The sequence below is a fragment of the Bos javanicus genome, chromosome 29 (genome assembly GCF_032452875.1).
Source record: "Bos javanicus breed banteng chromosome 29, ARS-OSU_banteng_1.0, whole genome shotgun sequence".
Taxonomy (NCBI): domain Eukaryota; kingdom Metazoa; phylum Chordata; class Mammalia; order Artiodactyla; family Bovidae; genus Bos; species Bos javanicus.
The window spans coordinates 38,403,210-38,471,467 of NC_083896.1; the positions used below are offsets into that span (position 1 = coordinate 38,403,210).

Consider the following 68,258-nt stretch of genomic DNA (forward strand, 5'->3'; position numbering starts at 1 on the left):
GAGTTTCAGCTTCAACATCAGTCCTTCCAATGAACACTCAGGACTGATCTCCTTTAGGATGGACTGGTTGGATCTCCTTGCAGTCCAAGGGACTCTCAAGAGTCTTCTCCAACACCACAGTTCAAAAGCGTCAACTCTTTGGCTCTCAACTTTCTTCACAGTCCAATTCTCACATCCATACATGACCACTGGAAAAACCATAACCTTGACTCGACGGCTTTGTTGCCTACTTTGTTGGCAAAGTAATATAATATCTCTGCTTTTCAATATGCTATCTAGGTTGGTCATAACTTTCCCTCCAAGGAGTAAGCGTCTTTTAATTTAATGGCTGCAATCACCATCAGCAGTGATTTTGAGCCCCCCAAAAATAAAGTCTGACACTGTTTCCACTGTTTCCCAATCTATTTCTCATGAAGTGATGGTACAAGATGCCATGATATTAGTTTTCTGAATGTTGATCTTGAAGCCAACTTTTTCACTCTTCTCTTTCACTTTCATCAAGAGGCTTTTTAGTTCCTCTTCACTTTCTGCCATAAGGTTGGTGTCATCTGCATATCTGAGGTTATTGATATTTCTCCCGAAAAACTTGATTCCAGCTTCTGCTTCTTCCAGCCCAGCGTTTCTCATGATGTACTCTGCATATAAGATAAATAAGCAGGGTGACAATATACAGCCTTGACGTACTCCTTTTCCTATTTGGAACCAGTTGTTATTTTTTGTCCAGTTCTAACTGTTGCTTCCTGACCTGCATACAGGTTTCTCAGGAGACAGGTCAGGTGGTCTGGTATTCCCATCTGTTTCAGAATTTTCCACAGTTTATTGTGATCCATGCAGTCAAAGGCTTTGGCATAGTCAGTAAAGAAGAAATAGATGTTTTTCTGGAACTCTCTTGCTTTTTTGATGACACAGCGGATGTTGGCAATTTGATCTCTGGTTCCTCTGCCTTTTCTAAAACCAGCTTGAACATCTGGAAGTTCATGGTTCACGTACTGCTGAAGCCTGGCTTGGGAAATTTTGAGCATTATTTCACTAGGGTGTGAGATGAGTGCAATTGTGCCAAAATTTGAACATTCTTTGGCATTACCTTCCTTTGGGATTGGAATGAAAACTGACCTTTTCCAGCCCTGTGGCCACTGATGAGCTTTCCAAATTTGCTTGCATATTGAGTGCAGCACTTTCAAAGCATCATCTTTCAGGATTTGAAATAGCTCAACTGGAATTCCATCACCTCCATTAGCTTTGTTCATAGTGATACTTTCTAAGGCACACTTGACTTCACATTCCAGGATGTCTGGCTCTAGGTGAGGGACCCCACCATCCTTTTTATCTAGGTCATGAAGCTCTTTCTGTACAGTTTTCTGTGTATTCTTGCCACCTCTCCTTAATCTTCTGCTTCTGTTAGGTACATACCATTTCTGTCCTTTATCGAGCTCATCTTTGCATGAAATGTTCCCTTGGTATCTCTAATTTTCTTGATGTGATCTCTAGTCTTTCCCATTCTGTTGTTTTCCTCTATTATTTGCATTGATTGCTGAGGAAGGCTTTCTTATCTCTCCTTGCTGTTCTTTGGAACTCTGCATTCAGATGCTTATATCTTTCCTTTTCTCCTTTGCTTTTAGCTTCTCTTCTTTTCACAGGTATTTGTAAGGTCTCCTCAGACAGCCATTTTGCTTATTTGCATTTCTTTTTCATGGGGATGGTCTTGATCCCTGTCTTCTGTACAATGTCATGAACCTACGTCCATAGTTCATCAGGCACTCTGTCTATCATATCTAGTCCTTTAAATCTATTTCTCACTTCCACTGTATAGTTCTCAAATTGTGTTTTTTGCTCCATACCCACTGGGAGTGGTGGGTGGTAATCTGATACTATTGCTTAGGCAGAAGTAGGCAATATTCAGGCTTCAATTGAAGAAAGTAAGGAAAATCAGTAGACCATTAAGCTATGACCTAAGTCAAATCCCTTATGATTATACAGTGGAGATGAAAAATAGATTCAAGGGATTAGGTCTGGTAGCCTGAAAAACTATGGATGGAGTTTTGTGACATTGTATGGTAAGTAGTGACCAAAACCATCCCCAAGAAAAAGATATGTGAGAAGTCAAAGTGGTTGTCTGAGGAGGCCTTCAAAACAGCTTAGAAAATCAGAGAAGTGAACAGCAAACAAGAAAGGGAAAGATGTATCCAATGATATTCAGACTTCCAGAGAACAGCAAGGAGAGATAAGAAAGTCTTTGTAAGTGAAAAGTAGAAGAATTAGAGGAAAATAATAAATTGTAAAGAGTATGGATCTCTTCAGGAAAATTGGAGATACCATAGGAATACTTTATGCAAAGATGGCACAATAAAGGACAGGAAAGTCAAAGGCTTAACAGAAGCAGATGAGATTAAGAAGAGGTAGCAAGAATGCACAGAAGAACTATACAAAAATGGTCATAACGACCCAGATAGAGATGATATTGGGGTCACTTATGTAAAGCCAGATATACTAGAGCATGAAGTCAAATGGGCCTTAGGAAGCACCACTACAAGCAAAGCTAGTTGAGGTGATGGAATTCCAGCTGAACTGTTTAGAACATCCTAAACAATGAGGATGTAAAAGTGCTGCATTCAATATGTCAGCAAATTTGGAAAACTCTGCAGTGGCCACAGTGCTGGAAAAGGTCAGTTTTTATTCCAATGCAAAAGAAAGGCAATTTGAAAGAATGATCAACCTATCATGCAATTGTGCTCTTCTCACTTGCTAGCAACGTAATGCTCAAAATCCTTCAAGCTAAGCTTCATAGTACATGAACTGAGAATTTCCAGATGTACAAACTTGTTTGAGAAACCAGAGATCAAATTGCCAACATCCATTGCACCATACAGAAAGCATGGGAATTCCAGAAAAACATCTACATCTGCTTCACTGACTATGCTAAAGCCTTTCACTGTGTGGAACACAACATACTGTGGACAATTATTATGGAAATGGGAGTCCCAGATCACCTTACCTGTCTCCTGAAAGTCTGTATGTAGGTCAAAAGGTTAGAATCAGACACGGAACAACTAAAATATTTAAAATTGGGAAAGCAGCATGACAAGGTATACATTGTTACTCTGGTTATTGAACTTGTATGTAGGAAAGATAATTCGATATGCTGGACTGCATAAATCCCAAGATGGAATCAAGATTGGTGGGAGAAATATCAACATCCACAGATTTGAAGTTGACACCACCCTAATAGCAGAAAGCAAAGAACTAAAGACCAATTGATAAGGAGAGGAGATGAAAAAAGCTGGCTTAAAACTCACCATTCAAAAAAAAAATATTCACACACAAAAAAATACTCAATATTCATGGCATTCAGTCCCACCACTTCATGGCATATAGATGAGGGAGAAGTGGAAACAGTGGCATATTTTGTTTTCTTGGGTTCCAAAATCACTATGGACCTTGACTGCAGCCACAAAATTAAAAGACGCTTGCTCCTTGGAAGGAAGAAAGGCTATGAAAAACCTGGACATTGTATTAAAAACCAGAGACTCACTTTGCTGCAGAGGTCTGTAGTGTCAAAGCTATGATTTTTCCAGTAATCATGTACAGATATGAGATCTGAACCATATGAAAGGGTAAATGCCAAAGAATTGAGCTTTTAAACTGTGGTGCTCGAGAAGATTCTTGACAGCCCTTTATACAACACGGAGATCAAACTAGTCAATCTGAAAGGAAATAAACCTCTGACCCCTGCTCTCTTAGCTGAGGCATCTACTGAGGGACTCCAGGTGGAAAGAATGGATGCTTCCACTGCAGAAGTGCCTAACCATGGCAGCTCCAAGCAAAGTTTGTCGCTCCACCCCTGGAGGAAACTCAGAAAAGCCGAAGGCTCTGCATACCCTGGGTACCCTGATACATGCGTTGCATTCTCCCCAGCAGCATTGGAGGCCAAGGAAGGGGCATTCTGGGCCCTGGAGGAGGGAGGTGGCTCAGGGATCCACTGGGGCCATCAAGTAAGTCCACAAGTAAGACTGAAAAGGACAGAGCAGGCATATGTGGCAGAGAGCTGGTGACTGGGGTGTGGGAACAAAAGGGAATCATTTCTGCATATAGTACCTCACCCAAAATCCCCTGGAAGAGAAGCCCAGAGATAGGATCATCTGAGATGGGATGAAGAGAGTCTATATCATTATCCCTTATAATTCCTCTCAATGAGGAGGTGGTGGAGTTGTTGGGTCATCACAGAGTCTTCCATGGTGTAGACGATCCCCCAGTCGCTATCCTTGGGGCTGCCTCTCCCCAGCTTCACTCATGCAATTCTGGAGGAAATTGACAATCATGTGTGCTGCTGGGTCAGGGCCAATGACCATGTAAAGCCAATTATAGGACCCATGGCCCTGCCAGGATGGCTGATCTATGGCTGTACATCTGAACTGCGGTGCGTAATTCAGAGAACACTCTTGAACTCTAATGCCTCCAAACTTCTTTCCTTACTAGGAGATGCCTTCAGGATATAAAACCCTAGGGCAGGTAGCTTGGACTCCCTCACTAGGTATAGAAGCCTTAAGGAAGAAAGTTGTCAAGCTAAGACCATCAAAGAAGAGGAAAGGGAAAGAGCGAGGGTGAGAAATAGAGAACTGATAACTTCTGATTTCTTGGGTCCAGTCACTGAGATCTTTGTATTTGCTCTAATTCTTGTGTCCTGGATTCCCAGAATCATTTCAATGAGTCTCCCCTTTCCTTGAAGCCAGTTGGAGTTGGGCTCCTCTCAACTGTGATTCAGACTTTGCTCTAGATCCTTCCCAATCATTGTACAACTCCCAGACTCAAACAGAGACACCCATTTGTTTCAGCACCATTACGAGTGAAACCCTTTATTCTTTCATGAGAATAGGGTTTGCAGCCCACCAAACACAGTTCACCAGCATCCTGGGCAAGACTGCCTTAAGTGTGAGTGAGTGTTTGCTTGGAGCGGCCTTACTGATTCTTGAGCCACACCAAGCATTTACACTGCTTGTGCCAGGCCAATCCTGTCATTTCCTTGATCATAAACTGAGAAGTACTGCCTCAGGAAGACGTCACCCAGCATCCAGGTCTCTCTAGATGTCCTCACTGTGTTCTCTTTAAAGGTGGTATAGCAGTGGCCTCTAGAATCCTGGGGGAGTCAGAGACACACACCAGTCAGCATGAGCTCTTACTTGCAATTCCTGCCAATATTCAGACTCAGTACAATTCTTGGTTTTATTTTCCTCTTTTGGTAAGTATCAAGGGGTTTTATGAGCAGCAGGGGATGTGAGAGTTCATCCAAAACCAAAACGTGACAAGACATGTGGTTGCCATGAGGAACGGTGTTGGGTAGGGGAAGACTGGAAGTTGGGGATATGGCAAAATGATTAAAAAAAAAAAAGTCCTACTGTAGGGTGTAAGGAACTATATTCAATATTTAGTGATAAACCACATGAAAAAGAATATACTTTCTTAAATGAATGTATATTTTTTATGTGTGTAACTGAGCCACATTGCTGTGCAGAAGAACTTAAAGCAACACTGAAGATTAGCAATACTTCAATAAAATTTTTAGAATAGAACAAGACTATCCATAGTACTCCTCACTCCCTGTTTCTTTGCTTCTGACTCCTGCTCCTTGTTTTCTCTGCAGAGAATGCCGGTTCTCCTCCTGCGTTCCCACAATCTGTACTTTATTAAAAAAAACTTTATTTTGTATTGGAGTATAGCTGATCAAAAATATTCTGAGTTTCAGGTGGACAGTAAAGGGACTTAACCGTATGTATCCGTGTATCCTGGTCCCAAAGATTCCCCTCCCATCCAGGCTGTCATATAACTGAGTGGAGTTCCCTGGGCTACACAGCAACTCGTTGTTGGTTATCCATCTTAAATAGAGCAGTGCCCACAGCACGTTCTTGAAGAGTGAATGTTCAGGAACTCTGGGAAACTTCCTTCGGCCTGCACTCACCCTCTTTGGCCACTCCAGGCTTGGTTGGGTAACGTACTCTGGTTCCCCATCCCCACTGGTCAGTCTGCAGCCCTCATCACCCCGAGTAAGTCCCCAGTGCCCCAGTGCAGAGCACCTTGGGATTCCATTTGCATGGAATCCAGTGCAGTTTTGCCTAGAACCAAGCAACCCTCCACGTGGCTCCATGAGTTTACAGTTTTAGAATTCCTGATATTCCCTCCCTTTCTCAAAGCCTTCTTTGAGCCCATCAGCCAGCTCTGAACTCCCCTAGGGAGCTGATGTGAAGCCTCCACCCTGTGCCAGGGCTGAGCAGTCACTGTGCACTCTTTATTCACATTAGCATCCAGCCTCTCAACAGAGGGGTCGGGTAGCCTGACTCACAAACGGGGCACCCGGCCAGAGCAAGGGGAAGATGCATCTGAGAACTAGGCTGACCATGTAATTTATCATCCAATCCATAAAAACTGTGAGAAGGGAAGGGAGACTGTTAATCTCTATGGTGGGAGAGCACACTGGAATGTCCCCAGTCATCCTCCTGAGAAGGTAACAGGCAGGAAGGCCAGGGGTCTCCAAAAGGAGGAAATAGCCTGCAAGTGTCAGACATTTTTATCTCTCTTAAGCGGCATGAGGAAACAAACTAGGGATATTTTTTCGTTCTCTATACAAATTTAAAAGGAGGTTTCTCTTCAAATACTGTGTTGCCATAACGACGCATGGTTTCACCTGAAGTTAAATATTCTCAAACCTAGAGATAACAAATGCATTTCTCTTATGGAAATGTTTATCTTAATCTATGCTAATGTACTATGCATTTACCCCAAACTCTATCTTCAAGTCGGTTCTGCCTCTTGGCTCAGAACCTACTTGACAAACCAGTATGGTATATTCAGATATTGTTCCCTTAATCTATGTAAACAAAACTATTTGTATGATGATCTGCCCTTCTTCAAGATTCAAGTTAACCATTTTATGGCCCAGGATGAACCATTTGGTGCCAAGATTATCCCAAAATGCATCTTATGGGTGAGGGGCCTGGTGCCATTCTGAGTTTTAAGACATTCCTTTCTTTCATTAACAGACTGCTAGTGACTATATAATATCCAGCTGAAGACTAGCATGGGGGTACTCTTTCTCCCCCCTTCTGATACCTATGTCAGAAGCTTTCTCTATCTCCTTTATACTATAATAAAACTTTATTACACAAAAGCTCTGAGCAATCAAGCCTCGTCTCTGGCCCCGGATTGAATTCTTCTCCTCCGGGGGCCAAGAATCCCAGTGTCTTTGCGTGATTCAACAACAACCTTTCACTCGTTTTCACATGGCCTATTTCAGCGACCGCTAAAACTGACTTTTGTGTTCATGCATCTGAGGTTTCAGATTGAACTGAAGCTCTTTGAGGACTGAGGACCATAGTGTTCCTCTCTCCTTGTGAGTCCCACCATGCCAGCATGGTGTGGCGTCTCCACATTTATTTCAGGATGATCACTGTCCAAGACGGTACTTTACTCTCAAGAGGTTGGTTTTGTGGCAGGCTCTGGCCCAGCAACAGGGCTCAGCAGCATCTGCAATAGTGCGAGATGGCCTACAGAGGGTGCCCTTCTCCCAGCAGCAGCCCAAGGGTTCCTGAAAGTTCCTATTTGAGAACCACCCCTCAGGGTTCTCCCCTCACCTTGAGGATGTAGGCTCGAGCTAGCACTGGGTATTTGATGCCGTTGATAGTGAAGATAGTAGAGGGCAGGGTATTGACCGCAAAACATGAAATGTAGTGCTACTAGAGAGAGGGAGAGAGGTTGGCCCTGGAGATCCTTCTTGTGTGTGGAGACTGGAAGTGACCCTGGGGCATAACCCTTCACCTCGGAACCCCGTGGTGTGGCGCTGATGAGCTTCTGGATGTTATTGACCAGTCTTCTTGGGCCAAGGATCAGTGATGTCCTAGTGTCTACAAGAGGCTTGCAGCCACCAGAACAAGCAATAACCTTTCTTTTCATGGAGATGCTGAGAGAAGTGTGACAAAGCGGGCATCAAGGCCACTCTGAGTCTCCCCAGAGCTGCCCCCTTCTCGACTGTCTCCTAAACAGCCCTCCATCTTTTGCGCTGACTCTTTTCCTTTGCTCTTGACATGGCACCTTCCTTGACGTACTTGAATACAGTACTTGAATACACCAGGATCTTTTATATCTTGAGACAAGCTGGTCTTCCTTCCTAGAAGAGTCCCCTCCCCTTTGACTAGCAAATTTCTTCTCATCTTCCAGATTCCAGCTTAATTGTCATTGATTCAGGGAGTCTTTCCCTTGGTGTTTATCCGTCTCTTGTCTTGGTCACTTTCTGTAGACCCTTTCTCTTGTCTGCTGCTGCTGCAGCTTCTAAGTCGCTTCAGTCATGTCTGACTCTGTGTAACCCCATAGGCGGCAGCACACCAGGCTCCCCGTCCCTGGGATTCTCCAGGCAAGAACACTGGAGTGGGTTGCCATTTCCTTCTCCAGTGCATGAAAATAAAAAGCGAAACTGAAGTCGTTCAGTTGTGTCCAACTCTTCATAACCCCATGGACTGCAGCCTACCAGGCTCCTCCATCCATGGGATTTTTCCAAGCAAGAGTACTGGAGTGGAGTGCTATTGCTTTCTCCATTTCTCATGTTTAGCATGTACCAAAGTCACAATTTACTATGTCGCCCTCACATCTAAGAAGGCAGATGCACAAGAAATGACACGCACACATAGTGAATTGTGGCACAATGGGCGTGTCATTTCTTGTGCATCTGCCTTCTTAGATGTGAGGGCGAGTTTTATCCTCATTACCTCGCTAAAGTACCTGGCACACAGTGGATGCCCAATGCTTGTCTGTTTAGTGAGTGAATGAAGACTGTGAAAATAATGAATGAGAAACATTCACAGAGCTGTATCTGGTTGGGAACAAATAATTGGTCAGCCACAGAGTGAAGATGGAGATTCTCAGGGGCAGCAGATTCTCAAAATGGTGGGAGAGAGGGGCTCCTCTGGGAGAGGGTGTCTCCCAGCACTGCTCCTACAACCAGCTCAGACCCTGAGACCCTGGCCAGGAAATACGTGAGTAGCCCACAGAAACTCCAAAGGACAGATCAGCTTTTGTCTGAGGGTATCACACAGAATCCTATCAATTACACCTCTTGTCCTCAGGTCACTCCTGGTTTCCACCTTCCTGATTCTCTGTTATAGGCCCCTGCCCCACTGTGTGCCCAGGTACATGGGGTGTCTTTTTTATTGGTTGCTTTCAAGTCTTAAGACTGCAGCCAACCTCTCTCCACTGCTGGGTAGCTGCTCCCTAAGGAGACCAGTTTTCCCCATTTGCTCAGGACTTTCCCTGTTTTTAAACTGACATTTATCTTTACTGAGAACTTCCTTGGTCTCAGGTAGCCCTGGACAGTTGGTCATCTTATAACTCTGTTCAGGCTGGTGTAATTCTCCCTGATCCTCTGTTCACCACAATGTAGAGTCCTCTAACCATGCTCCACGCCTCACAGGGCAGTGGGTGCAGCCCTCTCTCAGCTGCAGAGTCCTCTCTGGACCCTTTTAGGAACCTGGTCAGAGCCCTGGTCAGAAGGCCTGGGGATTATGAACCCATGGGTTGTTTGCGTATCTATGGGTTATGCGTTTGTTTGTATATATGTTTGTATGTGTCTCTAATTGTGCTTTTGTGTCTCTGACTAGCTATGCATGTTTATATGTGTCTCTGTTAATATGTGTCTGATTGTGTGTTTCCATGTGTCTGTGTGTCTGTATGTGTCGTTGTGGGTGGTGTATACGTCTATGTCACTATGTGTCTGAGAATGTATTTGTGTGTGTCTTCCTGTGTCTGTTTTCAGATATGGAGCATCACTTGGGCTGACCTTCAGAGGGAGAGGCTTACTGGTCCATGTGTGCACGCCAGTCTCCCTCTTGGATCAATGGTATCCAGTTGAGCATTTCCTGGTAGTAGGCTTTGTCCACCCTACCAAACATCACCACACTGCCCTCCCCCTGCATCTGTAGAGAGAAAAGAGGGGGAGATCTTTGGAGGACAGTAACAACAACACTGTTTGAGAGCTTCTGTCTGTGCTTGTCTACCCATCAAGGCCGTAATAAGGTCTCCATTTACAGATGCAGAAATCGAGGCTAGGAGCGATTGAGAACCAAACTGAGGTCAGTTACTGGCTAATGAGTGGCACAGAGGAGGTTAGAAGCTGAGTCACATGGCTGGGCTCCACCTACTATGTCTTCTGAAGAGGCCCAGGACCTCCTGCTACCTATGTGCTCAGAAACCCTCAGATGACAGAGGGCCAAAGACTTTTTGCTTTCCCCTTGTCCAGCTTGTCATTTTTCAGGAAAATAAAAGCCTGGGAGTGCTAAGGATGTGGGTTCAGGTCACCCAGAGTTGGCTCCGCTGGCCTGTGACCTCTACTGTCCAAAGGGCCCCACATTCAGAAGGGACCCCACCTCTTCTCTCCCTGTCTTAAAATAACTAATATTTCTTGAACAAGTGGTCCCACATGTTTGTTCTGTGTCCCACACTTTCATTTTTCACTGGCTCCTGCAAATTGGGTAGCTGGTCCTGAGCTCCCAGTGGAATGCTAATGAGGAAGGAAAGACATCCACCATCCTTCTCCTTCCTTCCTTATCAAATTCATAAGCAAATTGTATTGCTTTTTCCACCAACTCTGTTCCTGTTGCCTTCCATTATTCTTCCTCCTAACTCACCCCCCTAGAACAAGTTACTGGTCTTGAGCCCAGGAGCAGGAATGTGTTCCAATAAAACATTATTTATAAAAACCAGCGGTGATGACAGGTAGGGCCCTGGGGCCATAGTAATCCTGGATTAGATTGTCTCTTAGAATACTTCTTTATCAAGTGTTCTATAATTTTCATGCAACTAGAAGCATCTTACAGCTAATTTGGAGAAGGGGATTGTCCATCTCAGACTTACTTGCTCAAGTAGAAGGCAAAAACAGGTTCAGAAATGGCACCTTGATTCTTCAGTTTGTCAAATATGGGGATGGCTCCAATGAAGGATATGTTGGGGTAGTTCAAGCCCAAGACACCTGCAAAAGGTATACCCTGAAAGCCATTTTCCACCATGCTTAGACGGAACGGCTGTTCAGTACTTACAAGGTCCCCAATCTGTGGAAGAGAAGAGTGTTCCCACTTACAGATACGTGAAGTAGGGCTAAGACTGGGCTGGGGTGCATTGCCGTTAGATCCTCAAAGAAGAATTGAGGCTGGGCTCTGTCTTTGGTGGGCCTCAGACGGTTAGACCAAGCTGGGAGGGGAATTTGGATTCCATTTGTGAGAGGCTGTGAATTTTAAAACATCTGCCTTTCTGAAAAACACCACCCGAGTGAGTCAAATTGGCCTTGTGGCTTCTGTCCAGGTGGGGCAACCAAGAGTCAGGCCAGGACCCATTGGTGCCACCTTGTGGACAAAATGATTGAGAGCAATATAGCCTTCTCTTTGGCATGACCCAATGACAGGAATGGACTGCATTCTCTGTAAGGTACTGTGCATACTGCACCTGTCCAGGAAGACAGAAGCTGAAAACACAATCTTGCTTGCAAGGTTCTATGAAATTACTTCCTGGGAAATCACTTTTGGGCATATGTGTGTATTTCTGTGAGTGTGTATGAAAGAGAAAGAGAGGGGAACTACTCAAGTACTTTGGGGAGGCAGGCCATAGGTTTTATTAGACTCTCAAAGGTCCCCTAGAGTGAGAACTCATTTATCAGGCCCCCTGACATCTCTGGCTTCCAGTTTCCCACTCTGAATACTTGAAGCCCTTGACTGCCCCCAGGGTCCCCAGAACAGTTTTATCCTGTCCCAAACACCCCACAGCAACTGCAGTTCTGAAAAGTCAGCCCAGCTACACCACTTACCACATGTGTGACTTCAGCAAGGGCCTTTTTGTCTGTACCTCAGTTTCTTCATAAGTCTCCTGAGCTAATCAGACCACCTGCTTGTGGGGTTGTTGCAGGATTAAACCAATTATTACCTGAAAGTGCCTGGAACAGTCTGTAAATATATGTGGGTTCTTTTATCCCCTCTTCTCCCTACCAGTAAAGTGAACCTTGAACTGTTCATGGGCAGAGGAGCTGCAAGTCCATACCTCAAGTCACTCTCTGGGTTAGCTAATCTGTTTGCTCATGTGTCACCACGGGCACTGCCTCCCCAGAGACATGATCCTGTGGGTAAGATGGCCAATGTCTATGGGATGTAGGGTAGGAAGGGTCCTGCCAGATGGTCCTGAATCTGTTTTGCAAGCAGTGGTCACTACATAGCCAGTCCTGACTCAGCTTCTGTTTACACGTTACCCGAACAGTGTCCTAAGAAAGAAATCCCTTCATGTTCCCAGATCCATAGGCGATGCTGAAGGTCTTTTGGGTAGGCCAGAAGGTGGAAGACTTGTAATGTCTAAACCTAACTTGTGTAGCTGCAGACACAAGAGATGAGTGTCATCAGGTGCCAAGGTTTGAAGCAGGGCAGCAGCCAAGTGAATGATGGTCCGGGTAGGGGGTGTCTGTACTCACAACTGGCTGGACTGGGGCAAAAGTGGGAGGGCACCCACAAATCAGATGAGCCTGTGTCAAAGATAACCTGGAATTCCTGAGGGGGTGTTCCAATGGTGATGTTATCCATGTAGAGCATCTAATGGGAGAAGAAGGGAGTGGGTTAGTGCAGAACTGGCTACCCTCTATTCCCACACTGCTGCCTCCCATTGGGTGTCACATATCTCTTGAGATCAATTTCTAACCACTGTGCAGCTCACAGACTTTGGTCACAGAGGTGTCTGCATTTGATATATTTTTCCTGTGCTACATTGTATGCAGAATATTGATTCTAAGACCAGCCGTTGAAGTGGTACCTCCTGCATGGCAAGCCCAGAGGCATAATCACTGGGCCTCGAGGACCACTGGACACCCACGGAAGTCCTGGTGCCTTCATTTGAGAAGCTCTGTAGTCTCTTCAAATCCAGCCTTAGCACCCCCTTCTGTAGGAGGTCCTTCTTGATCAACCCCAGCCACTCCCTCTATACTCAGAGCACATCCAATCAACACCACACAGGTGACTTTCATTTGACATGTTTTTATTCTTTGCCTATCTCTCAGGCTGGCATGGGCATTCTTGAAGACAAAATAAGCCCTTTTCTAATCTAATAACAGTAAGCACTGTGTTAGATTCTTATGGCCTTATACGGAATACAGGTTCAGTAACTTTACTGCTGTGGTTCTTGCATCTGTGGAAACTGAATTCTTCTTCCTGGGGATTCACAATTGCTTTGCAGTTGGTTCTACCTTTTAATCAGTGATGGTTCACTCTTCATCTGTAACTGAGTGACTCCCTTAGTTCAGAAAGATCTGCTGCTTCTGCTGCTAAGTCTCTTCAGTCATGTCCGATTCTGTGCAACCCCATAACAGGAGCCCACCAGGCTCCTGAGTCCCTGGGATTCTCCAGGCAAGAACACTGGAGTGGCTTGCCATTTCCTTCTCCAATTCAGGAAAGTGAAAGGTGAAAGTGAAGTCGCTCAGTTGTGTCCGACTCTTAGTGACCCCATGGACTGCAGCCTACCAGGCCTCCCTGTTCTTGGGTTTTTCCAGGCAAGAGGACTGAAGTGGGTCCCCATTGCCTTCTCCTCAGAAGGAACAATCTCCATCAAACTAATGATGCTTCTATGGCACAGAAATGGATGTTTACCTGCCACCTGGTAATTTCTGGGCCCAGTCAGCAAGACAAAGACTTGAGGATGATAGTGCCTTCTCCTGGGTGGGGCCTCTGTTGCCCAGGGATTCTGCCTCCTGCAGGAGCCCCAGCCCCAGCATCCCACCAGGCATCTCCAGATGAGCCCCAGTGCTAAGCTAGAGCACCAGGAGGCGCTGTGGTGCAGCATCCCCTCAAAACACTCACATCCATGATGTTCCTCAGGGGATGAATAGTTATATTTAAGCCACGAGAACAAATCTGAGACAGTCTGTAAGCATGTTCCTTCAATAAATTGTTCAGCATGTTTTTTTCACTGAGGGTTTTTCTCATGGTCTTCACTTTTGTTAGAGGTATTCTTTCATCAAGGATTTGACAAAGAAGAGGCTACAATTAGCTGTCAGTGTTAAGGTATAACTGTCATTGCAATGGCACTGTGTATTTTCTCATCATTTTTATGAGTCACCTTATTATATGAATTTTATGCATATGCCATGGTAAAGACATAGGTTTGAATAAAGATTCTGTTTTGTAATGTTAGGTAAGCCATATGACCATGTGGGGTTCCAGTCTCCCCTTCGGTAAAATGGTGGAATGTAATGATTCAAACCCTCCAAATAGAATATCTTGGGGATAAGTGAAGTGATAGATATAAGGTGCTTGATAAATATGAAGTCTCAACAATGACAGCCATTAGCACTGCTGTTGCCATCCCACTGTATCCTTCTCATAGAAGCTCAGGGAAAGAGGTAGAAGGGGGATTCCTATCCTCTTTTACAAGGGAGGAATTTGAAATGCAAGAGGTTTGTGAATTGGCTGTGGTCACACTGCTTGTCAGATATAAAACAGTGTATAAGTAGCTCTCCAAATCTTTTTCTAAGTTGAAAGAGAAGAGATAGTTGAAAAAAGAATCCAGGAGATAGGGAACAAGTTAAGGAAATGTAGAGGCCCAAGAAGGAAGGATGAGTCAAATGTAAAATTAAAAGAAAGGAACACAGAGAGAAATACACTCAGAGCCTTCCAAAAAGATGGAGAGATAGATGATAGTGATACAGAGATGCAGACATAGACATATACACACTGAAGTAGAGAGGAAACAAAGAGGGCATGCTAAATAACATGTAGAAGAGTGCTATTCCACAGGACCACACCTACATCTGCATTGACTGTGCACTGAACAATTGCAAGGAGTTCTAATTTCAATAGGTCATGACATGACTGGACCCCAAGAGTTGTGCAGCTATGCAAATCTACACCAAGACCCTTGGGACCCACAGTTCCTATAGTAATGTACTTATCAATAAATAAGGGTTGAACTTTAAGATTGTCAGGGAAATATTTCATTCCCTTCTAAACCTGATGAATAGAATAATCAGATGTAAAGAAAAATCACAGAAATGAATATGATGTGGCTTACAGTCTCCATACTTACATGACTCTGTAATCAGAGAAGGCCACCAGCTCGAGGAGCACAAGCCACTTCATGCTCTTTCCTGGCTCCAAGTACTCAGGGAAGTTCAGGTTCTTAGCATGTAGTGGTGACCGGGAGCCCCTAATTATATATGCTCTGACATGCCCTAGTTTAGCCCTTTAGGTCACTAATAGGTCTGAAAAAAACACAAAGGTCTTAATAAAATCTTAACCTTCATCAGTGTCCTTGGCGAGTGGACTTTGAAGCTTCTCAGAATACAGAGAATTGAACTGTAATCTCTTCTTTGAAGCTTGATTGGAAAATCAAACTGATCTGCATGGATATCTAAGAAGATGGAGAACCTTGCATACTTCTAGAAAAAACTGCTAAGAACATCATGAAAATGGATACTAAGAGCCATGCTCGACATTCTTGGTTTCATGTCATCTTCCTAGCTACTTCATGAGATATGCATTGCTGTCTTCATTGGAAAGGAGTTTGCTAGGACGATAAGTTGTCAAATGGCAAAGTGAAGACTTCAGGGACAGCCCAGGGACATACAACTGGCTTTAGGTAGTGGGTCTAATGGCAGACATCAGAGGCACCTATGATGCCAGTCTGCATCAAAGATTTAGGGCAGAGTAGTACTTTAATTGCATGGTTTCAGTATTGGAAGAAATGTCATATGCATCCACAAGATATTTTATATCATCCAACAACTATACAAGGAAGAAGTGTGTTCTAGGTTCTGGGTTAAAGGCTTCAAAGTCAAAGTTGATCAAGGCAAAAGTAGTCTTTTCTTAAGAGAGCTTGCAGCCTTGTTCTCACAAACTCATGGCCCCAGGAGGCAAGAGAAATGATATTAGGACTAGGTTGCTATGTTGGACACTGGGCAGCCCAGGCCTTACCACTGGGAGAAGCCTTTCCTACACTTCAACCATTCTGGAAAGCAGGCCAATTGGACATGTTTTCAAGAGAAATCATTGCTGGAGTCCAGCTCCATCAGCCAGGGATTCAACCTGAAGAGATGAACGGTGTCGGCGAGTAATGAGACAGCATCTCAGTTTTCTTGGGCTGCCTATTTATTTCAAGTGTAAGATTTTCGTTTATACTTTTACAAAAGCATTAGGTCAGAGGTTTGACATTTTAAGTTCCCCCTCACCCAGATTTATTATGTCCATAAATCATTGTTGCTCTTCAGAGTTCCTGCTTCAGTGATTCTCTCAGAATCAGCCTTACCCTCTATTATCTACTTACTTTAATGTGTCCTATAGTTAACTTGTGATTACATTGTAACTCATGCTACATTCCTCAGTTTACTACTTATCTTCCTAAATTCTGTTTGCCTCTAACATCCTGAGCTTACTGTCTCTTAAAAAGGCTTCTAGCTATAGTGTCTCTAAAAATTCCTAACTTCTATAAGCTATAGTAAAATATGCTGACTTTACAACATTCCTTAAATCTTTAACTTCTAACTATTTTAATTATTTCTAAGCCCTAAATTCAGTAAACTCCTTTGCCATAAACATTTTCCTCACAAATAGGCTTCAGATAGGAAGCCCTCGCATGGCCTCAAGCTACAGCCTATGTGCTCATCCTCGAACACTCTTTTGTAAAAGTCCTTGAACAAATGTCAGTGATTAACTTTATGAATTATTCTTTGAGCATAGCTGCATAAGGCTTTATGCCTTCTCATGCTCCTCTCAAGAACAATAAGCACCTTAATATTCCTTTTCAGTCAACTCAGCCGAGGAGAGGAAAAAACAAGTCAGAATTACAAGGCCTAACTCCTTCATCCTGGGTCCGTCCCTGTGGAATGAGGGGAGGGGGCTGGGGCCATGCCTCCATTTTGTCAGTAATGCCTAACGTGGCTTCTGACAAATTAGAAGTTTGGATATTTATGTACAATCTACTGATTTTAATGTTAGAAACTAATTTTTTTTCCCCAAAAAAGCAGTGGGAATGAAATCTCCACAGTGATGTGCTGGAATCAGCCTTTGGTCTCTGCAGGTTTTCATTTCTCTCCTAGAGTTGAGAGTGCAGTGGGGACAGAGAGGAATTTAATTCATGTTGGTTGATTTACAAAGAGACTGAATGCATACTGAACATGTTAGTTTCCTTTCTATTTATAAAGAAATATCACCGGGGACATACAAACCAACAAATTTAACTGCTAAAGATAAATGGATATATTTCTGATATAATTGCCTCCTAGGGTCTATGCTGTGAAAAATTTTGTCTGCCAAACCAAACATACAAAAAAAAAAAAAAAAAGAAAAGAAAAGAAATAATAATTGTGAAATGTCTTCCCAATCAAAGAAGACAAAACAACTGTGGCAGCCAAGTAAAGACAATTGGGTTTAATGACTCATCCAGGACTCCCAGGGCCTATTCCTTCCTGAGATCTATCAATGACTGTCCCTTGAATACAACAGGAGCCTCTCCTAGTCACCAGATGTGTGTAGATGGGACACTGTGTCTTAACACTCATTTTTGCGCATTGTTTACATTCATTTCTGGTGGTTAAATCCCAACAGGGGGAATATGACGTCACTGACAAATGAAACACATATATGCCCTTTGAACTATGGTGTTGGAGAAGACTCTTGAGGAGTCCCTTGGACTGCAAGGAGATCAAACCAATCCATCCTAAAAAAAAAAAAAAAAAAATCAGTCCTGAATATTCACTGGAAAACCTGATGCTGAAGTTGAAGCTCCAATTATTTGCCCACCTGATGGGAAGAACTGACTCATTGGAAAAGACCCTGATATTAGGAAAGATTGAAGGGAGGAAGAGAAGGGGAAGACAGGATGAGATGTTTAGATGGCATCATCAAGTCGATGGACATGAGCTTGAGTAAGCTCAAGGAGTTGGTGATGGATAGGGAAGCCTGGCATGCTGCAGTCCATGGCATTGCAAAAAGACTGACACAACTAAAGGACTGAATTGAACTGAACAAATTGAGAACAAAGGCTGATAAATCTAATTGCATCAAGTTGGTGACTAGCTGCCCATAACAACATATTACATAAGTGGCTTTAAAATTCAGAATTATGACTACGTTCAGAGTGGAATATCTTCTAAGGAAAAATAAAAATACTGCCCATCCAAAACAAAACCAAAGAAAATCAAAAGAAAAACAGAAAAGAAATCTGAAACTATATTCAACAACTTATTGTTCCTCATACTGCTTCTGATATTGTGACAGAATCATACATACATTAACAGGTAAAAGCAAGACAATAATTAAAACTAATGTTCTGAAGTAAGCCTTTCAGTGGATAGAAAAAAAAGTTCACTCATAACATAAAGAACTTTAATTAAAACCCTGCTGTCTTAAATCTTGAACTGAAATCATAGGTTTGTACCAACTAATTATATTCCTTTTTATTTTATCTTTTTAAGGAAAATGTGTACTTTCTACTCTGACCAATGTAAAGCCTACAAGCATTGACAACTTGATAACAGTGACTATTCTGAGGTCTACCATGTAGCTTCTAAATACATTTCCCATCAGACGATGCATGGATTCTTAAAGAGATGATGGTTGATTTCAGGACTGGGTAAAGAAATGCACAAAATAATCTTGGGAATCATGAAGGACCAGAAAGCTAAGGCACTTTGAAGCCCAATGGGGACTGGACAGAAAGTTTAAGAATCCAAATGAAAATGCCAAACATCTACCAGTTTGTTGGGCAGAATGATGTTTCTGCTTCTCAACACACTGTTTGTGTTTCTCATAGCTTTCCTGCCAAGAAACAAATGTGTTCTGATTTCATGCTGCAGTCACCATCCACAGTGGTTTTGGAGGCTAAGATGAAGAAATCTGTCACTGCTTCCATCTTTTCTCCTTCTATTTGCCATGAAGGATGGGGCTGGATCCCATGATCTTAGTTTTTTAATATTTAAATTTAAGCTGGCTGAATGTGTCCAAATGTTAAGAGGCAACATCTTATTTGTCACTGTGATAGATTACTAGGGCACCAACTCACAATTCTGAGCACTGAGAAAGGAAAATAATCATCAATATTTAAGCTATTTTTGTTTCTACTAACCATATGTTATGTAACTACAAACAGTTCCAGGAAAACAAGGTAGACTGTCTCTTCTGGGGGTGATGAGAGAGTGTAGGGGAGCAGGTATAATACAGATGAAGCCTCAGTCACTGGCCTGCAGCTCAGCTACTGCTGTGGAGGTCTGGTTCTAATAGACGAAGGACTGGTACTGGTCCTGACCCACTGTGCTGGTATTGTGGACTCCTGCTCTAAACCCAATGGTGGGACATTCTCTAAGACAAACCACCCTGCTTCCTCCCAGTTTTTGAACAAATGAATGGCATTAAAATTGTTAGAGTAACAGATATTTCATCTTAAAGGAGAACAACCAAGTGCAACATATGACTACATTCTTTCAATAAACTGTGAAAATACATATGCTTTTTGAGAATCAGGGAAATTTGCACATGGACTGGATATTAAATGTTAATTTTACTGGGAACAAAGAGCATTTTTTTTTTAACATCCCATTATTTTACCCCAAATACTCATTATGTACATTTTGTGAATTATTAATCTTGTCCCTAAAATACTTCAGGAAAAGTGAATAAGAAGTAAAAGAGAGAATGAAATGAGTGTCTCTCTTTATTTAAAAACAGATCTGCATAGCTGCTATGGATTGAATTGTGTCCATCCTTGACTCCCAGTGTGATGGTATTAGGAAGTAGGGCCTTTGGGAGGTACCCAGGTTGAGGGGTTTTGATGGTTGTCCCTCATGATGGGATTAGCCTCTCCCTATTTTTCTCTTATTCTCCCTCTTCCTCCTTCCCTTCAGCCACCACATATGAGAAGATAGCAAGAAGAGGAAGATGGATGCAAGTCAAGAATGTCTTCACTCGTAACTCACCTGGCCACAACCTTGATGTTGCATAGTCTCCAGTCTATGACAACCTGTGGGACTAAGAGGTTAGTTTTGTAGTTATTGATGTCAAATGATATAACATAGGATTTATGAGACTCTTTTTATTATATTTGTTATGTTTGAAATCGTTTTGTACTAAGAAGTTTATAGAAAGTCCATTTTGGAGTTTCTGTCTTAGAGATACACTAGGGGCCCAAGATAGCAGATTCAGGCAGGTCCCCACTGAATGAGTGGTTGGAGGACCACATGCTCCTTACTCCAACTCATCTCTTGTCATCTGAAAACCATCTCCCACACGTGACAACCTTAATGCTCCCCCACCCCGTCACCACACCATCTGCATCTCCATTATCCTACTAAGCTGAGTCATCTAGCTGGAGATGTTAGTGATTCAGGACAGGGTCTGGAAGCAGAAGGAATGTGGACATTTTTAGAAAGAATGAACTGGGCAGACTCGTTCTTGGTTTTCCCTTCTTTAGTGCCATCTGCATGTGAGGGATTGGGCCTGGGCAGAGAGGAAGCCACAAGTAGGACTGCATGGATATTTTCAAGAGAAGGGACGAGGAATTCAGAACCCAGGAACCAGGAGGTGGTCAGCTTGCACAGGACCCAGGAGAGAAGGAAGAAGCACTGGGAAATGAATAGTGCCTGCCTGAGTCTTCCACTTAAACTTGGAGGTCACATCCATCCTGCTGGAATTCCTGCACCAGATGTGGAGGGGAGAGAGCTGTACTCACTCCTACTGAGTCATAGGGAGAGGGACAGCCTCCCCCAGAGTCCTTTGATTCCACTCTAACGGTATCATCCCAAGCCATAGAGCAAATGGCAGGTGATCCAAAAGATGACCTACTTTAAATAGTATTTAAAATACTACAAAATTTGTCTAAGAGTCCTGGCATATCAAGTTTCCTGAGTTTTTTTTTTTTTTTTTTTTTTAGCAGAGATGATTCATCAGCCTAATTTGGGTTTCTGCTGAGGAATCTATAAACGTCCCATGGGTAAATTCTGACTTTTAAGTACCTGGTCTCATCCCACAGAAACCAAATGATGGTAGGCTCCAGTGGGCAAGGCCTCTAAGGTCCTCGGTGTTATAGCAGCTGTGTGCCAAGTGGTCTACCACTCCCAGTTCTGATTCCAGGACCCATGAACATCACCAGACAGTCACAGCCCCCTGCCCACCAGAGGCGGCCTCAGCATCCTCAGCAACACCCACCTCTGAGCCTCTTGTCCACTGACTGGCACTGAGCTTCAGTCTGGAACAAGTGTTCCGGAGTAAGTCCAGTCTCCATCATCCAAGAGGTGGGAAACTGAACCCTGGGTTGTATGACTCACTCTAAAGCTGCAGGTAAGTTAGTGAAGACTTGGGACCCAGGAACTCTGGTTCTCAGACCAGGAGACTTCCAGGAAGGGAAAGATGAGAGAAAACTCCATTGCATCCACTGCTGGGCAGCTCTCAGATATCTGCAGGCACCAGAGTGGAAATTCCTTTCCCGTTGCCCCTCAAGTCTGATTCTGATTTTATCAGCAGACCTGCCTTCTTGTAGCAGCAGGAAAGCCATACTGCAGGCTGTTTCTTCTGAGTTCCAGGAACAGTGGGGGAGCCCCAGCTGGAGTGACCCCAGGAGGCAGTCGTGCAGGTGTTGACTGACTCACTCCCAACTCAGAATCCCCAGAGCTCCCACTCCTCATTCAGACAACACAGACCTTTGGGTGACTGGATAACATGAAACTGCATTCACAGTGAGAAGTATTCTCTTCTCAGCCTTCTGGCAACTTAGATAAGGGTCTTGTTTCCTCATGGAACCCCTGGCTGAGGGAGGCTGAGGTCTGAGACTATCCTGGATGCAGGGGAATGTGTTCCCTCTTTGATGCTCCAAATAGTCCTCGGAGATTCAAAGGCCTTTAGAGAATTACAATCACCTATTTTTTTTTTTTAAGGGACTTTGTTTTATGAATCTGGTTGGAGAAAAAGGACAGAAACTCAGGACAAGGCTGAACATCTCTGGGTCCCAGCTGATTGTGAGTTGAGTTCCAGCCACCAGGCTTCAGAGTTAGGTGCTGATGTTATTTACAAGCCACTTTTGAGGAAGCAAAAGAGGAAAGAGTTTTCAGGCAAAGAGTAATGTGGTAGAGGCCGTGGGAATCACACAGGGGAAGATGAAACAGGAGTCGTTACTTGTTTCTTTGCTCTATCAGTTCCTTGGTGTTTCTACTCCTCAGAACAAGTACATAGAGATAGTCAGAGGCATTGGTGGTGCCCCTGGCACATGATGCTCCTGGTGATAACCAGTTTATGGGCACGTCCCTAAGTCCAGAGCATATTCAGCCTCATGATAGACCCAGGTTCTCCCTTCTTGGGAAGGCTGACATGCCTCATTGCTGCTAACTCACAGCTGAAGCATGGGATGAGGTCATGGTGGTTGACCTATAGGCTAAGTTCCAAGCATGGAATTAAGATTGGCAGTGGAAGAATAGCTATTCATTAAACTTAGTTACCTCGGTCCTTAGCAGGGGCTACTTCCCACATCTAGAGTCCCTTGGACTGCAAGGAGATCCAACCAGCCCATTCTGAAGGAGATCAGCCCTGGCTGTTCTTTGGAAGAATGATGCCAAAGCTGAAATTCCATTTCTTTGGCCACCTCATATGAAAAGTTGACTCATTGGAAAACATTCTGATGCTGGGAGGGATTTGGGTCAGGAGGAGAAGGGGACGACAGAGGATGAGATGGCTGGATGGCATCCCTGACTCGATGGACGTGGCTTGAGTCAACTCCGGGAGATGGTGATGGACAGGGAGGCCTGGCGTGCTGCGATTCATGGGGTCGCAGAGTCGGACACGACTGAGCGACTGATCTGAGCTGAACAACTAATATTAATATTAATACAATGCTATAAATCAACTATGCTTCTATATAAATTAAAAGCTGAATTTTTTTTTTTTAATGCTTACATGTAGAGACCCATGAAGTTCTTTCAACTTGCAGGATTTCAGATATGATGCTGGATATGGCAGAACAGGTGCAGAAATCTAGACATTTTCTGAGGTTATATTTTCCTGAGCTTTGGTGTCTTTTGCTTCTAGTGGCACCTTTGTTTTGTCTTTGGAGGATCTAATACAAGGGCTTGTAGACACCAGCTTGGTGTTAGCTGAAGGATGAGAGGGAGGCACTAGTGGGAGAGTGAAATCACAGCTCCCTAGCCTTGGGTTGGGACACGGTTGAGGAACAACCTACATCCCAAGTTCTCTGTGAAAACAGGCTGTAGCTTCCCTCTCCATGACTTGCATGAAATCAGACCCAGACTGGTTTCATCCTTTTTCATGTCCTGCTTCCTCTGAGACCTCACTGCTTTCTCTGGGAGAACTTTAAAAAAAAAAAAAAATTTGGCTGCACTAGGTCTTCATTGCTGCTCAGGACTTCTCTATTTGCAGCGAGCAGGGGCTACTCTGTAATTGCAGTGCACTGGCTTTTCAATCCCGTGCTTCTATTGATGTAGATCACAGGCTCTAGGGCACTCAGGCTCAGTTGTTGTGGCCCACCAGCTTAGTTGCCCTGGGGCATTTGCAATCTTACCAAACCAGGACTCAAACGCATATCTTAAGCCCTGCATCAAAAGGGACAACACTCTGGAAGGAATTTGAAATAAATCACTCTTATATGAAATTTGGCACCATGGCCTATTTATCAGGAGACTGATAGAGGATCATCCCTGCTTCAAGCAACCTCCTGAGATCAGGACTGATTGAGGTTCCCCTCCCAAGGGTTCCTGCAAGATCTTGAAGCTGTCCTGCCATGTGGCTTTGTTCTTGCTTCAGTTTCTGAATCCCACACTAGAGCACAGCTTCCAGAGGGCAGGGCTGTCACCTGACTCACTTGTAAGTATACATCAGTAGATATTGTCTCATTCAGACCCTAATGTCAAGACAAGGCTAACACAAAGATCAGTTATTCTATTATGAGTGTTAGGTTACAGGTTCAATGACTGTAATCAAACCCTAAATAACATTGTTTTAAATACAACACAATCTCAATTCTCTGTCATATAGTGCAGATCTCTCCACAGAGATGAGGGCCCACTTCTTTCTTGTTACATCTTCCATCTATGCTACTTACCTCTGGTCTAACATGGCTGCTCCAGCTCCTGTCATTATATCTGCATTCCAGCTAGTGGGACAGAAAATAATACTTCCATTTGGAAGTGACATATTACATCTACTCAAATTCTACTGGCCGAAGTATCTTCCATGGTCATGGCAAACCTGGGGGTGGTGGGCACACAGAAGGGCAGGGGAATGTGATCCTACTGAAGACCATTCATGATGAGTAATAAAGGCCACCACCCTTCATTCATGTCTCTGTAATTCATTCTTCTTTGGTTCTCCCCACACAGCTCTCAGTCTTATCACATCCTAGTAATAAGATCATCTGAGATGGGATGAAGAGAGTCTATTTCATTACCCCTTATAATTCCTGAATGAGGAGGTGGTGGAGTTGGTGGGTCCCCACAAACTCTTCCATGGCCTAGACCATCTCCCAGTCACTTTCCTTGGGGCAGCCTCTCCCCAGCTTCAGTCATGTAGTTCTGGAGGAAATTGATAATTATGTGTGCTGTTGGATCAGGGCCAAAGACCATGTAAAGCCAGTCATAAGACCCCATGTCCCTGCCAGGATGGCTGATCTAGGACTGTACATGTGATCTGAGAGGGGTCATTCAGAGAACACCCTTGAACTCTGATATCTGTAATCTTTCTTTACTAGCTGATGCCTTCAGTATTTAAAACCCTAGGGCAGGTAGCCTGGACTCCCTCACTAGGTGTAGAAGCCTTAAGGAAGAAAGTTGCCAGGCTAAGACCATCAAAGAAGAGCAAAGAGAAAGATTGAGGGTGATAGAGAATTGATGACTTCTGATTTCTTGGGTCCAGTCACTGAGATCTTTGTATTTCTCTGATTCTTGTGTCCTGGCTTCCCAGAATCATTTCAATGAGTCTCCCTTTTTCTTGAAGCCAGTTGGAGTAGGCCTCCTCTCAATTTTGATTCAGACTTGGTTCTAGATCCTTCACACCCAGACACAAACAGAGGTAACCATTTGTTTCAGCACTATTAAGAGTGAAATCCTTTATTCTTTACTGAGAATAGGGTGTGCAGACCACCAAATACAGTTCACCAGTATCCTGGGCAGCAGTGCCCAAAGTGTGAGTGAGTGTATGTTAGGAGTGTCCTTACTGATTCCTGAACCACTCCAAGCATTTACACTGCCTGTGCCAGGCCAATCCTGTCATTTCCTCAATCAAAGACTGAGAAATACAGCCTCAGGAAGATGTCACCCAGCATCCAGGTCTCTCTAGATGTCCTCACTGTGTTCTCTTCTAAGGTGGTATAGCAGTGGCCTGTAGAATCCTGGGGGAGTCAGAGACACACACCAGTCAGCATGAACCCTTACCAGTGACTCCCCCAATATCCAGACCCATCACAATTCCTTGTTTTATTTCCCTCTTTTGGTAAGTATCAGGGATTTTCTCATTAGCAGGGGATATGAGAGTTCATCCACAACCAAAAAGGGCCAAGAGATGAGGTTTCCATGAGGAAGGGTGTGGGCGAGGGGAGGACTGGGATTTGGAGAAACAGAGGAATGAAAAACAACAAAGTCCATATGTAGAGCATAAGGAAGTATATTAACTGTCCAGTCATAAACCACATGAAAAAGAATAAGAAAAAAAATATTTTTTTAATGTGTATAACTGAGTCACATTGTTGTGTGGCAGAACTGAACGCACCACTAAAGATTAGCCACAGTTCAATATAATTTTTTAGAAAAGAACAAGTTGTCCATAGTTCTCCTCTCTCCCTGTTTCTTTCCTTCTGGCTCCTGCTCCTTGTTTTCTCTGCAGAGAATGCTGGTTCTCGTCATGCATCTCCACAATCTGTACTTTATTAAAAAACTTTATTTTGTATTGGAGTATAGCTGATTAACAATATTCTGAGTTTCAGTTGGACAGTAAATGGACTTAACCGTATGTATCCGTGTACCCTGGATGTCCCGTGACATCCAAGCTGTTGTATAACTGAGTGGATTTCCCCGGGCTACACAGCAACTCATTGTTGGTTATCCATCTTAAGTAGAGCAGTGCCCACAACACGTCCCTGAAGACTTAACTCAGGAACTCTGAGAACCCTCCTTCAGCCCGCACTCACCCTCTTTGGCCACTCCAGGCTTGGTTGGGTAGTGTACTCTGGTTCGCCATTCCCACCGGTGAGTCCGTAGCCCTCATCACCCCGAGTAAGTCCCCAGTGCCCCAATGCAGAGCACCTTGGGATGTCATTTGCATGGAATCCAGTGCAGTTTTGCCTGGGATCAAGCAACCTTCCATATGGCTCAATGAGTTTCTGGTTTTAGAATTCCTGAAATTCTCTCTCTTCCTCAAAGCCTTCTTTGAGCCCATCAGCCTGCTCTGAACTCCCACAGGGAGCTGACATGAAGCCTCCACCCTGTGCTGGGGCTGAGCAGTCACTGTGCACCCTTTATTCACATTAGCATTCAACCTCCCCACAGAGGGATTGGGTACCCCAACTCACAAAGGAGGCACCTGGCCAGAGCAAGGGGAAGGTGCAGCCAAGACCTAGGCTAACCATGTAATTTATTATCCAAACCAGGAAAACTTTGAGAAGGGAAGGGAGACTGTTAACTTATGCTAGGATATCACACTGGGACTGTCCCCAGCCATTCTCATTGTAACATGGGCTGTTTCAGGGACTGCCATAGCTGAATTTCATGTTCATGCAACTAAGGGTTTGGATTGAATTGAAGCACTTTGAGACTGAGGATCTTAGTGTTCCCCTCTCCCTGACTCCCACCATGCCATATGGTGTGGCCTGTCCACATATTTCAGGAAGATCAGTGTTCCACACGGCCCTTTACTCTCAAGTAATTGGTTTTGTGGGAGGTACTGGCAAAGCTACAGGGCTCAGCAGCATCTGCAATTGTGTGACATGGCCTGCAGAGGGCGCCCTCCTCCCAGCAGCAGCCCAAGTGTTCCTGCAAGCTCCAGTTTGAGAACCAACCCTCAGTATTGTCCCCTCACCTTGAGAATGTAGGCTCGAGCTGGCACTCGGTAGTTGATACACAACGGTAGTTGATACCGTTGATGGTGAAGGTAATAGAGGGCAGGGTATTAACCACAGAACATGAAACGTAGTGCTGTTAGAGAGAGAGGGTGAGAGGTTGGCCCTGGTGATCTTTGTTGTGTGTAGAGACTGGGATTGACCCTGGGGCATGACCCTTCACCTTGAAACCCCGTGGCATGGCGTCAATGAGCTTCTGGATGTTATCAACCAGTGTTCTTGGGCCTTTGATCAGTGATACCCGGATGTCAACAACAGCCTCGCAGCCACCAGAACAAGCAATAACCTTTCTTTTCATGAAGATGCTGAGACAAAGGAAGAAAGCGGGCATCAAGGTCACTCTGAGTCTCCCCAGAGTTGTCCCCTTCCTGATTGTCTCCTAAACAGCCCTTCATCTCTCACCCTCTTTTCCTTTGCTCTAGACACAGCACATTTCTTGACATCCTCGAATGCACTACTTGAATAGACCAGGATCTTTTGTACCATGACACAAGCTGGTCTTCCTTCCTAGAAGACTCCACTCCTCTTTGACTAGCAAATTGCTTCTCATCTTCCAGATTCCTGCTTTATTGTATTGTTTTTGGGAAGTCTTTCCCTTGGTGGTTATCAGTTTCCTGTCTTAGTCACTCTCTGTAGACCCTTCCTCATGTCTGCTGCTGCTGCTAACTAACTTCATTTGTGTCCGACTCTGTGCGACCTCAGAGGGCAGCCCACCAGGCTCCACCGTCCCTGGGATTTTCCAGGCAAGAGTAGTGGGTTGCCATTGCCCTCTCCTCCTCATGTCTAGCATGTACAAAAGTCACAATTCACTATGTGGGCGAGTCACTTCATGTATATATGCCTTCTTAGATGTGAGGACGAGTTTTATTCTCCTTGCCTCCCTAAAGTGCCTGGAACACAGTGGATACCCAATGCTTGTCTGTTCAATGAGTGAATGAAAACTGAGAAACAATAAGAAACCTCCAGAGAGCTGTATCTGGTGGGGAACACATATTGGGTCGCACACAGAGTGAAGATGGATATTTGCAGGGGCAGCAGATTCTCATAGTAGGGGAAAGAGGGGTTCCTATGGGAGAGGGTGTCTGCCAGCACTGCTCCTACAACCAGCTCAGATCCTGAGGCCCTGGCCAGGAAATACATGACTAGCCCACAGAAACTCCAAAGGACAGGTCACCTTTTGTCTGAGGGTATCACACAGAATCCTATCAATTGTGCCTCTTTTCCTCAGGTCGGTCCTGGATCCCACCTTCCTGATTCTCTGTTATAGCCCTGGTCCCACTCTATGATCAAGAACGTGGGGTGTCTTTTTTATTATTTGCTTTCACGTCTTAAGACTGCAGCTAACCTCTCTCCACTGCTCAGTAGCTGCTCCCTAAGAAGACCAGTTTTCCCCATTTTCTCAGGACTGTCCCTGTTTTTAAAATGACATTTATCTGTACTGAGAACTTCCTATGTCCTAGGTAGCCCTGGACAGTTGGTCATCTTATTATAGCTCTTTTCAGGCTGGTGAAATTATCCCTGATCCTCTGTTCACCACACTGTAGAGTCCTATAACCATGCTCCCCACCTCAAAGGGCAGTTGGTGCAGCCCTCTCCTAGCTGCACAGACCTCTTTGGTGCCTTTTAGGACCCTGGTCAGAGCCTTTCTCAGAAGGCCTGGGGATTATCAACCCATGGGTTGTTTTTGTATCTATGTGCTTGTGTGTTTGTTTATATGTGTGTTTCTATGTGTCTCTGTGTGTGCTTGTGTGTCTCTGACTAGCTATGCATTTTTTTATGTGTCTCTGTGCACGTTTATAAGTGTCTGCTTGTGTGTTTCCATGTGTCTGTGTGTCTGTCTGTGACGTTGCAGGTGGTGTGCATGTCTGTGTGAGTGTGTGTCTGAGAATGAATTTGTGTGTGTCTGCCTGTGTCCACGTATAGTAGTGGGAGCATCACTTGGGCTGACCCTCAGAGGGAGAGGCTTACTGGTCCATGTGTACAATCCAGTCACCTGCTTGGATCAATGGTACCCAGTTGAGCTTTCCCTTCTAGTAGCAATTGTCCACCCCACCAAACATCACCCACTGCCCTCCCGCTTGTCTCTGTAGAGAGAAGTGATGGGGGGATCCTTGGAGGACAGTAACAACAGCACTGTCTGAGAGCTGTGCTTGTCCACCCATCAAGGCCTTAATAATGTCCCCATGTACAGGTGCAGAAATTGAGTCTAGGAGAGATTGAGATCCAGACTGAGCCCTGTTACAGGCTAATGAGTGGCACAAAGGCGGTTAGAAGCTGAGTCACCTGGCTGGGCTCCACCCACTATGTCTTCTGAAGATGCCCTGGACCACCTGTGACCTGAGTGCTCAGACAATCTCAGAGGAAAGGGTGCTGAAGCGTTTTGCTTTCCCCTTGACCATCTTGTCATTTTTCAGGAAAATCAAGGCCTGGGAGTCTAAGGGTGTGGGTTCAGGTCACCCAGAGTTGGCTTCACTGGCCTAAGACCTCTACTATCCAAAGGGCCCCACACTCAGAAGGGACCCCACTGTGCTCTCCCTGTCTTGAAATGCCTAATATTTCTTGAACAAGGGGTCCCACACTGTTGTGTCCCACACTTTTGTGTCCCACACTTTCATTTCTCACTGGCTCCTACAAATTGGGTTGGGTCGCTGGAAATGGGCTCCCAGTGATATGCTAATTAGGAAGGGAAGATATCTACCATCCTTCTCCTTCCTTCCTTATCAAATTTATAAGCAAATCGTAATGCCTTTGACTTCAACTTGTTTCCTGTTGCCTTCCATTAGCCTTCCTCCTCACTCAGCTCCCTAGACCAAGTTAGTGGTCTTAAGCCCAAGAGTTGGGTTGTGTTCCAATAAACTTTTATTTATAAAATCCAGCAGTGAAGCCAGGTAGTCTCTGGGTCCAAAATTATCCTTGGTTAGATTATATCTCAGGATACTTCTTTATCAAGTGTTCTATAATTTTCCTGCAACTGAAAGCATCTTATAGCTAATGTGGAGATAGGGAGTGTCCATCTCAGACTTACTTGCTCAAATAGCAGGCAAAAACCGGCTCAGAAATGGCACCTTGATTCTTCAGCTTGTCAAAGATGGGGATGGATCCAGTGAAGGATATGTTGGGGTAGTTCAAGCCCAAGATGCCATCAAAAGGTATACCCTCAAACCCATATTCCTCCATGCTTAGACCAAACAGCTGGTCAGTACTTACAAGGTCCCCAATCTGTGGGAGAGAAGAGTGTTCCCACTTACAGATACGTGAAGTGGGGCTAGGACTGGGCTGGGGTTCTGCTGCTAGATCCTCAAAGAAGAATTGAGGCTGGGCTGTGTCTTTGGTGGACCTCAGAAGGTTAGACCAAGCTGGGAGGGGAATTTGGGTTCCATTTGAGAGAGGCTGTGAATTTTAAAACATCTGCCCTTGTGAAAAACACCACCCGAGTGAGTCAAATTGGCCTTGTGGCTTCTGTCCAGGTCGGGCAACCAAGAGTCAGGCCAGGACCCATTGGTGCCACCTTGTGGATAAAACTATCGAGAGCAAGAGAGCCTTCTCTATGGCATGACCTAATGACAGGAATCGACTGCATTCTCTGTAAGGTACTGTGGATTCTGCATCTGTCCAGGAAGACAGAAGCCAAAAACACAATCTTGCTTGCAGGATTCTATGAAATTACTGCCTGGGAAATTCACTTTTGGGGATATGTGTATATTTATGTAAGTGTGTATGAGAGAGAGAGAGAGAGGGGAACTACTCAAGTATAAGGGGGGGAGGGAGGCCATAGGTTTATTAGACTCTCAAGGGTCCTCTAGGGTGAGAACTCATTTATCAGGCCCCTTGACTTCTTAGGTCCCCAGTTTTCCACTCTGGATACCTGAAGCACTTGACTGCCTCCAGGGTCCCCAGATCAGTTTTATCCTGTCCCCAAACACCCCACAGCAACTTCAGTCCTGAAAAGCCAGCCTAACTCCAACTTTTACCATATGTGTGCCCTCAGCAAGGCCCTTGCTGTCTGCACCTCAGTTTCCTCATATGTCTCATAAGCTAACCAGAGTAACTGTGGTGTGGGGTTGTTGCAGGATTAAAACAGTTATCAACTGAAAGTTCCTGGAATAGTCCATGAATATAAAAGTGGGTGCTTTTATCCTTTCTTCTTGTTCCCAGAAAAATGAACCTTGAACTTCTCATAGGCAGAGGAGCTGCAAGTCCACACCTCAAGCCACTGTCTGGGTTAGCTAATTTGTTTGCTCATGTGCCACCATGGCCATTGCCTCCCCAGAGACATGACCCTGTGGATAAGATGGCCAATATCTATGGGAGTTAGGCTAGGAAGGGTCCTGCCAGATGGTCCTGCATCTGTTTTGCAACCACTGGTCATGCCATAGCCAGTCCTGCCTCAGCATTTTTTACAGTGTTACCCGAACTGTGTCATGAACAACAACTCCTTTCATTCTCCCAGATCCATAGGCTATGCTGAAGGTCTTATTGGTAGATCAGAAGGTGGAAGACTGAAGATGTCTGAACCTAATGTGTGTAGCTGCAGACACAAGAGATGAGTGTCATCAGGTGCCAAGTGTGGAAACAGGGTGGCAGGGCAAGTGAAGGATGGTCCGTGTACGGGGTGTCAGTACTCACAACAGGCTGGACTGGTGCAAAAGATGGAGGGCACCCACAAGTCAGATGAACCTGTGTCAAAGATAACCTGGAATTGTTGAGGGGGTGTTCCAATGGTGATGTTACCCACGTAGAGCATCTACAGGGAAAAAGAGGGAGTGGGTTAGTGCAGAACTGGCTACCCTCTATTTCCACACAGATGCCTCCCTCTGGGTGTCACGTATCTCTTGAGATCACTTTCTAACCACCGTGAAGCTCACAGACTTTGGTCACAGAGGTATCTGCATTTGATATATTTTTCCTGTGCTACATTGTATGCAAGATACTGACTCTATAACAAGGCATTGAAGTGGTACCTCTGCATGGGAAGCCCAGAGGCAAAACCACTGGGCCTCCAGGACTACTGGACACCCAGGGAAATCCTGGTGCCTTCATTTGAGAAACTCTGTAGTCTCTTCAAACCCAGCCTAAGCACCCGCTTCTCCAGGAGGTCCTTTTGTTCAACCCCAGGCACTCCCTCTAAACTCAGGCCACATTTAATCAACACCACACAGGTGACCCTTTCATTTGACACGTATTTACTCTTTGCCTATCTCTCAGGCTGGCATGGGCATTCTTGAAGACATCTTGAAGACAAAATAAGCCCTTTTTCTAATCTTAAAACAGAAACCACAGTGATTCGTATGACCATACACGGAATACAGGTTCAGTAACTTTTTACTGCTGTGGTTCTTGCATCTGTGGAAACTGAATTCCTCTGCCTGGGGATTCACAATTGCTTTGCAGTTGGCTCTACCTTTTGATCAGTGATGGTTCACTCTTCATCTGTAACTGAGTGGCTCACTTTGTTCAGAAGGAACAATCACCCTCAAACTAATGACACATCTTTGACACAGAAATGGATATTTACCTGCCACCTGGTAATTGCCAGGCCCAGTCACAAAGACCAACAGTTAAGGATGAGAGTGACTTCTCCTCTGGTGGGGTCCCTGTTTTCCAATGTCTCTGCCTCCTGCAGGAACCCCAACCTCAACATCCCACCTGGCACCTCTAGATGAGCCCCAGTGCTAGGCTAGAGCACCAGGGGGCGCTGTGGAGCACCATCCTCCCAAAATACTCACATCCCTGATGTTTCTCAGCAGGTGAATAGTTAGATTTGAGCCATGAAAAGAAATCTGGGACAGTCTGTAAATATGCTCCTTCAGGAAGTTGTCCAGCATGTTTTTTCCACTGAGGTTTTTCTCATGGTCTTCACTCTCCTTAGAGGTATTCTTTCACCAAGCTTTTGACAAAGAAAACAAAGAAGATGCTACAACAAACTGTCAGTGTTAAGGTATAACTGTCATTGTAATGGCCCTGTGTATTTTCTAATCATTTTTATGAGGCAAATTATCATCAAAATTTTATGCATATACCATAGCAAAGGCATAGATTTGAATACAGGTTCTGTTCTGCAATCTTGGGTAAGCCATATGATCATGTGGTGTCTCAGTCTCCCCTTCGGTGAAATGGTGGAATGTAACAATAAAAACCCTCCAAATGAAATATCTTGGGGATAAGTTAAGTGATGGTTATAAGATACCTGATAAATAGGAAGTCTCAACAATGACAGCCATTAGCATTGCTGTTGCCATCCCACTCATTCCTTCTCATAGAATGTCAAGGAAGGAGGTGGAAGGGGGACTCTTATCCTCTTTTACAAGGGAGCAATTTGAAATGCAAGAGGTTTCTGAGTTGGCTGTGGTCACACTGCTTGTCAGATATAAAACAATGTATACAAAACAGTGTATTTTTGTCCAAGTTGAAAGAGAAGAGAGAGTTAAAGGAAGAATCCAAGATATAGGCAACAAATTAGGGAAATTTAGAAGCTTGAGAAGGAAGGAAGAGTCAAGTGAAAAATTAAAAGCAAACAACACAAAGAAAAATACACTCCCAGTGACTTCCAAAGAGATGGAGAGATAAATGACAGTGATACCGAGATGCAGACATAGGCATATACACACTGAAGTAGACAGGGGAAAAAGAGGATGTGTTGAATAAAATGTAGAAAGTGCTATTCCACAGGACCACATCAACATCTGCATAGACTGTGCATTGAACAGTTGCAAGGAGTTGCATTTTCAACAGGTCATGACATGACTGGACCCCAAGAGCTGTGCAATCCAAATTTACACCAAGACCTTGGGATCCACAGTTCCTCTAGCAAGTTACTTATCAATAAGAAACAGTTGAACTTTAAGACTCTTAGGGAAATATTCCATTCCCTTCTAAACCTGATGGCTGGAAGAATAATCAGATGAAAAGAAAAATCCGAGAAAGGAATATGATGAGACTTATAGTCCCCATACTTACTTGACTATGCACTCTGAGAAGGCCACCAGCCCAAGGACCAAAAGCCACTTCATGCTTCTTTCCTACATCCAAGTACTCAGGGAAGTTTGGGTTCTTAGCATGTAGTGGTGACCAGGAGCCCCTAGTTATATATGCTCTGACCTACCCGAGTTTTTGCCTTTAGGCCACTAAAAGATCTGAAAAAAACATAAAGATCTTGGTAAAATCTTTACCTTCATCAGTGTCCTTGGTGAGTGGCCTTTGAAGCTTCTCAGAATACAGAGAATTGAACTGTAATCTCTTCCTTGAGTTTTGGCTGGAAAATCAAACTGATCTGCATGGACATCTAAGAAGACAGAGAACCTTGCCTACTTGGAGAAAAAAAACTGCTAAGAACATTATGAAAATGGATACTAGGGGCCATGCTCGACACGTGTGGTTTCATGTCATCTTCCTAGCCACTTGATGAGATAGGCATTGCTGTCTTCGTGGAAGAGGAGATTGCTAGGAGGATAAATTGTCAAATGGCAAAGTGAAGACTTCAGGGACAGCCCAGGGGAATACAACTGGCTTTAGGTAGTGGGTCTAATGGCAGACATCAGGGCACCTGTGATGCCAGGCTGCATCAAAGATTTAGGGTAGACCAGTATTTCCATTACATGGTTTCAGTATTGGAAAAAATTTCATACCCATCCACAAGATATTTTATATCATCCAACAACTGTACAAGGAAGAACTGTGCTAGGTTCTGGGTTAAAGGCTTCAAAGTCAAAGTTGATCAAGACAAAAGTAGTCTATCTTAAGAGAGCTAGAAGTCTAGTTCTCTCTAACTCGTGGCCTCAGGATGCAGGAGATATGATACTAGGACTAGGTGGTCTTGTTGGAATCTGGGAAGCACAGGCCTTATCACTGGAAGCAGCCTTTCCTCTACTTCACCCATACTGTAAAGTACTCCAGTTGGCCATGTTTTTAAGAGAATCAGAAGTTTGGATATTTATGTACAATCTACTGATTTTAATGTTAGAAACTTTTTTTTTTCCAGTAAAAAAGAGGGAACGAAATCTCCACAGTGACGTGCTGGAATCAACCTTCAGTCTCTGCAGTTTTTTTGTTTCTGGCATAGAGTTGGGAGTGCAGTAGGGACAGAGAGGAATTTAATTCATGTTGGCTGATTTAAAAAGAATCTGACTGCATACTAAACATGCTGACTCATTGGAAAAGACCCTGATATTAGGAAAGATTGAATGCAAGAGGAGAAGCGGAAGACAGAGGATGAGATGGTTGGATAGCATTACCAAGTCGATGGACATGAGCTTGAGAAAGCTCTGGGAGTTGATAATGGATAGGGAAGCCTGGCATACTGCAGTCTATGGCGTTGCAAAGAGACAGACACAACTGAAGGACTGAAATGAACTGAACAAATTGAGAACAAAGACTAAGAAATCTAATTGCATCAAGTTGTTGACTAGCTACCTATAACAACACATTACTTAAGTGGCTTTAAAATTCAGACTTATGACTCTACATTCAGAGTGGAATAACTTCTAAAGGAAAAACAAAAATCTTGCCCATCAAAAAACAAAACCAAAAAAACCAAAAGAAAAAAGGAACGAAATCTGACACTGTATTCAACAACTTCAGTTCAGTTGCTCAGTCATGTTCAACTCTTTGTGAGCCCATGAACGGCAGCACGCAAAGCCTCCTTGTCAATCACCAACTCCTAGAGCCCACACATACTCATGTCCATTGAGTTGGTGATGCCATCCAACCATCTCATCCTTTGTCATTCCCTTCTCCTCCTGCCCTCAATCTTTCCCAACATCAGGGTCTTTTCAAATGAGTCAGCTCTTTGCATCAGGTGACCAAAGTATTAGAGTTTCAGCTTCAACATCAGTCCTTCCAGTGAACATTCAGGACTGATTTCCTTTAGAATGGATGGCTGGATCTCCTTGCAGTTCAGAAGATGCTCAAGACTCTTTTCCAACACCACAGTTCAAAGGCATCGATTTTTCAGGGCTCAGCTTTCTTTATAGTCCAACTCTCACATCTATACATGACCACTGGAAAAACCATAGCCTTGACTACATGGACTTTTGTTGACATAGTAATTTCTCTGCTTTTCAATATGCTGTCTACATTGGTCTCAACTTTCCTTCCAAGCTGTAAGCGTCTCTTATTTTCATGGCTGCAATCAACATCTGAAGTGATTTTGGAGCCCAGAAAAATGAAGTCAACCACTGTCTCCACTGTTTACCAGTCTGTTGGCCATAAAGTGATGGGACCAGATGCCATTATCTTAGTTTTCTAAATGTTGAGCTTTAAGCCAACCTTTAAATCTCCTCTTTCACCTTCATCAAGAGGTTCTTTATTCTTCTTCCCTTTCTGTAATAGGGTGGTGTCATCTGCATATCTGAGGCTATGGATATTTCTCCCAGCAATCTTGATTCCAGTCTGTGCTTCCTCCAGCTCAGCAATTTTATGAGATACTCTGCATATAATTTAAAAAAGCAGGGTGATAATATACAGCCTTGACATACTCCTTTCCAATTTAGAACCAGTCTGTTGTTCCATGCCAAGTTCTAACTGTTGCTTCCTGACCTGCATACAGGTTTCTCAAGAGGCAGGTCAGGTGGTCTGGTATTCCCATCTCCTTAAGAAAATTCCACGGTTTATTGTGATCCACACAGTCAAAGTCTGGCATAGGCAGCAGAGCAGAAGTAGGTGTTTTTCTGGAATTTCTTGCTTATTTGATAATCTATCAGATGTTGGCAATACGATCTCTGGTTCCTCTGCTTTTTCTAAAACCAGCTTGATCATCTGGAAGTTCATGGTTCGTGTATTGCTGAAGCCTGACTTGGAGAATTTTAAGCATTACTTTACTAGCGTGTGAGATGAGTGCAATTGTGCTGTAGTTTGAGCATTCTTTGGCACTGCCTTTCTTTGGGATTGCAATGAAAACTGAGCTTTTCCAGTTCTGTGGGCACTGCTGAGTTTTCCAAATTTTCTGGCATATTGAGTGCAGCACTTTCACAGCATCATCTTTCAGGATTTGAAATAGCTCCACTGGAATTCCATCACCTCCACTAGCTTTGTTTGTAGTGATGCTTCCTAAGGCCCATTTGACTTCACATTCCAGAATGTCTGGCTCTATATGAGTGATCACACCATCGTGATTATCTGGGTTGCGAAGATCTTTTTTGTACGGTTCCTCTGTGTATTCTTGCCACCTCTTCTTAAAATCTTCTGCTTCTGTTAGGTCCATACCGTTTCTGTCCTTTATTGAGCTCATTTTGCTTGAAATATTCCCTTGGTAACTCTAATTTTCTTGAGGAGATCTCTAGTCTTTCCCATTCTGTTGTTTTCCTCTATTTCTTTGCATTGATTGCTGAGTAAGGCTTTCTTATCTCTTCTTGCTATTCTTTGGAACTCTGCATTCAAATGGGTATATCTTTGCTTTTCTCCTTTCTTTTTGCTTCCCTTCTTTTCATAGTTATCTGTAAGCCTTCTTCAGACAGCCAGTTTGATTTTTTGCATTTATTTTTCTTTAGAATGGTCTTGATTCCTGCCTCCTGTACAATGTCATGAACCTCCATCCATAGTTCATCAGGCAGTCTGTCTTTTAGATCTAGTCCCTTAAATTTATTTCTCGCTTCCACTGTATATTCATAAGGGATTTCATTTAGGTCATACCTGCATGGTCTAGTGCTTTTCTCCATTTCCTTCAACTTCAGTCTGAATTAGGCAATAAGGTGTTCATGATCTGAGCCACCGTCAGCTCCCAGTCTTGTTTTTGCTGCCTGTATAGAGCTTCTCCTTCTTTGGCTGCAAAGAATATAAGCAATCTGATTTTGGCATTGACCATCTGGTGATGTCTATATGTAGAGTCTTCTCTTGTGTTGTCGGAAGTGGGTGTTTGCTATGACCAGTGTGTTCTCTTGACAGAACACTATTAGCCTTTGCCCTGCTTCATTCTGTACTCCAAGGCCAAATTTGTGTGTTACTCCTGGTGCTTCTTGACTCCTAATTCGAGTCCCCTATAGTGGAAATGACATCTTTTTTTTTTTTTTGGTGTTTTCTAGAAGGTCTTCTAGGTCTTCATAGAACTATTCAACTTCAGCTTCTTCAGTGTTACTGATCGGGGCATAGACATGGATTACCGTGATTTTGAATGGTTTGCCTTGGAAATGAACAGAGATCACACTGTCATTTTTGAGATTGCATCCAAATACTGCATTTCAGACTCTTTTGTTGACTGTGAAGTCTACTCCATTTCTTCCAAGGGATTCCTGCCCACAGTAGTAGATATAATGGCCATCTGAGTTAAATTCACCCATTCCAGTCCATCTTAGTTTGCTGATTCCTAGAATGTCTATGTTCACTCTTGTCATCTCCTGTTTGACCTCTTCCAAGGTCCGTCTAGTCGAGGCTATGGTTTTTCCAATGGTCATGTGTGGATGCGAAAGTTGGACAGTGAAGAAAGCTGAGCACTGTAGAATTGATGCTCTTCAACTGTGGTGTTGGAGAAGACTCTTGAGAATCCCTTGGACTGCAAGGAGATCCAACCAGTCCATTCTAAAGGAGATTGGCCCTTGGTGTTCTTTGGAAGGGATGATGCTAAAGCTAAATCTCCAGTACTTTGGCCACCTCAATGGAAGAGTTGATTCATTGGAAAAGACTGATGCTGGGATGGATTGGGGGCATGAGGAGAAAAGGATGACAGAGAATGAGACGGCTGGATGGCATCACCAACTCGATGCACGTGAGTTTGAGTGAACTCCAGGTGTTGGTGATGGACAGGGAGGCCATTGGTGTGAATTGGCATGCTGCAATTCAAAGAGTCAGACATAACTGAGAGATTGAACTGAAATGAAATAAATTTTCCTTGATTCATGGACCGAACAATCCAGGTTCTTATGCAATATTGCTCTCTACAGCACCGAATCTTGCTTCTATCACCAGTCCCACCCACAACTGGGTGTTGTCTTTGCTTTGGCCCCATCCCTACATTCTTTCTGGAGTTATTTCTCCACTGATCTCTAGTAGCATAATTTGCACCTACCGACCTGGGGAGTTCATCTTTCAGTGTCCTATCTTTTTGCCTTATCATACTGTTCGTGGGGTTCTCAAGGCAAGAATATTAAAGTGGTTTGCCATTCCCTTCTCCAGTGGACCACATTCTGTCAGACCTCTCCACCATGACCCGTCCATCTTGGGTGGCCCCACAAGGCATGGCTTAGTTTCATCAAGTTAGGCAAAGCTGTGGTCTGTGTGACAGATTGGCTTGTTGTCTGTGAATGTGGTTTCATTCTGTCTGCCCTCTGATGCTCTCTCTCAGTGCCTACCATCTTACTTGGGTTTCTCTTACCTTGGACATGGGGTGTCTCTTCACAGCTGCTCCAGCAAAGCACAGCTGCTTCTCCTTACCTTGGAAGTAAGGTAGCTCCTCTTGGTGGCCACCCCTGATTTGGACGTGGGGTAGTTCATCTCTGCCGTGCGTCTGTGCTCCTGTTGCATCCGCCATGCATCTGCACCACCATCACAGCTGCAGAGAGCAATAATTCAACAACTTATTGTTCCTCATATTGTTTCTGTTATTGTGACAGAATCGTATGTATGTTAACAGGTATAAGCAAGCAAGACAATAATTAAAACTATTAGTAAGCCTTTCAGTGGCTAGAAAAAGAGGTTCACACATAACATATATAAGTTTAATTCAAACCCTGCTGTCTTAAATCTTGAACTGAAAGCATAAGTTTGTATGAAATAATTATATTCCTTGTTATATTAATTTTTAAGGAAAATGTGTACTTCCTCCTCCTACCACTGCAAAGCCTAGAAGGAGTGACAACTTGATAACAGTGGCTATTTTGAGGTCTAACATGTAGCTTCTAAATACATTTCCCATCAGACGATCTTAAAGAGATGGCTGATTTCAGGATTGGGTAAAGAAAAGCCCAAAATAATCTTGGGTATCTTGAAGGACCAGAAAGCTGAGGGACTTCAAAGACCAATGGGGACTAGACAGAAAGTTCAGGAATCCAAATGAAAAGGCCAAACATCTACCAGTTTGTTGGGCAGATTGATGTTTCTGCTTCTCAAAACACTGTTTATGTTTCTCATAACTTTCCTGCCAAGAAGCAAATGCCTTCTGATTTCATGCTGCAGTCACCATCCACAGTGGTTTTAGAGGCTACGATGAAGAAATCTGTCACTGCTTCCACCTTTTCTCCTTCTATTTTCCATGAAGGATGGGGCTGGATCCCATGATCTTATTTTTTTTTTTAATAATATTTTTAAGCTGGCTGAACGTGTCCAAATGTTAATAGGCAACATCTAATTTATCACTGATAGATTGCTAGGGCACCAACTCACCATTCTGAGCACTGAGAAAGGAAAATAATCATCAATATTTATGCTATTTTTGTTTCTATTAAGCATAGGTTATGTAACTACAAACATTTCCAGGAAAACAAGCTAGACTGTCCCTTCTGGGGATGATGAGAGAGTGATGGGGAGCAGTTATTACATAGATGAAGCCTCACTCAGTGGCTTGCAGTCCACCTCCTGCTGTGGAGGTCTGGTTCCTAATAGACCAAGGACCAGTACTGGTCCTGACCCACTGTTCTGGTATTGTGGACTCCTGCTCTAAAACCAATAGTGGGACATTCTGTAAGAGAAACCACCCTGCTTCTGCCCAGTTTTCAAACAAGTAAATGACATTAAAATTGGGAGAGGAACAGTTATTTATTCTTAAAGGAGAACAACCAAGTGCAACATATGACTACATTCTTTCAATAAACTGTGAAAACTGCTTTTTGAGAATCAGGGGAATTTGTACATGGACTGGATATTAGATGTTAATTTTATTGGACAAACGAGCATTTTTTTCACATCCTATCATTTTACCCCAAATACCCCTAATAAATGTATATTTTGTGAAATGTTCATCTCGTCCCTAAAACACTTCAGGAAAATGAACAAGGGGTAAAAGAGAGAATGAAATGAGGGTCTGTCTTGATTTAAAAACAGATCTGCATAGCTGCTATGAATTGAATTGTGTCCATCCTTGACTCCCAATGTGATGGTATTAGGAAATAGGGCCTTTGGGAGGTATGCAAGTTGACATGGGGTTTTGATGGTGGTCCCTCATGATGGGATTATCCTCTCCCTCTTTTTCTCTCTTATTCTCCCTCTTCCTGCTTCCCTTCCCTCACCACAAATGAGAACACAGCAAGAAGAAAAAGACCTGATGCAAGTCAAGAATATCTTCACTGGGAACTCAATTGTCCACCACCTTGATGTTTCATAGTCTCCGGTCTATGACAACCTGTGGGACTAAGAGGTTAGTTTTGCAGTTATTGATGCTGAATGATGAAATATAGGGTTCATGACCTTCTTCTTTCCTATATTTGTTATGTTTGAAATCGTTTTGTAATAAGAAGTTTATAGAATGAAGTTTCTGTCTTAGTGATACCATGAGAGGCCCAAGATAGCAAATTCAGGCAGGTCCCCGATGAGTGAGTGGTTGGAGGACCACATGCTCCTTACTCCAACTCTTCTTTTGTCATCTGAAAAACATCCCCCCATACCTAACAACCTTACCTCAATCCCTATCTGCATCTCCACTCCCCTGCTAAGCTACTGACTCATCTAGTTGGAGATCTTGATGATTCAGGACAGGGTCTGAAAGGAGAAGTAATGTAAATATTTTTAGAAAGAATGATCTGGGCAGACCCTTCCTTGGTTTTTCCTTTCTTTATTGCCATCTGCAGGTGAGGGATAGGGCCTGGGTAGAGAGGAAGCCACAAGTGAGACCGCACAGATATTTGCAAGAGAAGGGAGGAGGAATTCACAATTCCCTGTGGGGAGCTTGCACAGGACCCAGGGGGGAAGGAAGAAGCACTGGGAAACAAATAGTGCCTACCTGAGGGCCAGACCTACCTGAGTCTTCCTGTTAAAGTTGGAGGTTGTGTCCTCCCTGCTTTAATTTCTGCTCCAGATGTAGAAGGGATAGAGCTGTACTCACTGCTAATGAGTCATGGGGAGAGGGACATCCTCCCCCAGGAGCCCTTGGATTCCACTTTAACTGTGGATATCATCCCAAGCCAGAGAGCTTGGCAGGTCATCCAAAAGATGACCTACTTTAAATAGCATTTAAAATACTACAAAATTTGTCTAAGACTCCTGGCATATCTTGTTCCCAGAATTTTTTAGGAGAGATGATTCTTTAGTCTAATTCGGGTTCTGCTGAGGATTTTACAAGCTTCCCCATTGGTAACTTCTGAGTTATAACTACCTGATATCATCCCTCAGAACCCAAATGATGGTAAGTTCCAGTGTGCAAGGCCTCTAAAGTCCTCGGTGTCATAGCAGCTGTGTGCCAAGTGGTCTACCACTCCCAGTCCTGAGCCCAGGACCCATGAACATCACCAGACAGTTACAGCCCCCTGCCCACCAGAGGCAGCCTCAGCATCCTCAGCAACACCCACCTCTGAGTCACTTGTCCACTGATTGGCATTGAGTCTCAGTCTGGAACAAGTGCTCTGGAGGAAGTCTAGTCTCCCTTATCCAAGAGATGGGAAACTGTATCCTGGGGTGTATGACTCACCTTAAGGTTGCAGGTAAGTTAGTGAAGACTTGGGACCCAGGAACTATGGTTCCCAGGCTAGGAGACTTCCAGGAAGGGAAAGATGAGAGAAAGCTCAATTGCATCCACTGCTGGGTAGCTCTCAGATATCTGCAAGCACCAGAGTGGAAGTTCCATTCCCTTTGCCCCTGAAGTCTGGTTCCGATTTTATCAGCAGACCTACCTCCATGTAGCAGCAGGAAAGCAATATTCAGGGCTGTTTCTTCTGGATTCCAGGAACAGTGGGGGAGCCCCAGCTGTAGTGACCCCAGGAGGCAGTTGTGCAGGTGGTGACTGACTCACTCCCAACTCAGAATCTCCAGAGCTCCCGCTCCTCATTCACACAACACAGACCTTGGGTGACTGGATAACATGCACCTGCATTCAAGCGAGAAGCATTCCTTTCTCAGCCTTCTGGTAAATTACATAAGTGTCTTATGTTTCCTCAGGGAACCCCTGGTGATTGAGGTTGGGGTCTGAGACTAACCTGCATGAAACGTATGTGTTCCCTCTTTGATGCACAAAATAGACCTTGGAGCTTCAAAGGCCTTTAGAGGGCTACAATCACACTTATGTTTTTTCAGCACTTTGCTTTATGAATCTGCTTGGAGAAAAAGGAAAGAAACACAGGATAAGGCTGGACATCTCTGGGTCCCAGCTGATTTTGAGTTGACTTCCAGCCACCAGGCTTCAGAGTTAAGTGCTGATGTTATTCGCAAGCCACCTTTGAAGAAGGAATAGAGGAAGGAGTTTTTGGCCAGAGAGCAGTGTGGTCAAAGGGCCATGGGAATCACACAGGGGAAGATGAAACAAGTGTCATTACTTGTTTCTTTGCTCTATCATTTCCTTGGCGTTTCTACTCCTGAGAACAAGTACATGGAGATAATCAGAGGCATTGGTGATGTCCCTGGCACCTGATACTCCTGGTGATAACCAGTTTGTGGACACATCCCTGAGTCCAGAGCATATTCAGCCTCATGATAGCCCGAGGTTCTCCCTTCTTGGGAAGGCTGATGTGGCTCATTGCTGCTAACTCACAACTGAAACATGGGATGAGGTCATGGTGGTTGACCTATAGGCCAAGTTCCAAGCATGGAAGGAAGGTTGGCAGTGAAAGGGTAGCCATTTATTAAGCTTGGTTACCTTGGTCCATAGCAAGGGCTAGTTCCCACATCTACAATGTGTTTCTCCCAGCTTTTTGCTTGGCCAGATCTTTCTCAACATTTAGTATCATCTCAAATGTGTCTTTTTCAGGCTTGCTTTCCCTGGCCACTCCACTCTCACAAGGACAGACCCTGGTCCAAAGAGTGCCTATAGTCACTTCCTTCCATCAAAACAATAATTATACTTACCAAAGGGGAAATGTGGGAGAGAGATAAATTGAGAGTTTGAGATTAATATATGTATACTACTTTATTTAATAGATAATCAACAAAGACCTACTGTACAGCACAGGAATTCTTCTCAATAATCTGTAATATCCTTTATAGGAAAATAATCTAAGAAACAATGGATATATGTGTATGTATAAGGGAATTAATTTCCCATACAACTAATATTAATGCAATACTGTAAATTAACCATCAGATCAGATCAGGTCAGTCGCTCAGTTGTGTCTGACTCTTTGCAACCCCATGAATCGCAGCATGCCAGGCCTCCCTGTCCATCACCAACTCCCGGAGTACACTGAGACTCACGTCCATCGAGTCAGTGATGCCATCCAGCCATCTCATCCTCTATCGTCCCCTTATCCTCTTGCCCCCAATCCCTCCCAGCATCAGAGTCTTTTCCAATGAGTCAACTCTTCGCATGAGGTGGCCAAAGTACTGGAGTTTCAGCTTTAGCATCATTCCTTCCAAAGAAATCCCAGGGCTGACCTCCTTCAGAATGGACTGGTTGGATCTCCTTGCAGTCCAAGGGACTCTCAAGAGTCTTCTCCTATATAAATTAAAAGCTGAATTTTAGAAAATGCTTATGTTTAGAGACTCATGGAGTTCTTTAGACTCGCAGGGTTCCAGATATGATGCTGGAGATGCCAGAGTGGGTGCAGAAATCGAGACATTATCTGAGGTTGCATTTTCCTGAGCTTTGGTGTCTTTTTGCTTCAGTGTCACCTTTGATTTGTCTTTGGATGATCTAATACAAAGGCTCCGAGACACCAGTTCGGTATTAGTTGAAGGATGAGAGGGCGGTGCTAGTGGGAGAGTGAAATCCCAACTCCCTAGTCTTGGGTTGAGGCACGTTTGAGGCACAACTTATGTCCCAAGTTCCCTATGAAAACAGGCTGTAGCTTCCCTCTCCACGACTTGCATGATATCAGACCCAGACTGGTTTCATCCTTTTTCATGTCCTGCTTCCCCTGAGACCTCACTGATTTCTCTATGAGAATATTTTTATTATAAATTGATTTATTTTAACTGGAGGCTAGTTACTTTACAATATGGTAGTGGTTTTGCCATATATTGACATGAATCTGCCACAGGTGTACATGTGTTCCCCATCCTTAACCCCCCTCCAACCCCTCTCCTCATCACATCCCTCTGGGTCATCCCAGTACACTGTCCCCAAGCACCCTGTCTCATTCATCAAACCTGGACTGGTGATCCAGTTCACATATGATAATATACATGTTTCAATGCCATTCTCTGAAATCCTCCCACCCTCGCCCTCTTCCACAGAGTCCAAAAGACTGTTCTATACCTCTGTGTATCTTTTTCTGTCTTGTGTATAGGGTTATCATTACCATCTTTCTAAATTCCATATATATGTGTGGCTGCTAAGTCACTTCAGTTGTGTCCAACTCTGTGCGACCCCATAGATGGCAGCCACCAGGCTCCCCCATCCCTGGGATTCTCCAGGCAAGAACACTGGAGTGGGTTGTCATTTCCTTCTCCAATGCAGGAAAGTGAAAAGTGCAAGTGAACCAGCCCCAAGCATCCAGTATCGTGCATTGAACCTGGACTGGCATCATTTTGATATTTGGCAAAACTAATACAATTATGCAAAGTTTAAAAATAAAATAAAATTAATTAAAAAAAAAGTGCAAGTGAAGTCACTCAGTCGTGTCCAACTCTTAGTGACCCCATGGACTGCAGCCTACCAGGCTCCTCCATCCATGGGATTTTCCAGGCAAGAGTACTGGAGTGGGGTGCCATTGCCTTCTCCATATATGTGTTAGTGTACTGTATTGGTGTTTTTCTTTCTGGCTTACTTAACTCTGTATAATTGGCTGCAGTTTTACCCACCTCATTAGGACTGATTCAAATGTATTCTTTTTAATGGCCAAGTAATATTCCATTGTGTATATTTACAACAGTTTTCTTATCCATTCGTCTGCTGATGGACATCTAGTTTGCTCCCATGTCCTGGCTATTATAAAAAGGGCTGTGATGAACATTGGGATACATGTGTCTCTTTCAATCTAGGTTTCCTCAGTGTGTATGCCCAGCAGTGGGATTGTTGGGTCATATGGCAGTTCTATTTCCAGTTTTTTAAGGAATCTCCACACTGTTCTCCAGAGTGGCTGTACTAGTTTGCATTCCCACCAACAGTGTAAGAGGGTTCCCTTTTCTCCACACCCTCTCCAGAATGTATTAATTGTAGACTTTTGGATAGCAGCCATTCTGACTGGAGTGAAATGGTACCTCATTTTGGTTTTGATTTGCATTTCCCTGATAATGAGTGATGTTGAGCAACTTTTCATGTATTTCTTAGCCATTAATATGTCTCCTTTGGAGAAATGTCTTTTTAGTTCTTTGGCCCATTTTTTGATTGGGTCGTTTATTTTTCTGGAATTGAGCTGCCGGAGTTGCTTGTATATTTTTGAGATAAATTCTTTGTCAGTTGCTTCATTTGCTATTATTTTCTTTCATTCTTAAGGCTGTCTTTTCACCTTGCTTATAGTTTCATTCATGGTGCAAAAGCTTTTAAGTTTAATTAGGTCCCATTTGTTTATTTTTGCTTTTATTTCCAATACTCTGGGAGTTGGGCCATAGAGGATCCTGCTGTGATTTATGTTGGGGAGTGTTTTGCCTATGTTTTCCTCTAGGAGTTTCATAGTTTCTGATCTTACTTATAGATATTTAATCCATTTTGAGTTTATTTTTGTGTATGGTGTTAGAAAGCATTCTGTGCTGCTGCTGCTAAGTTGCTTCAGTTGTGTCTGACTCTGTACGACCCCATAGATGGCAGCCCACTAGGCTCCTCTGTCCCTGGGATTCTCCAGGCAATAATACTGGAGTGGGTTGCCATTTCCTTCTCCAATGCATGAAAGTGAAAAGTATAAGTGAAATCGCTCAGTCATGCCCGACTCTTAGCGACCCCATGGACTGCAGCCTATCAGGCTTCTCCGTCCATGGGATTTTCCAGGCAAGAGTACTGGAGTGGGAGAAAGTGTTCTAGTCTCGATTTTTTACAAGTGGTTCACTAGTTTTTCCAGCAACACTTGTTAAAGAGTTTATCTTTTCTCCATTGTGTATTCTTGCCTCTTTTGTCAAAGATAAGGTTCCCATAGATGCGTGGATTTATCTCTGGGCTTTCTGTTTTGTTTCACGAATCTATATTTCTGTCTTTGTGCCAGTACCATACTGTCTTGATGACTGTAGCTTTGTAATAGAGACTGAAGTCAGGCAGGTTGATTCCTCCAGTTACATTCTTCTTTCTCAAGATTGCTTTGGCTATTCAAGGTTTTTTGTATTTCCATACAAATTGTGAAATTATTTGTTCTAGTTCTGTGAAAAATACCGTTGGTAGCTTGATAGGGATTGCATTGAATTTATAGATTACTTTGGGTAGTATACTCATTTCCACTATATTGATTCTTCTGATCCATGAACATGGTATATTTCTCCATCTATTAGTGTCCTCTTTGATTTCTTTCACCAGTGTTTTATAGTTTTCTATATATAAGTTTTTTGTTCCTTTAGGTAGATATATTCCTATGTATTTTATTCTTTTCATGGCAATGGTGAATGGAATTGTTTTCTTAATTTCTTTTCTATTTTCTCATTATTAGTGTATAGGAATGCAAAAGATTTCTGTGTGTTGATTTTATATCCTGAAATTTTACTATATGCATTGATTAGCTCTAGCAATTTTCTGGTAGAGTCTTTTTGGTTTTCTATGTAGAGGATCATGTCATCTGCAAACAGTGAGAATTTTACTTATTTTCCAGTCTGGATTCCTTTTATTTCTTTTTCTGCTCTGATTTCTGTGGCCAAAACGTCCTGAATTATGTTGCATAGTAATGATGACGGGCGCACCCTTGTCTTATTCCTGACTTTAGTGGAAGTGCTTTCAATGTTTCACCTTTGAGGATAATGTCTGCTGTGGGTTTGTCATATATAGCTTTTATTATGTTGAGGTATGTTCCTTCTATTCCTGCTTTCTGGAGGGTTTTATCATAAATGGATATTTTTTTTTTTAAAGGCTTTCTCTGCATCTATTGAGATAATCATATGGTTCTTATCTTTCAATTTGTTAATGTGGTGTATTACATTGATTGATTTGCCCATGTTGAAGAATCCTTGCATCCCTTGGGTAAAGCCCACTTGGTCAGGATGTGTGATCTTTTTCATGTGTTGCTGGATTCTGATTGCTAGAATTTTGTTAAGGATTTTTGCATCTGTGTTCCTCAGTGATATTGGCCTATATGTGGCATCTTTGTCTGGTTTTGGTATTAGGGTGATGGTGGCCTCATAGAATGAGTATTTTTGTCTGGTTTTGGTATTAGGGTGACAGTGGCCTCATAGAATGAGTTTGGTAGTTTGTCTTCATCTGCAATTTTCTGGAAGAGTTTGAGTAGAATAGGTGTTAGCTCTTCTCTGTATTTTTGGTAGAATTCACCTGTGAAGCTGTCTGGTCCTGGGCTTCTGTTTGCTGGAAGATTTCTGATTGCAGTTTCAATTTCCGTACTTGTGATGGGTCTGTTAAGATTTTCTATTTCTTCCTGGTTCAGTTTTGGAAAGTTAGTTTTCTAAGAATTTGCCCATTTCTTCCAAGTTGTCCATTTTATTGGCATAAGTTGCTGATAGTAGTCTCTTATGATCCTTTGTATTTCTGTGTTTTCTGCTGTGATCTCTCCATTTTCATTTCTAATTTTGTTGATTTGATTCTCCCTTTGTTTCTTGATGAGTCTGAGTAATGGCTTGTCAATTTTATTTAACCTCTCAAAAAAAACATCTTTTGGCTTTGTTGATTTTTTTTATGGTCTCCTTTGTTTCTTTTGCATTTATTTATGCCCTAATTTTAAATATTTCTTTCCTCTACTAACCCTTGGGCTCTTAATTTCTTCCTTTTCTAGTTGTGTTAGGTGGAAAGTTAGGTTATTTATTTGACTTTTTTCTTGTTTCTTGAGGTAAGCCTATATTGCTTTGAACCTTCCCCTTAACACTGTTTTTACAGTGTCCCATAGTTTTGGGGTTGTTGTGTTTTAATTTTTATTCATTTCTTGTGTTCTTTGGAAGGAATGATGCTAAAGCTGAAACTCCAATACTTTGGCCACCTCATGTGAAGAGTTGACTCATTGGAAAAGACTCTGATGCTGGGAGGGATTGGGGACAGGAGGAAAAGGGTATGACAGAGGATGAGATGGCTGGATGGCATCACTGACTCAGTGGACATGAGTTTGATTGAACTCCGGGAGATGGTGATGGACAAGGAGGCCTGGAGTGCTGCGACTTATGAGGTCGCAAAGAGTCAGACACGACTGAGAGACTGTACTGAACTGAACTGAATTCATATTTTGATTTCCTTTTTTATTTCTTCTGCGAATTGTTGGTTATTCAAAAGCATGTTGTTCAGCCTCCATATGTGGGAATTTTTAATAGGTTTTCTCCTGTTATTGACATCTAATCTTACTGCATTGTGACCAGAAAAGATGCTTGGAATTATTTCAGTTATTTTGAATTTGCCAAGACTAGATATATGGCCCAGGATGTGCTCTATCTAGGAGAAGGTTGTATGTGCACCTCCGAAAAAGGTGAAATTCATTGTTTTGTTGTGAAATGTCCTATAGATATCAATTGGGTCTAACTGGTCTATTGTATTATTTAAAGTATGTATTTCCTTGTTATTTCCCTGTTTAGTTGATCTCTCTGTAGGTGTGAGTGGGATATTAAAGTCTTCCACAATTCTTGTGTTATTGTTAATTTCCCCATATTAAAAAAAAAATGGCTGCACTAGTTCTTCATTGCTGCTCAGGACTTCTCTATTTGCAGCAAGCAGAAAGTGAAGAGGAACTCAGAAGCCTCTTGATGAAAGTGAAAGTGGAGAGTGAAAAAGTTGGCTTAAAGCTCAACATTCAGAAAACGAAGATCATGGCATCTGGTCCCACCACTTCATGCGAAATAGATGGGGAAACAGTGGAAACAGTGTCAGACTTTATTTTTCGGGCTCCAAAATCACTGCAGATGGTGACTGCAGCCATGAAATTAAAAGACACTTACTCCTTGGAAGGAAAGTTATGACCAACCTAGATAGCATATTCAAAAGCAGGGACATTACTTTGCCAACGAAGGTTCATCTAGTCAAGGCTATGGTTTTTCCAGTGGTCATGTATGGATGTGAGAGTTGGACTGTGAAGAAGGCTGAGTGCCGAAGAATTGATGCTTTTGAACTGTGATGTTGGAGAAGACTCTTGAGAGTCCCTTGGACTGCAAGGAAATCCAACCAGTCCATTCTGAAGGAGATCAGCCCTGGGATTTCTTTGGAAGGAATGATGCTAAAGCTGAAACTCCAGTACTTTGGCCACCTCATGTGAAGCGTTGACTCATTGGAAAAGACTCTGATGCTGGGAGGGATTGGGGGCAAGAGGAGAAGGGGACGACAGAGTATGAGATGGCTGGATGGCATCACTGACTCAATGGACATGAGTCTGTGTGAACTCCAGGAGTTGGTGATGGACAGGGAGGCCTGGCATGCTGCGATTCATGGGGTCGCAAAGAGTCAGACACGACTGAGTGACTGATCTGATCTGATATGGGGCTACTCTGTAATTGCAGTACACTGGCTTTTCAATCCTGTGTTTCTCTTGATGCAGATCACAGGCTCTAGGGCACTCAGTCTCAGTAGTTGTGGCCAGCCAGCTTATTTGCCCTGGGACACTTGCAGTCTTCCCAACTCAGGTCTCAAATGCATATCTTAAGCACTGGATCAAAAGGGAAAACACTCTGGAAGGAATTTGAAATGCATAACATTTACATGAAACTTGGCACCAGGCCTATTTTTAAGGAGACCAATTGATGATTGTCCACTACTTCAAGCAACTGCCTGAGACAAGGATTGATTTAGGTTCCCCTCCCAAATGTACCTACAGTATCTTGAAGTTGTCCCCACCATGTCGCTTTGTTCTTGCTTGAGTTTCTGATACCCACACTAGACCACAGCTTCCAGAGGGCAGGACTATCACTTGACTCACCTGGATGTATACATCAGTAAATCTTGTTGCATTATACCAGAATCCAATAACAAGACAAGGCTAACACTAAGATCCGTTATTCTATTATGAGTGTTAGGTTACAGGTTCAACTACTGTAATCGAACCTTAAATAACATTGTCTTAAATATAATACAATTTCAATTCTCTTTCATGTAATATTAGTACAGGTCTCTCCACAGAAATGGGGACCCACTTCTTTCTTGTTACACCTTCCACCTATGCTACTTACCTCTGGTCTAATATGGCTGTTCCAGCCCCCGTCATTACATCTGCATTCCAGCTAGTGGGACAGAAAATAATATTTCCATTTGGAAGTGACATATCACCTCTACTCAAATTCCACAGGCTGAAGTATCTTCCATGGTCATGGCAAACCTGGGGGTGGTGGGTCCACAGAAAGGCAGGGGAATGTGATCCTACTACAGAACATTTATGATGAGTTGTTATTCATGAATTAAGGGCCGCCACCCTTCATTCATGTCCCTGTAATTTATTCTTCTTTGGTTCCCCCACACAGCTTTCAGCCTGTTTTGGCCTGCAGATATGGATATGGATGAGGTTATAAGAGAGGAAATGGCCCAGGCTGTACAAATATGGAGAAAAGAAGAAAGCAAAGAAGATAAAAAAATAGAAAAATGCAAAATCTATAGGAAAGTATGCTTATAATCATAATTTCGCAGTTATACAATTTAGGTATATCTGTGGTTGGTGAATAAATTTATTAAATAAAAAATAAGAGAAATGTAAAATATAAATATATTCACTAAACCCACCAAAACAATAAAGCTTATATCACATTAAACACATAGTAGTATCAGGATTCATTTGGAAGCACATTGCAAAATATTAAAACAACTATAACTTTAGCAAGATAAAATTGATTTTTCTCTCCCACTGAAACAAAACTGGAAGTGGGCCAGCCAGAGCTTGGGTGGTATCCATCTCCAACGTTACATGATTGTCCACTACAACTGCAGGTGTTCCAGCCACACAACTAAAATCTATACAACAGTTAGAAGAAAGTAGGGAAGGGAAGAGACTCATCTCTCAGCTAAATCAGCTCCTTGAAAGCAGTCTTCCAAGAAATCCCTCTTACAGGTCTGCTTGCATCTCAGTCACCAGTCATGAATCATGAACTAAGGGCACCAGTGGGTAGGAAATGCAGTCCTGTAGCTACTGGGCTCATGGCTATACAACAAACTATTTTCAGTTTTGAAAGAGAAGCAGAGAATAGATCATTTTGTAGACAGCCAGCAGTGTCTGCCTTAAAGAACAAACCTTTTCTGAATATATTAGGCTGAATAGCTGGGCACAGTGTGGGAGCCAGGAGGAAGGAGCAGCAATGAGAGACAGCTGGGTGGATCTGAACTGTGCTCCAGAAAAAAAAGGACAGACTGGTCAGTAGAGATCTCCTAAGGACTGAAGTGAGGATTATACATACCACAGGACCCAATTTGTTTTGAAAACTGCATTTCCAACTTGGGTCCCAAACGTCTATCAATTCTTCAGCTTCTAAATACCTTGTCTTTGTTACCTCACATTCTGACCTACCTGTCTCACCTTCCTTACTTCTGTTCACATCACTTCACCATCCAGTCACCAGCATTACACGATCCAGTGCTGAGGAGTTAGCAACACTTTCTAGAGGTGTGTAGAAACACAATGACTATTTCTACTTTAATATTAGTTTCTCCTGATCTAGGTCTTTTGAAGGACTGATATGGATAGAATTATGGAGATCTCACGTTTCCTCTAAAATCCCAACCAAGAATGTGACTTCCTTGGACCTGGAAGGGAAGCTCTTACTTTTGGATCCACAGGTCTTAGCAGGACAGTAAGTCCCCTGTGTATGAACAAGTTACATTTCAAAAGGGTGTTCAAAAATCCCAATTTCTTCATAAGTCCAGCAAAGTTACTTACACAGCCACCTAAGACAAATGGCTATATGTTACTGTAGTATAATAGCTTTATGATAGTTTTCATGCAAATAATACATAAAAGCAAAAACAAACAATAAAATAAACATTTTTAATCTTGCAGTACCTGGATAGGGCATGGCAACCCACTCTGGTATTCTTGTCTGGAGAATCCCCAAGGCAAGAGGAGCCTGGCTGACTATAGTCCATATGTTGCCAAAGTTGAACACAGCTAAGCAACTAAGCACACTTTTAAAAATAGAATAGAAATGTTTTTTTTTTTTTTGTGGTAGAACCATTTTTTAATTTTAATTTTTAATTTTATTTTTAACTTTATAATATTGTATTGGTTTTGTCATATATCAAAATGAATCTGCCACAGGTATACATGTGCTCCCCATCCTGAACTCCCCTCCCTCCTCCCTCCTCCCTCCCCATACCATCCCTCTGGGTCGTCCCAGTGCACCAGCCCCAAACATCCATTATCGTGCATCGAACCTGGACTGGCGATTCGTTTCACATATGATAATATACATGTTTCAATGCCATTCTCTCAAATCATCCCACCCTCTCCCTCTCCCACAGAGTCCAAAAGACTGTTCTTTACATCAGTGTCTCTTTTGCTGTCTCGTATACAGGGTTATTGTTACCATCTTTCTAAATTCCATATATATGCATTAGTATGCTGTATTGGTGTTTTTCTTCCTGGCTTACTTCACTCTGTATAATAGGCTCCAGTTTCATCCACCTCATTAGAACTGATTCAAATGTATTCTTTTTAATGGCTGAGTAATACTCCATTGTGTATATGTACCACAGCTTTCTTATGCATTCATCTGCTGATGGACATCTAGGTTGCTTCCATGACCTGGTTATTATAAACAGTGCTGTGATGAACATTGTGGTACATGTGTCTCTTTCAATTCTGGTTTCCTCGGTGTGTATGCCCGGCAGTGGAATTGCAGGGTCATAAGGCAGTTCTATTTCCAGTTTTTAAAGGAATCTCCACACTGTTCTCCATAGTGGCTGTACTAGTTTGCATTCCCACCAACATTCATGTATTTGTTTAACAAAACCAGTTCTTGTAGGTTTTACCTCCTGAATGTCTCCAGAATGCATACACTCCTCTCTAACTCACTGGTACCCTTATAGCAGCTACTCCTGTCACCTGTTTCAGGTCAACAGATCTGAAAGGTCTCCTCACTCTAATTCACTGTACACAGGATGAATTTTTAAAACTGTGAATCTGGGAAAAAAACAGAATAGTGGTACCATTTATATTACCACTGCATTTATGCTTCCTTTCAGACATTGTAGGCTTGAAATAAAAATACTGCACTATTGTACTCTGTCAGCTTCTCTTGTAGCTCAGTCGGTAAAGAATCTGTCTGCAGTGCAGGAGAACCGGGGTCAATCCCTTGGTTGGGAAGATCCCCTGGAGAAGGAAATGGCAACACACTCCTTTTATCCTTGCTGGAAAAATCTCATGGACAGTGGAGCCTGGTGGGCTACAGTCCAAGGTGTCACAAAGAGTCAGGCCTGACTGAGTGACTAACACTTACTGTACTCCATACAGTTCTGTACAGTAAAGTACACAAAAGCACACCCACTTGTCTGGGATGTGCCCAAGACAATGTGTGTCAGATCTGTGAACTAACTGATGTGATTGCACATTAAAATGCACTTTTACATGTTTGAAAGTTTTCAACTTGAAGGTTTGTTTGTAATAGACTTGCTACACAGGTGTTCAGTGATTGTATGTAGTGAATGAACAAGAAAGGAGAGTAAGGAGCTGCCTGTTCTTTCCATTCTTGCATGTACTATGGCCACTCTGAATAGGAATTCCATTGAGCATAATTGAGGCCCAGTGTATGGGAACATCGCTGCAAGGGACAGAGGACGAGAATTCCAGGACATGGCACAAGAGCCATGGTTGGTTGAAAAGAGCCAGGAGTGCAAATTAGGAGGAAACAACTTTTCACTGGTTTATGTGAATGACTCGGCAAATATCACCTGGATTTTTTTGTAGTGATTGAGCTGTGGTTCAGAGGAGCAGTCTCTGTTCCTCAGTATGAGCAAAGAGAGGAGAATGAACCATGAAAATTGAACATGTGTCCCAGGTCAAATATATCTAGTATTGAAGAGATGTAAGTCCTGTCAATTTATCTGCTCCTTCCTGGGAAGAATTAGAGTAGTAAAGGAGGGAAGGTCTGCACTATGCTAGCACCTTCTTCTTCTTCTGTCCAGTGAACATTGATTTCTAATGCCATTTCTTTATAAACAGAGGATGTACTTCATATGATTGAAGGCTTCTAATTTACTGTTTCATATAAACTTTTGGTGCTGTTCTGTGCCCAGGCACATGGGGCCCTGGAGCCTGGCAGGCTCTGTTTTGGCTGCAGAGTGCAGTGTATGGGGATCTGCTGTCGTCTGTGCCCTGGCGTATATCTTCAGTCTGGATTCACATCTGAGGGGTTAACTCTAGTTGGGTTTATTCTATCATCTTCAGTTTGTCCCATGTTCTTTCTTCCCATGTCTTTTTATCCCTGACTTTTTTGTGACTGAGTAGTTTTTATGATTCCCTTTTATAGAATTTGTCTCTTTATTAACTGTAACTTTTTTAAAGTAGTTTTAATATCCATGGTATGCATCTTTAACTTTTCAGTCTATCATTATTATGATAATAATTATTAAATTATATATTTATTTATCATTTATTTGGCAGTGTTGGGTCTTCATGTGGCATGCAGGATCTTCCTTGTGGTAACGACTCTCTATTTGAGCAGGGCAAGCTCAATACTTGCAGCGTGTAAACTCTATTTGAGACATGCAGGCCTAGTTGCTCAGTGTCATGTAGAATTTTAGTTCTCAGGCAAAGAAACAAACCAGCATCCCCTGCATTGCAAAGCAGATCCTTAACCACTGGACCACTGGGAAAGTCATTATAATTACCTGTTAGTATATATTACATGTTGATCATTTGGGCTACTGTTCATTCCCCTTGTAGATCCATATTTCCCCTTCCTTTTAAATTCCTTCTGACTTGAGACCTTTTATAAAACGTTTATTATATTGGTCTGCTGGTGGTGATGCAGTCTTGTAGTTGTTGTACGTCTGAGAAAGTATTTTATCTTGTTTTTGATATGTGTTTTTCTTGGGTATAGAATTCTGAGTCAATTCTATTTCTCTCAGCACTCTAAGATGTGGTGCCAGTGTCCTCTGGCTAATATTGTTTCATATGTCTAATCTGCTGTCATTCTGCTTTTTTGTTCTGCTGTGTCTGTTTTTCCTTCTGGTTACGTTTCTTTGGTTGATTGTTTTAAGCAATGAATTATGATGTGCCTTTGTACAGTTGTCATACTTCTTGTCCTTGAGTTAATTGAGCTTCTGTGTTTGTGGGTTTAAAGCTTTCATCATATCTGGAAAATTTTCAGCCATTAATTATGAAGTTCTTTTCTCTATTCTACTGTCTTTAACTTCCTGTTGGATTCCATCTACATACATTTTAGTATTCTTAAAGTTGTTTCAAAGTTCTGTGATGGACAATTATTTTTTTCCCACATTCTTTCCATTTCTGTTTTCAGTGTATCTATTTAACATACTCAATACTCTTCAGCTTCAGGAATATAAGGCTTATTGTTGTAGTAAGCATTTTAATGTCCTTCCTTGCTAATTATGTAGTGTATATTTTTAGCTGTGTTTTTACTAATAGATTTTCCCATCATTATGGATATTTTCTTGCTGCTTTGCACATCCGGAACTTTGTTCTTTTTAAATATATTCATCTTAATTTGAGATAATTACTTTACAATATACTGATGGAACTAGGACATCACTGTAAACGACAGAAGACCACAATTCCAGGACGTGGCACAAGAGCCATGGTTGGTTGAAAAGAGCCAGAAGTACAAAAGAGGAGGAAACAATTTTTCACTGGGGTATGTGAAAGACTTGGTAAATATCATCCGGATTTGTTTGTAGATATTGAGCGTGTTTTTACCGATTGATTTTCCCCTCATTTTGGATATTTTCTTGCTTCTTTGCACATCGGGAATTTTTTTTCTTTTTCTTTTTTTTTAATCAGAGCATTTTTTAGATATAAATTTATTTATTTTAATTGGAGGTTAATTACTTTACAACACTGTATTGGTTTTGCCCTACATCAACATGAATCCACCACAGGTATACACGTGTTCCCCATCCTGAACCCCCCTCCTTCCTCCCTCCCCTTACCATCCTTCTGAGTCGTCCCAGTGCACCAGTCCCAAGGATCCAGTATCATGCATTGAACCTGGACTGGCAATTCATTTCTTTTTAAATTTAGATATCTTAATTAGAGGATAATTACTTTAAAATATTGTGAAGGAACTAGGACAAATACTTTCACAGTTTATATGGAAATTTTAAATTGGATGTTGAATGTGGTCATTTTTACCCTTTGGATGCTGAATATTTTTAAGTATTATAAATTATTCCTGGCACTGTTTTCAAACACTGTTAATTTCTTGGAAACAGTTGTACTTTTTGAAGGCTTGCTGTTCAGTTTTTTAAGCTGAGATGAGACCAGCCTTTAGACCCGATATATTATTCCCCACTAGCAAGGCAATATTGTCTTTAAGACCCTACAGATGTCATGGGAATTATGAATTATTTCCATTCTGGTGGGTGAGAACACAATTAGACTTGGCTCAATTTGAGGCTCAAGCGTTGTTCCCTATAATTCTGACCAGTACGATCAACTCTCCACTGAAAACTGGAGGGGTATCATCTGTACCTTCCCACAGTTCTATCTGTGTAGCTTTCTCCTGTGAGCTCTTAACTATCTATAGTTTCAAATCTCTATTCTTGGGGAGACTGTTTGTCTCTGCCTAGATACCCCCTTCCATGTATATGTTGGAAACTATTTATAGAGTTGGGGCAATTGTAGAACTCACCTTGCTTGCTCCCCACTCCCACCCCAGGAATCCATTCTCTGCTGCCAGATGTTTGATGTAAAAAACTACTCTTTCATTTATCTTGTCTATTTTGGAGTTGTTTGAGACAGGAGGATGAATGTGTCCTTTGCTCCTCTATGTCTACCAAAATGGAGGTCCCCCTGCAATCAGAACTCACTGAATGCCTTGTGAATGCTAGGCACTGACTTCTGTGCATGGGTGCAGACTTGATTGGGGATAAGTGTTGGGACTTTAGGGAGCCCCAGTCTTGCTGGAGAAACATTTAAATTACAAATAGTATTTTCTATGGGGTATGTTCAGTTCAGTTCAGTCGCTCAGTCATGTCTGACTCTTTGCAACATCATGGACTGCTGCACGCCAGGCCTCCCTGTCCTTCAGCAACTCCAGAAGCTTGCTCAAACTCATGTCCATCAAGTCAGTGATGCCATCCAACCATCTCATCCTCTGTCATCCTCTTCTCCTCCTGCCTTCAATCTTTTCCAGCAACAGGGTCTTTCCTAATGAGTCTGTTCTTTACATCGTTTAGCCAAAGTATTGGAGCTTCAGGTTCAGATTCAGTCCTTCCAGTGAATATTCAGGATTGATTTCCTTTAGCATTGACTGTTTGGAGCTCCTTTCAGTCCAAGGGACTCTCAAACGTCTTGTCCAACACCACAGTTCAAAACCATCAAGTCTTCATTGCTCACAACTCCTTATGATGCAACTATCACATCCATACATGACAACTGGAAAAATCATAGCTTTGATTATACTGAACTTTTTTTTTAGCAAAGTGATATCTCTGCTTTTAAAAATGCTGTCTAGGATTTTCATAGCTTTTCTTCAAACAAGCAAGTGTCTTTTAATTTCATGGCTGTAGTCATCATCTGCAGTGATTTTTTGAGCCCCTAAAAATAAAGTCACTGTTTCCATTGTTTCCCGATCTATTTGCCATGAAGTCATGGGACCAAATGCCATGATCTTCATTTTCTGAATGGGGAATTTAAGCCAGATGTTTCACTCTCCTATTTCACTTTCATCAAGAGGCTCTTTAGTTCCTCTTCACTTTCTGCCATGAGAGTGGTGTTATCGCCATATCTGAGGTTACTGATATTTCTCCCGGGAAATCTTGATTCTAGTTTGTGTTTCATCCAATTGGACATTTCTCATGATGTACTCTGCATATAAGTTTAGTAATCAGGGTGACAATATACAGCCTTGACATACTCCTTTCCTGATTTGGAACCAGTCTGCTGTTCCGTGTTCAGTTCTCACTGTTGCTTCTTGACCTGCATACATATTTATTAGAAGGCAGATGAGATGGTCTGGTATTCCAATCTCTGTAAGTTTTACACAGTTTGTTGTAATCCACACAGTCAAAGGCTTTTGCAATGTCAATGAAGCAGGGGTAGGTGTTTTTCTGCAATTCTCTTGCTTTTTCTATGATCCAGCGGATGTTGGCAGTTTGATCTCTGGTTCCTCTGCTTTTTCTTAATCCAGCTTGAACATATGGAATATCACAGTTCATGTACTGTTGAAGACTTACTTGGAGATATTACTTTGGTAGCATGTGACATCAGTGCGACTGTGTGGGAGATGAACATTCTTTGAAATCGCCTTTCTTTTGGACTGGAATGAATACAACATTTACAGTCACGTGGCCACTGCTAAGTATTCCAAATTTGCTAGCATACTGAGCGCAGCAGTTTAACGGCATCATCTTTTAGGATTTGAAATAGCTCAACTACAATTCCATCATCTCCACTTGCTTTGCTCCTAGTGATACTTCTGAAGGCCCACTTGATGTGCATCTTAAGATGTCTAGCTCTAGGTGAGTGATCACACCATCATGGTTATCTGGGTCATTAATATCTTTTTTGTACAGTTCTATGTATTCTTTCAACCTCTTCTTAATAACTTCTGATTCTGTTAGGTCCATATCATTTCTGTCCTTTATTGTGCCCATCTTTGCATGAAATATTCCCTCTCTATCTCTAATTTTCTTGAAGAGATCTCTGGTCTTTGCCATTCTGTTGTTTTCCTCTATTTCTTTGCACTGATAACTTAGGAAGTTTTTTTTTTTTTTTTTAATCTCTCCTTGATATTCTTTGGAACTCTGCCTTCAGATGGGTATGTCTTTCTTTTCTCCTTTGCCTCCTGCTTCTCTTCTTTTGTAAATTATTTGTAAGGCCTTCTCAGACAAGCTTTTTGCATTTCTTTTTCTTAGGGATGGTCTTGATATGGTATGTACAGTTCACAAAATCGAAGGCCTTGACATCCCATTCCGTTACTTCATGGCAAGTACATGGAGAAACAATGAAAACAGTGACAAGCTTTATATTCCTGGGCTCAAAAATCACTGGAGATAGTGACTGCAGCTGTGAAAAAAGAGACACTGATCTTTGGAAGATAAAGCCATGAAAAACCTAGACAGCATACTAAAAAGCAGAGACATTGCTTTACCAGCAAAGGTTTGTATATTTAAAGCTATGGTTTTGCCAGAAGTTGTGATGGATGTGAGAGTTGGACCTAAAGAAAGCTGAGCACAAAAGCATTGATGCTTTTAAGCTGTGGTGTTGGACAATACTGTTGAGAGTCCCTTGGACTGCAAGGAGATCCAACCAGTCCACCCTAAAGGAAATAAGTCCTGAATATTCATTGGAAGGGCTGATGCTGAAGCTCAACCTCCAATACTTTGGCCACCTGATGGGAAGAACTGACTTATCAGAAAAGTCCCCGATGCTGGGAAAGATTAAAGGCAGGAGGTAAAGGGGAAGACAGAAGATTAAATTGTTGGGTGGCATCACCAAATTGATGAGCATGAATTTGAGCAAGCTCCGGAATTTGGTGATGGACAGGGAAGCCTGGTGTGCTGCACCCCATATTATAGCGAGAAGTTAGCATGATATAGCAAGTCCTCTGAACAGATGTACAGAGGACAATCAGGAAGCAGGCTGAAGTCTTTGGGGAAGGAGGAAGGAACAGTTCCTGGATAGCTGACAATGATAGATTTGTAGGCTTTTTCAAGCAAGAGAAGCTGTAGGGAAGCAATTCTATGCCAGGTTCAGAGAATGGTAAGAGAAAGGCAGGGCGGCAGTGCTGGGATTTCCCAGGGGACAATATCCCTATTCTATTAAACCTTATCAATGCACAATATTGTTAGGTGATTGGAGACATGAGTTTTGTTTTGGAAGTGGTAGAGCAATATTTAATGCAAAGACTGATGCTGAAGATGAAGCTCCAACATTTAGGCCACCTGATGTGAAGAGCCAGTTCATTGGAAGAGACCCTGATGCTGGGAAACATTGTTGGCAGAAGGGGAGGTGTCAAAAGGATGAGATGATGAGATGGCATCACTGACTCAATGGACATGAGTTTGAGGAAACTCAGCAAAATAGTGAAAGACAAGGAAACCTGTTTTGCTGCTGTACATGTAACCACAGAGTATCAGACATAACTTAGCAACTGAACAATACCAGTGAGGGCACAGGATCCAGTGAAGCCTCTGGCCCTGGTGGGAGTAGAGAAAGATTTAGGTGGAAGGGGAAGCTTCCCATCCGCTGGTACAAGTCCTTGAATCCAAGGCAAGGAGCACAAGATTTTAAATGTTTTACCAAACATTGTTTTCTTAAAAAAACCCAAAAGCTGTTTTCTGCACAAGTGAGAACTTTGACTGAGTTTGTTCTCTAAATTTTACTGATGGGTGTGGAAGGGTTCTGGAGTGGGCTAAGTCTGCAAAAACCAGGTCACCAGATGCTGGAGGGCCAGCCTCGTGGGAGACATTCTGCACTAGGTGGAAAACGAATCCAGAGGAAAAGTGTCCTGTCTAGAGTGTACATGCCAATGTATCAGATTGTTGCATCAGATCACTTCAATATTGTTTTAAGGTAAGTGAGAAATGCCCGATGGGTGGTTTGCTTTTGTCAGTTCCTGTGGGTAGTTAGATGACTAAATGTCTGGTTCCTTCAATGCATAGTTGGACTCATGCTTGGGAAAGCAAACTAGATCAGGTGCACACATATTTCCTCATTAAACAGCAGGCATAGGCAGGTTTCTAAGGCCTCTGCAGTTATTTTAACCATGAGGGGCCATATGGGGACAGTTTAATTTAACAGGCTGAGATTGGACTGTGTAGGTTGCCATAGTTGTTGCTATGACAAGTAGCCATAACAGCTACTTGTTGCTACGCTGGCGATGTGGGAAACCAAAAAGAGACCAAAAGCCTTACAACTCTCCTTGCAGTTGATTTCAGGCTAGAAGTAGTTAACAAGGAAAGGCTGACAGGTAAGGCCAAGGAGGGGAGTAATCTGAAATAGTAATCATTAGCTATTTTGGGACCCCAGAAAACAGAAACATTGGTTCAGTCAGAGTTCTGTGTTATGGTTCAGAAATAGATGTCATTTGGCTTGAATCAATATTTAACCTTGGGGATGTCAGGCATAACCTCTAAACAGAAGATTTCCTTCTCCCCAGGTAGCAGAATAATTCATATTTGTTCCAGACTCAGGAACCCCAAAAGCCCTCTCAGGGCCACCTGCTCTTTGCAGGCATGTATGCAATAGAAAATTTTGAAGTATCATCATGGTGCCCACTTTCCAGATGAGAAAACTGAGATTAAGGGACTTGATCAAGGTCACACAGCTAAGTATGTGAAATGCCAGAACACACTTAAGGTCAGTTCAGTTCAGTTGCTCAGTTGTGTCTGACTCTTTGTGACCCTGTGAATCACAGCATGCCAGGCCTCCTAGTCTGTCACAAACTCCCGGAGTTCACTCAAACTCATGTCCATCGAGTAGGTGATGCCATCCAGCCATCTCATCCTCTGTTGTCCCCTTCTCCTCCCTCCCCCACCCCTCCCAGCATCAGGGTCTTTTCCAATGAGTCAACTCTTCACATGAGGTGGCCAAAGTATTGGAGTTTCAGCTTCAGCATCAGTCCTTCCAATGAACACCGAGGAATGATCTCCTTTAGGATGGACTGGTTGGATGTCCTTGCAGTCCAAGGGACTTTCAAGAGTCTTCTCCTACACCACAGTTCAAAAGCATCAATTCTTTGGTGCTCTGCTTTCTTCACAGTCCAACTCTCACATCCGTATATGACCACTGGAAAAACCATAGCCTTGACTAGACAGACCTTTGTTGGCAAAGTAATATCTCTGCTTTTCAATATACTATCTAGGTTGGTCATAACTTTCCTTCCAAGGAGTAAGCATCTTTTAATTTCATGGCTGCAATCACCATCTGCAATGATTTTGGAGCCCCCAAAAATAAAGTCTGACACTATTTCCACTGTTTCCCTATCTATTTCCCATGAAGTGATGGGACCAGATGCCATGGTCTTTACCAGGGTCCAGCCCTGGTTGGATCCAGGAATTCCCTCAGGATGATAGCGTCGGCAAAAGGATAGCAAAGCGGAGAGATCACAGGCTTGATCTAACTGGTTTACGCAGAAAGCCAATAAAGTTTGTGACACTGAACTCGCTCTGACCACGGAGGCCACTGGCGCCCTCTCAAATCGTGGACAGTGCCCCACCTTAGCGCACCTTCTCGAGTGGGTCTTAGAAGCCCAGGCAAATAAGTGGTCTTAGAGGGCCCCCACGCTCCAATTAGTCATCCTGAAGGAAGAACAGAGAAGAAAAACAGAGAAATGGAAATAAGAACCACACGGGGAGACCAAGCCTGATGAGCAAGGTCCATAGCTTTATTTTCAAAAAGAGCTTTTATACCCTAAATTGTACATAGAAGATAATAGGGGATGCAAAGTCATGCAAGGTCAGCAGTCCTTGACTCTTATTGAAACCAGGCTTTCTTTCTGCAAACTTATCATATACAAAGGATTTAGGTGATTTACATCATCTTCTGTTCAGGAGATCTGCTAACATTCTTCTTCTGATAAAGGTTAGTCAACCAGAAAAACTTATTTTCTCCAAAGGTGATTTTTCTTAAAGTTTGGCGCCACTCTCTGAAAGCACTAGATAGAGTTGCATTCCTATAGGGCAAAAGGTGTAGTGGGGGATAATCAAGGGAAGAATTTATTAACTCAGGGGTCTAAGGCTGTTAACATCAAAGTTGCTACTTATATTTCTATATACCAACTATATTAATCAATACACTCTCAGGGACACAGTGAGTGGGTAAAGGATATGGAAACTTGGCAGCAACCATTAGCTCAACAAAGAAATCCTCTAATTAGTTTTATTCCAACAATTTTAACTCCCTTGAGAAGCTCTGCACTGTTAGAATGTCTTAAGCTTCCCGTGCTTCTCATGGTTGGGGGGCTGTGAACAATCACATGTGTAGCTGTAAGAGTCCAGAAACCTGTCAGGCAAATTAGAGAGCTATCCGAGGGATTTGAACTTGAACACACCTATTATACCCTGGAGACTTATTAACTAGAGCTCTAAGTTGATTTTCTTACAGAGAAATGTGGTCGGGGATAGCCCCGCGCCAAAGTCAGAAGAGTTGATGAAAGTCGTAAAATAGTAAAACAGACAGATTCTGGTTTTGGGGTAGATGCTCAAGCAGATCCAGGGGGGACCCTTGAGTCCTGACTCGCCTTGCCTGTCAGGCCTCTCCCGCATGGCCTTGTCATGGGTAGGAACTCCCATGCTGGCTCCCAGCAGGTCTTAGTTTTCTGAATGTTGATCTTTAAGCCAACTTTTTCAATCTCCTCTTTCACTTTCATCAAGAGGCTTTTTAGTTCCTCTTAACTTTCTGCCATAAGGGTGGTGTCATCTGCATATCTGAGGTTATTGATATTTCTTTTGGCAATCTTGATTCCATCTTGTCCTTCTTCCAGCCCAGTGTGTATCATGATGTACTCTGCATATAAGTTAAATAAGCAGGGTGACAATATATACCCTTGACGTACTCCTTTTCCTATTTGGAACCAGTCTGTTGTTCCATGTCCAGTTCTAACTGTTGCTTCCTGACCTGCATACAGGTTTCTCAAGAGGCAGGTCAAGTGGTTTGGTATTCCCATCTCTTTTGGAATTTTCTACAGTTTATTGTGATCCACACAGTCAAAGGCTTTGGCGTAGTCAATAATGCAGAAATAGATGTTTTTCTGGAACTCTCTTGCTTTTTTGATGATCCAGCAGATGTTGGTAATTTGATCTCTGGTTCCTCTGCATTTTCTAAAACCAGCTTGAACATCTGGAAGTTCATGGTTCACTTACTGCTGAAGCCTGGCTTGGAGAATTTTGAGCATTACTTTACTAGCGTGTGAGTTGAGTGCAATTGTCTGGAAGTTTGAGCCTTCTTTGGCATTATCTTTCTTTGGGATTGGAATGAAAACTGACTTTTTCCAGTCCCGTGGCCACTACTGAGTTTCTAAATTTGCTGGTATATTGAGTTCAGCATTTGCACAGCATCATCTTTCAGAATTTGAAATAGCTCAACTGGAATTCCATCACCTCCACTAGCTTTGTTCATAGTGATGCTTTCTAAGGCCCACTTGACTTCACATTCCATGATGTCTGGCTTTAGTTGAGTGATCACACCATCATGTTTATATGGGTAGTGAAGCTCTTTTTTTGTATAGTTCTTCTGTGTATTCTTGCCACCTCTTCTTAATATCTTCTGCTTCTGTTAGGCCCATACACTTTCTGTCCTTTATTGAGCCCTTTGTTGCATGAAATCTTCCCTTGGTATCTCTAATTTTCTTGAAGAGATCTCTAGTCTTTCCCATTCTGTTGTTTTCCTCTATTATTTGCATTAATCACTGAGGAAAGTTTTCTTATCTCTCCCTGCTATTCTTTAGAACTCTGCATTCAGATGCTTTTATCTTTCCTTTCCTCCTTTGCTTTTTGCTTCTCTTCTTTTCACAGGTATTTGTAAGGTCTCCTCAGAGAGCCATTTTGCTTTTTGCATTTCTTTTCCATGGGGATGATCTTGATCCCTGTCTCCTGTACAATGTCAGAAACCACTGTCCATAGTTCATCAGGCACTCTGTCTATCAGATCTAGTCCCTTAAATCTATTTCTCACTTCCACTGTATAGTCCTCAAATTGTTTTCTTTTTTTTTTTGTTGTTGTTGTTCCATACTCACTGGGAGTGGTGGGTGGTCATCTGGCAGTATTGCTTAGGCAGAAGCAAGCAATAATCAGGCTTCAAATGAAGAAAGTAAGGAAAACCACTAGACCATTAAGCTATGTCATAAATCAAATCCCTTATGATTTTACAGTGGAGATGAAAAATAGATTCAAGGGATTATGTCTGGTAGCCTGAATAACTATGGATGGAAGTTTGTAAATTTTACAGGAAGTGGTGACCAAAACCATCCCCAAGAAAAACAAATGTGAGAAGGCAAAGTGGTTGCCTGAGGAGGCCTTGGAAACAGCTGAGAAAATAAAAGAAGTGAACAGCAAACAAGACAGGGAAAGATATACCCAATGAAATGTAGCCTTCCAGAGAATAGCAAGGAGAGATAATAAAGTCTTCGTAAGTGAAAAGTCCAAGAATTAGAGCAAAATAATAAATTGTAAATAGTATAGATCACTTCAGGAAAATTGGAGATACCATAGGGATACTTAATGGAAAGATGGGCACAATAAAGGACAGAAAACTCAAAGACCTAACAGAAGCAGATGAGATTAAGAAGAGGTAGCAAGAATGCACAGAAGAACTATACAAAAATGGTCATAATGACCCAGATAGAGATGATATTGGGGTCACTTATGTAAAGCCAGATATTCTAGAGCATGAAGTCAAGTGGGCCTCAGGAAGCATCACTACAAGCAAAGCTAGTGGAGGTGATTGCATTCCAGCTGAGCTGTTTAAAACATCGTGAAGAATGAGACTGTAAAAGTGCTGCACTCAATATGTCAGCAAATTTGGAAAACTCTGCAGTGGCCACAGTGCTGGGAAAGGTCAGTTTTCATTCCAATTCAAAAGAAAGGCAATTCCAAAGAATGTTCAACCTATCATGCAATTGTGCTCATCTCACTTGCTAGCAAGCATTACCATGCTCAAAATCCTTCAAGCTAAGCTTCATAGTACATGAACTGAGAACTTCCAGATGTACAAACTGGTTTGAGGAACCAGAGATCCAATTGCCAGCATCCATTGGACCATAGAGAAAGCATGGGAATTCCAGAAAAACATCTACATCTGCTTCACTGACTATGCTAAAGCCTTTCACTGTGTGGACCACAACAAACTGTGGAAAATTCTTATGGAAATGGGAGTCCCAGATCACCTTACCTGTCTCCTGAAAGTCTGTGTGTAGGTCAAAAAGTGGCAGTTAGAATTAGACACGGAACAACTAAAAGATTTAAAATTGGGAAAGCAGCATGACAAGGTATACATTGTTAGTCTGGTTATTGAACTTGTATGTAGGAAAGATCATTTGATATTCTGGAATGCATAAATCCCAAGATGGAATCAAGATTGCTGGGAGAAATATCAACATCCACAGATGTGAAGATGACACCACACTAATAGCAGAGAGCAAAGAACTAGAGACAAATTGATAAGGAGAAGAGATGAAAAAAGCTGGCTTAAAACTCAACATTCAGAAAACTATTCACAAAAATATACTCAACATTCACGGCATCCAACCCCACCACTTCATGGCATATAGATGATGGAAAAGTTGAAACAAATTTTATTTTCTTGGATATCAAAATCACTATGGACCTTGATTGCAGCCACAAAATTAAAACACACTTGGTCCTTGGAAGGAAGAAAGGCTATGAAAAAACTGCACAGTTTAATAAAAAGCAGATTCTCACTTTGCTGCAGAGGTCTGTAGTGTCAAAGCTATGATTTTTCCAGCAATCATGTACAGATGTAAGATCTGGACCATACAAAAGGGTGAATGCCAAAAATTGAGCTTTTGAACTGGGATGCTTGAGAAGATTCTTTAGAGTCCCTTATACAACAAGGAGATCAAACCAGTCAATCTGAAAGGAAATCAAACTCTGACCCCTGCTGTCTTAGCTGAGACATCTACTGAGGGACTCCAGGAGGAAAGAAAGGATGCTCCCACTGCAAAACTGCCTAACCATGGCAGCTCCAAGCAAATAGTTTGTAGCTCCACCCCTGGAGGAAGATCAGAAAGGCTGAAGGCTCTGTGTACCTTGGGCCCCCCGATACATGTGTTGCAGTCTCCCCAGCAGCATTGGAAGCAAAGAAAGGGGCATTCTTGGCCCTGGAGGAGGAGGATGGCTCAGGGATCCACTGGAGCCACCACTTACCAAGTAGGCCTGGAAAGGACAGAGCAGGCATATGTGGCAGAGAGCTGGTGACTGGGGTGTGGGAACAAGAGGGAACCAGCTCTGCATGAAGTACCTCACCCAAAAACCCCTGGAG

At 42.7% G+C, this 68,258-nt stretch overlaps 2 pseudogenes; both read right to left on the reverse strand.

Moving 5' to 3' along the window:
* Positions 1–4,981: 4,981 nt before the first annotated feature.
* Positions 4,982–15,134, reverse strand: LOC133241851 (pregnancy-associated glycoprotein 1-like; annotated as a pseudogene).
* A 10,025-nt stretch (positions 15,135–25,159) lies between these two features.
* On the reverse strand, positions 25,160–34,106 carry LOC133241853 (pregnancy-associated glycoprotein 1-like; annotated as a pseudogene).
* Positions 34,107–68,258: the final 34,152 nt, after the last annotated feature.